The sequence below is a fragment of the Cetorhinus maximus genome, chromosome 11, assembly GCF_964194155.1.
Source record: "Cetorhinus maximus chromosome 11, sCetMax3.hap1.1, whole genome shotgun sequence".
Lineage (NCBI taxonomy): Eukaryota > Metazoa > Chordata > Chondrichthyes > Lamniformes > Cetorhinidae > Cetorhinus > Cetorhinus maximus.
The window spans coordinates 105,769,726-105,841,814 of record NC_135889.1 but is presented as its reverse complement, the minus strand read 5'-3'; positions in this window follow the sequence as shown (position 1 = coordinate 105,841,814).

Here is a 72,089-nt window from a genome sequence, read left to right as displayed (position 1 = left end):
TAACTAATTAAGGCTATTGAGAAAGCTTCCCGTCCGACCTTAAGGTTGGCGGGAGGCAGGCAAGGAGCCCAGGCGGCCTTCGCATTTTTCATGGAACCTCATCCACAGACGGGATGAGGTTTCATGAAGGGTTTATAAATTAAATACATTTTATCATTAAAGTTCATTGACATGTTCGAGCTCATGTGACACTGTCACATGAGGGGACATGACTTAAATTTCTTTTTCTTTATTAAAATTTTTAAAACTTAAAACTTATCTCCCTGAGGCACCTCCCTGCCTCAGGGAGATTTCTGTGCCCTTTCGAGCGTATGCATGAAAGAACACACTCCCGACTCAGGGAAAGCCCCCTGCCTGTACAGGGAGCACACAGCGCTTCTGGGCGCGCATTACGCTGGGTGGGCCTTAATTGGCCCACCCATGTAAAATTGCAGTGCAGACCCAATTGGGGGTGCCAATCAGGTCCACGCCCGCCCGCTCCCCGCACAACCCCCCCCCCAACAGGGGGAGAATTCTCTCCCCTGAGATCTGCGGTATAAAGCTGAGCACAGAACTCCGGATGAGAACTAACTTAAGGCTTTGCACAACTGAAGCATCACATCCTCTCTTTTGAATTGCAACTCTCTTAAAATGAAGGCCAATATTGTATTAGCCTTTTTGGTTTGAGTAGATGGATGCTTAAATCCCTATGCTCCTCCATAGCTCCCATCTTCTCATCATTAAAAAATACATACAAAATAAAATATAATGAAATAAAGTACAAAACAAAATAAACGGTACACCTTTAAAGGGGTACTGAACCAGAAGGATCTGAGGGTATATGTGCATCAATATGAAGGTTGCAGGTCAGGTTGAGAATGTGGTTAATAAAGCATGTGGGATCCTGAACTTTTTATGAAGGGGCGTAGAGTGCAAGAGCAAGGAAATTATGATAAATCCATATAAAATACTCATTTAGCCTTAACTGGAGTATTGAGTCCACTTATGGATACCACACTTTAGGGAGGATGTGAAGGCATTATCAAGGATGCAGAAAAAATTCACGAGAATGATTCCATAGATGAGGAACTTTAGTTATCTGGATAGTCTGGGGAAGCTGGGTCTTTTCCCCTGGGCAAGAGAAGATTAAGAGGAGATTTAATAGAGGTGTTCAGAATCATAAGGGTAGATAAGGGTGAGGCTGTTCCCATTAGCAGTGGTATTGCGAACCAGGGGGCACCAATTTAAGAGGATTGGCAAAGGAAGCCACGGTGACATGAGGAAAAACATTTTTCATAGAGTGAGTGGCTATGATCTGGAATGCATAGCCTAAGAGAAGAGTGGAGGCAGATTCAATCATGGATTCCAAAGGAGAATTGGATAATTATCTAAAGAGAAAAAAGATGCGGAACTACAGGGAAAAGGCAGGGGAGTGGAACTAGGTGAGTTGCTCTTGCAGAGAGCTGGCATGGACAAAGTGGGCCAAATGACCTCCTTCTGTGCTGTAAACATTCTATAGTTCTATGATTCTACTTCATTTTTTCTTTCTCACATCTATGGTTAATAATTTCACACTTCCCACATTGAACTCCATCTGCCATTGTTTTGCTGACCCACCTAGTCTGCCAATGTTCCTTATTTCCTGCTCCCATCCACTCAAGTCACTGTGCCTATCAAGGTAATGTCACCTATAGACTTGGATATGCAACTCTCTATTCCTTTATCCAAGTAATTAATAATATAATGCAAAGCGGAGGTCCCAGTACAGATCCTTGGGGAATACTGCATGTCATAAATCATCAATTAGAGAAGAAATCCTTTATTCCTATTCCCTATCTTCTATCTCCCAATCAATTACAATTCCATGTCACAAAGTTATCTCCAATTCCATGTGATCCCATTTTTGCTAATAATCTATTGGGTGGATTAATATTTGGGACTATGATGTTATTGCTATTACAGAGACTTGGTTGAAGGATGGACAGGATTGGCAGATAAACGTTCCAGGATTTAGATGTTTCAGGCAGGATAGAGAGGGATGTAGAAGAGGTGGGGGAGTTGCACTGCTGGTTAAGGGGAATATCACAGCTGTACAATAGGAGGACACCTTGGTGGGCTCATGCAGCGAGGCAATATGGGTAGAGCTCCGGAATAGGAATGGTGCAGTCACAATGTTGGGGGTTTACAATAGGCCTCCCAATTGCCAGCAGGAGATTGAGGAACAGTTATGTAGGGAGATTTTGGAAAGATGTAAAAGCAGTAGGGTTGTTGTGGTGGGTGATTTTAACTTTCCCTATATTGACTGGGAATCACTTAGTGCTAGGGGTTTGGATGGTGCAGAATTTGTAAGGTGCATCCAGGAGGGGTTCTTGAGACAATATGTAGATAGTCCAACTAGGGAAAGGGCAATACTGGACCTGGTATTAGGGAATGAACCCGGCCAGGTGGTCGAAATTTCAGTAGGGGAGCATTTTGGGAAAAGTGACCATAATTCAGTAAGTTTCAAGGTACTGGTGGATAAAGATAACAGGAGTCAATGGGTTAAGGTGCTTAATTGGGGGAAGGCTATTTATAACAATATTAGGCAGGAACTGAGGAATCTAGACTGGAGGCGGATGTTTGAGGGCAAATCAACAACTGACATGTGGGGGGCTTTCAAACATCAGTTGATAAGAATTCAGGGCCAGCATGTTCCTGCTAGGATGAAGGATAAGCATGGCAAGTTTTAGGAACCTTGGATAACGAAGGATATTGTGAGATTAGTCAAAAAGAAAAGGGAAGCATTCGTAAGGGCTAGAAGGCTGGGAACAGATGAAGCCCGTGGAGAATATAAAGAAAGTAGGAAGAAACTTAAGCAAGGAGTCAGGAGGGCTAAAAGGGGTCATGAAAAGTCACTGGCAACCAGGATTAAGGAAAATCCCAAGGCATTTTACACATATGTAAAAAGCAAGAGGGTAGCCAGGGAAAAGGGTAGGCCCACTCAGGGACAGAGGTGGGAATCTGTGTGTGGAGCCAGAAGAAATGGGAGAGATACTAAATGAATACTTCTCCTCCAAAGAGGAGTATTCACCAAAGAGAAGGACTTAGCAGTCAATTTGTCTAGGGAAGAGTGTGTAGATAGCCTGGATCATGTTGAGATCAAAAAAGAGGAGGTGTTAGGCGTCTTGAAGAATATTAAGGTGGATAAGTCCCCAGGGCCAGATGGGATCTATCCCAGAGTACTGAGGGAGGCTGGGGCCTTGACAGAAATCTTTGTATCCTCACTGGCTACGGGTGAGGTTCCAGAGGACTGGAGAATAGCCAATGTTGTTCCATTGTTTAAGAAGGGTAGCAGGGATAATCCAGGAAATTACAGGCCGGTGAGCCTTAGGTCAGTGGTAGGGAAATTATTGGAGAAGATTCTTCGTGACAGGATTTACTACCATTTGGAAGCAAATGGGTGTATTAGTGAGAGGCAGCATGGTTTTGTGAAGGAGAAGTCGTGTCTCACTAATTTGATCGAGTTTTTCGAGGAAGTGACAAAGATGATCGATGATGGAAGGGCAGTGGATGTTATATACATGGATTTCAGTAAGGTCTTTGACAAGGTCCCTCATGGCAGACTGGTACAGAAAGTAAAGGATCAGAGGTGAGCTGGCAAGATGGATACAGAATTGGCTTGGTCATAGAAGACAGAGGGTAGCAGTGGAAGGGTGCTTTTCTGAATGGAGAGCTGTGACTAGTGGAGTTCCGTAGGGATCAGTGCTGGGACCTTTGCTGTTTGTAGTATACATAAATAATTTGGAGGAATATGTAACTGGGCTAATTAGTAAGTTTGCAGACGACACTAAGGTTGGAGGAGTTGCAGATAGTGAAGAGGATTGTCAAAGGATACAACGGGATATAGATCTGTTGGAGACTTGGGCGGAGAAATGGCAGATGAAGTTTAATCCGGACAAATGCGAGGTAATGCATTTTGGAAGGTCTAATACAGGCAGGAATTATATAGTAAATGGCAGAACCCTTAAGTGCATCGATGGGCAGAGGGATCTGGGTGTACAGGTCCACAGGTCACTGAAAGTAGCAACGCAGGTGGATAAGGTAGTCAGGAAGGCATATGGCATGCTTGCCTTCATTGGCAGGGGTAATGAGTATAAAAGCTGGGAAGTCATGCTGCAGCTGTATAGAACCTTGGTTAGGCCACACTTGGAATATTGCATACAATTCTGGCCGCCACATTACCAGAAGGATATGGAGGCATTGCAGAGGGTGCAGAGGAGGTTTACCAGGATGCTGCCGGGCCTGGAGGTTGTTAGCTATGAGGAGAGGTTGGAGAAACTCGGATTGTTCTCATTAGAGCGACGGAGATTGAGGGGCGACTAGATAGAAGTTTACAAAATTATGAGTGGCATGGACAGAGTAGATAGTCAGAAGCTTTTTCCCAGGGTGGAAGAGTCAATTACTAGGGGACATAGATTTAAGGTGAGAGGAGAAAACTTTCGAGGAGATGTGCGGGGCAAGTTTTTTACGCAGAGGGTAATGAGTGTCTGGAATTCGCTGCCGGAGGAGGTGGTGGAAGCAGGTACGATAGTGGTGTTTAAGAAGCAGCTTGACAAATACATGAATAGGATGGGAATAGCGGGATACGGACCCCGGAAGTGCAAAATGTTTTAGTTGATGGGCAATATGATCGGCACAGGCTTTGAGGGCCAAAGGGCCTGTTCCTGTGCTGTACTTTTCTTTGTTCTTTGTTAGACCTCAGGAAGAGATATTAATGTCTATAATGTTATTGGAAATTATTTTTAAAATGGAATTGTATTGGGGAGTGTGTCTGTCTTTGGCTGTATCTATGCAGGCAGGCTCGGCAGGAGCGAGGGATGGTTGCGGAGCCGATCGCCACCTGCGATCAGCTCCTCAGCGCCTTTTTACGCGGGCGGGCCAATTAAGGCTCGCCCAGCGTAATACGCGACTTGTAGTGCTCAGCACTACCTGTGTGAGCGGGGGAAGGAGGGAGAGTCGGAGCCAGTGCGAAAGAGCGCTTCAATTCTTGAATCGATATTAAAATAATTAAATAAAGGATTTAAAAAGTCACATGAGATGGGACATGTTTTTATTTTTTGGGACAATTATTTATTTATTTAATGTAAGCTTTAGGAAACATCATCCCTCTCGTGGATGAGGTTTCATACAAAACGCAAAGTCTGTTTGGCCTTTTCACCTGCCCACCAACCATAAGGTTGGACGGGCAACATTACAAGTACTTCAATTAATTTCTTAATCACCTGAATTGGCCGTTTACATATCGGCGGGCACTCAGCCGACTCCGGCACGCGCCCGCTGAACGAAATATCGCGGGACTGTGCGATGACACCGGAACACACGCCCGGCATCATCATGGGTCATTTTACGCGTCGGCGTGTTGGGCCCACCCCCTCATGCCAACTGAAAAATCTTGCCCAACACCCTACTTTCTATTAAAACTTCCTCGTCTTTTGACACTTTGAAAAACAAACTCACTTGGGAAACAAAGAGTAGCCTTGTCCCTTTTTATTTTGAGAGTATTGAATATAAAGCTAACTACTATCGGTTGACAAAACTGCCAGGACTGGTTCTCCTGTGAAGGATACAAAGACTGAACTTTGATCCATTTGTTTTACTCTTGAATGCAAAGGTTATGCATTATGCAGGAATAAAACACACAAAGGCAATCTTAGAGTGTGTTACCATGTGAGCTAAGGCACTGTCCATTTATTTTTTTAAATATTGAGTATAAGATTATACAGAGTACAAAGAGGGCCATTTCCTTTTAAGTTTATTGGCACTCTATTATGTAACCACACCGGAAAAGCTTAACAGATATAATAACAGTAATTGGTAGCCCTACCGTAGGGTTTAAACTTGAGCAGCAAAACTGAAATCAGGAACCTCAATAATAACAAGGCAAAAACAAAAGTGCCCCATTGAAATATTCAGAGTGGTAGTGACAGTTAACCATCAAAGATATGAAACCCAGTAGAACTCCAGTCAAAAAGAATCAAAATAGCTAACATTTCCCTTACAGAACACTTTGTCCATTCTTTTCCCCCACAGAAACAGATTGGACACAATAGGCCATAACTGCCGATTACTGTCGGAAAATGCCAGCCCACAGGAATTAGAAGAAATAAATGCACACCTACCTGGTCTTGAAAGTTATGCTGACCCATCTGATCGCCGGTGCTGCTTGGGACCTGCAGCAAAGGGGAGGCGGTGGCATAGTGGTATTGTCACTGTACTAGTATTCTAGTGACCCAGGCTCTGGGGACCTGGGTCCGAGCCCCACCATGGCAGATGGTGAAATTTGAATCTAATGAAAATCTGGAATTAAAAGTCTGATGATGATCATGAAACCATTGCTGATTGTTGTAAAAACCCACCTGGTTCACTAATGTCCTTTAAGGAAGGAAATCTGCTGTCCTTACCTGGTCTGGCCTACATGTGACTCTAGACCCACAGAAATGTGGTTGACTCTTAAATGCCCTCTGAACAAGGACAATTATGGATGGGCAATAAATGCTGGCCTAGCCAGTGATGCCCACATCCCATGACTGAATAAAAAAAAAGGCCCCAGTGAAATGTAGCTTGGCGGATTCAAGGAGCCACGCCCCCTTTTTTAACAGCGTTTGCTGCTGTAAAGCAGGTAAGTTTAAAGGGTCTGAGGTCTGGTGGTAGGGGTAGAGGGCTTAGAAATCTATGGGGACCGGGGGGGGATTGGGGGGGGGAGGTTGCAGTCGGAGGTCTGTGGGGAGATGGGGGTTGGTGGGGAGTTGGAGGTCTGGGGGAGTCCAAGGTCCGGGGTGCGGGATGGGCGGGGTTGGTTTGGAGTTCTGGGGTGGGGTGTCTGAGGGCAAGGGGGTTGGGGGGAGTGCGAGGTCTGGGGGTGGTGGGGGTTGGGGTGGTGGGGGGGGTGCGGTCGGAGAACCAGGAGGGATCTGAGGTCTGGGATAGTTGGGGGGGTGGTGGTTGTCAGAGGTCTGGGTGGGGGCAAGGGGGGGTTAGTGGAGGTTCGAGGTCCGGGGTGGTTTGGGGGTCTGAGATCAGAGGTGTGGGGAATCAGAGGTTGGGGACTGGGGGGAGTCCTGTTTGGGGGGGCGGCGGTGGGGAGTGGGGGTCAACCTGGGTATTTACAATATAAGAGGTTGTAATTCTTCAAACTTTGCCTGAGTACTTATTGGTGTAACCCTGGCGGTACCATCTGAAGTTTGCGATTTCAGATGGCTCCCAATGCAATGCAATTGTCCAGAGGAAGTGTGACCTTCTGGGCAATTGCTGTGCAAACCCTTACCTGGGAACTTCCCAGATGGGGTCCCTAGCACATCCAACACTAGGGAGCTCGGAAGTTACGGCCCATTGTTGCCTTACAGGTGGGGAGACTGGGGGGATGTGGTCAGCTTCCAAGCTAGCCTCATGCTGAGTTTTGTAGGGATAGGCAGAGGAATAGTAATAACAACGTGAGATGGAAAGTTATTCCTTTCAGGCAGGTACATGTTTTCTTTACTTATTTTATAACAATGGGCGGAATTTTCCAATCCCTCCAACAGCAGGAATTGTAGTGGGCTGGGGAGCAAGATTTGGTGGGAGGCCAAAAATCAGTTTCCCTACATCGGGAAATTAGTATGGCGGCTTAAAGTCAGGTTGAGTGTCCTGCTGATCTACCTCAGAAATCCCATTGGAACCTCATAAATGCTCATTGAAAGCCCAAAGCACTGGAATCTTGTGCCCCCCTCCAAGTGTAGTGCCCCACCAGCAGGAATTTAGAACATTGTTTCATGACTGTAGAGAAGCAGCATGCACCTAGCGAGGCCGACCTCTTCCTTGAACTTCAGGTCAAAAGGTGTTGCTTTCACTTTCCTTTCGTACCGTCACTGAGAGATATCAACTGCCTGTCTCACATGCTGCACCAAAGCTGGACACAGGGGTGGGGTGAGACCAAGCCAGGACATGGTGGGTGGTGGGTGGGGAGGTGGGGGCGGGGTGGGGAGGGGTCGGAATGAAGGAGCAGAATGCAAGAGCGAATGGCTGTCTGGGTGCCGTTCAAATATGGTGCCCGGAGATTTGGGCCTTTGAGGTGATGGTGAGGCGGACCACTTCCTGTTTCCCCCGCCACGAGATTTAATGTGCTTCTCGCGGCTGCAAATTAATGACCTGAGCAATGCACGATCTTCCGTGTTCAGCCGGCCCACTATCCAGCAGAAGTCGCTCTGACTTTCGCTTCTACCACCGGACTCGGTTTCCGGAATGGAAAATTCTGTCCAATATATTATCAACAGTTACAACGATTGGTTCAAGTGTTTACTCAGTGTCCTGTATTAGTTTCCTGCTGTAAAGTAATGCAGTTTATGAATCAAATTGTAAAGTGTCAGGAGAGGGGACAAGATTCCAGTGCGTTGGGCTTTTAACGAGCATTCGTGAGATGGGGTTCCTGGCATAGATCAGCAGGACACTTGACCTGCCTTTAAGCTGCCACGACAGTCAGGACAGAACAAGATTCCAAATTAATTTCCCAATATCGAGAAACTGAATTTTGGCCTCCCACCAAATCTTGCTCCTCCACCCGCCACAATTCCTGCTGTTGGAGAGAGTGGGAAATTCCACTCATTATTACAAAATAAGTAAAGAACGCATGTACGTGCCTGAAAGGAATAACTTCCTTTCTGACTAACATACAGCAGGAAATTAATACAGGACACCGAGTAAACACTTGAACCAATAATTGTAATTATTGATTATATATTGGGCAGAATTTTCCATTCCGGAAACCAAGTCCGGTGGTAGAAGCGAAAGTCAGAGTGACTTCTGTTGGAAGTGGGGCTAACATTGGTTGCCAATGGAGATTTTCTTTTATTTATTCATAGGATGTGGCATTGATGGCAAGGCCAGCATTTATTGCTCATCTATTGTCTTTGGTAAGGTGGTGACCCGGCAATGGTGAAGGAACAGTGAGAAAGTTCCAAGCCAGGGTGGTGTGTGACTTTGTGGGTAACTTGCAGGTGGTGGTGTTCTCATGCACCTGCTGCTCTTGTCCTTCCAGGTGGTAGATGTTATAGATTTTGGAGGTGCTGGTGGGGAATTCAGTAATGGTATTGCCATTGAGTGTTAAGGACATGGTTAGACTGTTTTTTATTGGAAAATGTCATTGCCTGGCACTTGTATGGCATAAATATTACTTCCGCCTATCAACCCAGCTTGAATATTGTCCAAGTCTTGTTGTATCTGGGCACGGATTGCTTCATTATCTGAGGAGTTACACATAGTACTTAACACTGTGCTACCATCAACGGACATTGTTGGGTCCAGGACATTGCCCTGAGGAACTCCTGCAACAATGTACTGGAGGTGAGATGATTGGCCTCCAATAATCACAGCCAACTTCCTTTATGTTGGGTATGGCTTCAGCCCGTGGAGAGCTTTCTCCGTGATTCCCTTTGACATCACTTTTGCTAAGGCTCTTTGATGGCACTGTCATGAAGACATACTTTATATTAACAATGATTATTAATCCACTGGCTGGGAACCTGAGTTGAACTTTTACAGAGACTTTTTAAACACAGACACTAAATGTGACTTGAGCTCACAGCCAAAGATAGCTACCCCAACTTGTATCACTGTACATTCCACATTCCAATCCATTGGAATGGATTGTCTGCAAAAGTCACCTAAGACAATGACCTCAGGGGAATGGGAAGGATCCACATCTCCTGTCCCATGAGCAAGGCATCAAGGCAATCACCTGAGGTATTTAACTGTTGGAGATGAACCATTAAACCTAATCACTTGGACAATGGGACCCTGGTTAAAGTAGCTTGCCTGACATGATCTAATCAAGTTACCCTTGGAATACACTAGCAATGACCTTATTTGGATTCTTAAGCATTTGGAGGGAGAAAGTCATATGTCAAGCCAACCCTTTGTGTGTTTTAATCTTCTGTTTCTCAAGAAATCCTGTCTAATTGTTTCTTTTTTCTGATCAGAGCACTTAACAATTAGGGACTCACAAAATTGGCATTTACATCCTTTTCAAAAAACAACTGTTAAGGTCAAACAAGGAGAGCAAAAATTGGACAGCCATTCAACCCCTCCTCACCTGATCATAACATCACGCTTGGCCAAATGCTGCCTAGATGTCAAGGGCAGTTACCCTCATCTCATTTCAGTTATTTTTCCCAATGAAGTAGCACAGATGCATAAGGTACAGTGATCCAGTAAACACAAGAGAGTTTCTCTATTTCACTCTCTTGTTCTGCTAGTCGCTATGGTACAGTGTGTGTCAACTTCCATTAAAAGCAGGGGGGCAGGTTATTTAAGGGAGGGACTGACACCACCCTGAGTAGATGGCTGTGGCAGATTCAAATTCATTAGCAACTACTCTGTATATAGAGAACATCAGCCATATTTTGATATCAAGTGAAATGAATTGAATTGGCTGAAGACTGACATCTTTGCTGTTGGTGACCTCAGGAAGGGACAGAAATGGGATGTCCACTTGGTAATTCTGGCGGAAGATGGTTGCAAACTTCAGGCTTGTCTTTTGCACTGACATACAGGGTTCCACACCTCTACTGAGGATGAGGATGATCAGGGAGCCTCCTCCTCCCATTAAATCTTAAATTGCCCACTGTGATTCACAGCTGGATGTGGCAGGGCTGCAGAGCTATGCTCTGACCTGTAGGTTGTAGGATTATTTGCCTCTGTCTATAGTATGCTGCTTCACTGTTTAGCATGCATTTAGCCCTGTATTGTAGCTTCACCAGGTTGGCACAACATTTTTAAGTACTTCCGAGCTGCTCCTAACATACTCTTCCACATTCCTCATTGGACTAGGATTGGTAACTTGGTTTGATGGCAATGACTGAGTGAGGGATATGCAGTGCTATTTTTCACTTGCCTTCATCCCTGTGTACAGTTTACAGGTTATTCCTTTTAATTCAAATTTGCTTCATCCAAAATATCACATCATTCAATTATTTTTTTCCATAAAATGTCCAATTTGGATTGAGCCTTGGCTCAGTGGTAGCATTCCCACCTCCAAGCCAGTATATTTTGGACTTGAGTACCACTTAGTCCTAGGGAGCAGAAGATTGGAGCTGTAGCCTGTCAGCACTGGGTTGACATCCAAAGGGGTCCCAATCCCTCCTCTGCAAATCAGATTTTGCCAGACCCCCTTGTCAGGCTGACAATCTGTCCACATGAAAATGAGGTCTTCGATAGAGAAACAAACCAGAGCATGATCTTCTGGAAGTAAAAAACAACAAAAGGAATTGGTTGTCCAATGTGTCACTATATACAGAAGGGATGGAAGGGTAGAACATTTCTGGCACCAGCGATGCTGGGCTTCTGTTATGTGGAGAGATTAAAGAAACAGGGATTGTTCTCCTTACAGTAGAGTAAAGGAAATTGAATGAGGTGTTCAAAATTATGAAGGGTTTTGCTGGAGTAAATAGTGAGAAACTGTTTCTACCGGCTAAATGGTCAACAATAAGAGGGCATAGGTTTAAGATAATTGACAAAAGAGCCAGGGTGAAGATGAGAAGCATTTATTTTATGTAACGAGTTGTTTGGATATAGAATGCACTGCCTGAAAGAAGGTAGAAGCAAATTTAATAGTAACCTTCATAATGGAATTGGACATAAGATTTGAAAAGCGAGAATAAAATGCAAGGCTATGGGGAGGGAGCAGTGGAGTAGGGCTAATCATATTGCTCTTTCAAGGAGCTGGCATAGGCACAATGGGCCAAATGGCCTTTTTCTGTGCTGTCTCATTCTATGCAATTCCCACATTGTTATGTGAATTTTGATTTATAATTCAAATCTTTTCACCATAAAATATGACTGAATTATCAGCAGGTTATCACTGAGAGTCACCAAAATTTGGGACAGTCACTTATCTGTCAAAATCAAAAATTCACAGGGGAGGTGCCCTCCACCATGGTATTTAATGAAAGTTCCACTGTACTGTCGAAATAAAACTAGGTTAGGACCATTATAGGCTTTTGTGATTTATGGCACCATCAAGCCCCTAACTGTGATCTTCAGAGGTCTGCACCATGCTCCCGCCCTTCAGTTACTTTCTGCATTTAGTACACAGAAAAAGTCAACTTCATTATTTCAGCAACGGTAAAATATGTGCATTGTTAATGAATAATACGTACCAAAAGCAGGCAATTATTCAGAAAAAAGGGAGAATGCTTCTTTAATTAATTGTCTCTTATTAAATGTAAAGGTGCCCAGAGTCAATAAATAATGTCCACTGGCATTAATGCAGCTACAGAGGGAACAGAGCAGAGTATCTCTTCAATTATTGCGGGAGCATTAGATATAAAGGTGCATACCCTTAATGAATTATGCATGCCAATATTAATATAATTATGTATGAGAGGCAGCACAGAGTCTCTCATTATTTTAGCATTATTGAAAATAAGGTGTGCGTATTTAATGAATGATGCATAGAGTTTAAGAAGTGGAGAGGTTAAAAAAGCCCAACTAATATACATCCTGCAGCAATTCAGATTACTGATCAAAACAGGCTGTTTTGGACAAAGTCACTAGGAGCTTGCGGACCATGCAGGCTCCTGCTGTTTGATCAGGATAATAAAGGTGTGATTCTTACGTCCATAAAAACTAAACATGTGAATTGCGCAATGAAGTTGGTGGCAAAGCACATTCAACTGATACTACTCTGTCAGAAAAGGGTAAGTACTCCTTCACTGGATCAGAAGACAATTATAGAGAGGAAGGCCATTTGGTCCACCTGAGTCTTTCAATCTAGAATGACTCTACATTCTCGACATTGCAGTATCCAACTGATAAATAATTCTGGGGCTTCAATCTGCACTACTTTATCTGGAATGCCAATCCACACATTGAGGATTTCCTGATATTAGTCTTTTTTACTGGCTTAAGTCTCTGTCCCTTCAACTGACTTTCACAATTTAATTTAATATTGATATTCCGGATTTACCTTTTCCAATTCCTTAGCTATCTTACAGACTTACGTAAAATTGGTTCTCCAATGCTTCCTTTCTTGGCTGATGGGAAGGTGGGGAAGGAGTGAGGGATTGTCATAACAACCAGGAAAACTGGTCATGTGGTAGTGCAGAGGCCCAGCCAAACTTAACCTCACTTGAAGCTTTTGTTCCCACTTCCCAGTTGGCAGCCAGCCAGGTTGAGAGCTTGGCTGGCTGTTAGGCAGGGAGGCCTGTGCTGGATGGCTGCTACTGTGGAGGGAAAAGCAGGGGAGGGGAACGGAGGGAGAGAGAAGCTGGGGGAGAAGTAGAAGACATCACGCTAGGGGCTGATCGCAGGATGTGCGATTGAAGATATCACAGGGAGGGAAACATGTTAGCTCAGCGGGACGCAATCCTCCTCCTCCTGGCCCACAAACAGTGTTACATCAGCACTTGCCTGCAGGATCTAGCCCTTCTCTCCTTCCTTCAGCTGCCATACTCCCTGAGTCCTGGGAAGTTGATTAATGGCTGAAAAAAGAGACACGTCTAAGCTTTTCGTCGCACTCATCAGGACACTTGCAAGAATACCAATATAAGGGGAAGATAACTACTTATACTGTATGTGAAGGGAGTGCTGATTGGTTGGCAAGTGGTGTTGCCATGGAGAATACACCACTGATGGTGACTGACAGTAACTACCAAGCATTGTTTGAAATTTAAACCAGGCAGCTTGACCCTGATTGGTCAGGACATTGCCCTGAGGAATGAGTCAGTGAATGGCTGTCACTTATTTTGTTTAGCTGAAACAGGTGCAATGTGTGTTTTGGTCCCCCTTATCTAAGGAAAGATATACCGGCATTGGAGGCAGTCCAGAGAAGGTTCACTAGGTTGATCCCAGGGATGGAGGGATTTTCTTATGAGGAGAGGTTGAGTAGGTTGGGCCTGTACTCATTGGAGTTCAGAAGAATGAGTGGCGACCTTATTGAAACATATAAGATTCTTAGGGGGCTTGACAGGGTAGATGCTGAGAGGTTGTTTGCCATTGTGGGAGAGTCTATGACCAGAGGACATAATCTCAGAGTAAGAGGGCATCCATTTAAAACAGAGATGAGGAGGAATTTCTTCTCTCAGAGGGTAGTCAATCTTTGGAATTCTTTACTGCAGAGGGCTATAGAGGCTGGGTCGTTAAGTGTATTCAAGGCTGAGATAGACAGATTTTTAATCAGTAAGGGAATCAAGGGTTATGGGGAAAAGGCAGGAAAGTGGAATTGAGGATTATCAGATCAGCCATGATCTCACTGAATGGCAGAGCAGGCTCGAGGGGCCGAATGGCCCACTTCTGCTCATACGTCTTATGGTCTGCAAAGAATAGGGCCCTGTGGACTAATATATGTAGTTTCCAGTTCACGCAAAAGCACCATACTGTGAGCCTGACTGACAATCTTAAATTGGTTTTCAGCGTAATTCTTAGCACACTGAGGATTATTCAGCAAATGTTGTCCGATCGTGGAATCACATCTAATACCTTGCCCTTCCTGGGTAATCTGAGGTAGGCTGGATACTTTTCAGGTCCAAAAGTGATGGTCTTAGACCTGCTCATGAATTTGCAGGATATACAGAGCGAAATGATTTGATCAGGGTAGCCGTTATCCTGCAGGATGCCTTTGATGCGCCTATTTCAGCATCAAGCTTGCATAGTGCGCAAATGGCTCGGGCCATATTTACAAGGTTGCTGATAAGACCAATCTTATAGCGTGTGGAACTGTAAGAATCCCAACGCGTATATTGACCAGTGAAGTTAGGCTTGCAGTAAACCATGGTAGAGAATCCCCTGGCAGATTTCTCAACTAGTACGTCAAGGAAGTGGAGTTCATTTGACTGCTCCATTTCATAGGTGAATTTCAGCACAGAATGAAGCCATTAAGACATGTAAGAAAATTGTTACATGCAGCTGCGGATTTAAATATAGCAAACATATCATCCACATATCGGAAATATGCGAGGGGTAGGAGGTTAGGTGTCATTCCATCGAAGACACATTTCTCAAGATGTTTGTAAGAGCTGGGCCTGGCGGGGATTCCATGGCAACGCCATCTATTTGGGCATACAAAGAACAAAGAACAAAGAAAAGTACAGCACAGGAACAGGCCCTTCGGCCCTCCAAGCCTGCGCCGATCATATTGCCCGTCAACTAAAACATTTTGCACTTCCGGGGTCCATATCCCTCTATTCCCATCCTATTCATGTATTTATCAAGCTGCTTCTTAAACATCACTATCGTACCTGCTTCCACCACCTCCTCTGGCAGCGAATTCCAGACAGTCATTACCCTCTACGTAAAAAACTTGCCCCGCACATCCCCTCTATAGTTTTCTCCTCTCACCTTAAATCTATGTCCCCTAGTAATTGACTCTTCCACTCTGGGAAAAAGCTTCTGACTATCTACTCTGTCCATGCCACTCATAATTTTGTAAACTTCTATCAAGTCGCGCCTCAATCTCCGTCGCTCTAGTGAGAACAATCCGAGTTTCTCCAACCTCTCCTCATAGCTAATAACCTCCAGACCAGGCAGCATCCTGGTAAACCTCCTCTGCACCCTCTCCAATGCCTCCATATCCTTCTGGTAATATGGCGACCAGAATTGCACGCAATATTCCAAGTGTGGCCTAACCAAGGTTCTATACAGCTGCAGCATGATTTCCTAGCTTTTATACTCAATACCCCTGCCAATGAAGGCAAGCATGGCATATGCCTTCCTGACTACCTTATCCACCTGCATTGCCACTTTCAGTGACCTGTGTACCTGTACACCCAGATCCCTCTGCCCATCAATGCACTTAAGGGTTCTGCCATTTACTGTATGATTCCTGCCTGTATTAGACCTTCCAAAATGCATTGCCTCACATTTGTCCGGATTAAACTCCACCTGCCATTTCTCCGCCCAAGTCTCCAACCGATCTATATCCCGTTGTATCCTTTGACAATCCTCTTCACTATCTGCAACTCCTCCAACCTTAGTGTCGTCTGCAAACTTACTAATTAGCCCAGTTACATATTCCTCCAAATCATTTATGTATACTACAAACAGCAAAGGTCCCAGCACTGATCCCTGCGGAACTCCACTAGTCACAGCTCTCCATTCAGAAAAGCACCCTTCCACTGCTACCCTCTGTCTTCTATGACCAAACCAATTCTGTATCCATCTTGCCAGCTCACCTCTGATCACGTGCGACTTTACCTTCTGTACCAGTCTGCCACGAGGGACCTTGTCAAAGGCCTTACTGAAATCCATGTACATAACATCCACTGCCCTTCCATCGTTGATCATCTTTGTCACTTCCTTGAAAAACTCGATCAAGTTAGTGGGACACGACCTCCCCTTCACAAAACCATGCTGCCTCTCACTAAAATGCCCATTTGTTTCCAAATGGTAGTAAACCCTGTCACGAAGAATCTTCTCCAGTAATTCTCCAATAATACATGGTGTCATTAAAACTAAACTCAACTGCGCGAGTTGCCAAGTTCCTACATTCAATGAATATCGATTTACGCAATGGTGGCGAGTCTAGATCACCATGACATAGTGCTGCAGCACAGGTATCTATGACTTCCTTAAGTGGAACATTGGTGAAAGGGCTAGCAATGTCAAATGAGCATATGAACACAGCTTTGCTATTGATAAGCAAATTCTGTATGGCCTTCGCAAACGTGAAGGAGTCCTTTGCTGTGGAAACCTTCGTCAAAACTGGTTGTAACAATTCACCCAGCCATTTGGCCCATTTCATGTGGCGCAGAACCAGTCATAGATAAGATGGGGCGTAGAGGGACATCACTTTTGTGTGTCTTGGAAAACTCAAAACACAATGTCCAACATTAGATGTGATTTTGCGATTGGACAACATTTGCTAAATAATCCGCAGTGTGCTAAAAAGTAACGCTGACAACCAATTTAAGATTGTTTGTCGGGCTCACAATGTGGTGCATTTGCATGTACTGGAAGCTACGTATATTAATATACAGGGCCCTGTTCTTTGCAGACAGAAAGAACATGTACATACATTGCACTTGTTTCAGCTAAACAAAATAAGTGACAGTATTCGCTGATTGATTCCTCAGGGCAATGCCTTGGCCAATCAAGGTCAAGCTGCCTGCTTCAGGCTGCCTGGTTTAAATTTCAAACAATGTTTAGCAGTTAACTGTCAGTTACCATCAGTGGTGCATTCTCCATGGCAACGCCACTTGCTAACCAATCAGCACTCTCTTCACATACAGTATAAATTGTTGTCTCCCCCTTATACTGGCATTCTTGCAAGTGTCCTAATGAGTACAAGACAAAAAGCTTAGACCTGTTTCTTTTTTCAGCAATACGCAAACTACCAAATGACGAAAAGTTGATTAAATACAAACGGCTGCTAAATTTTGGCCTCATTAATACATTTAAATAACTGACCCACCTCTCGAGAGCAGGTTAGTTGCCCACACTCGGCTCAGCCCTCTCCCTCAAGCCTGCTATTGCTAAGACTGTGTTTGAGGCAGTTTGGGGTTGGGTTTCAAATTCTTGGCTATTAAATGCCTCGACAGAGCGAGCCACTAAAGTTTCTGCCAACCCCTCACTGTAACTTATATAAAGAGGGAACATTTGGAGATGTACAGCAGGCAGATCAGCTTTTTGATTATCGGTTTATAAAATCAGCAAGTTGGCTATTTTATTGTTAATAGTTCCAATTAAGGTACATTGATCCAATAATGGGAGCAATGTTGCTTTGAGCAGGAATTGCTTTTATTTGATCATTTAATTCTTGTGAAATTTAAGCTAATTAATACAAGGAAGTTTGTTAGCTCAGGCGAATGGATCAATTTCCCATTTCAGGCACTTGTGTCAACATGAAACATGTCTAGGTCTGTTATAACACAGCAAACTACACAGTTCCCTTCCCCTTGTGCCCTAAGTCCAGCAGCATAACATTGCCACGCAAGCCATTCAAATTAAGGTAGCTTTGTACTTCATACCTCTCCCCATGAAGAGCTAGATTAAGACTTTTATAAATTGTTTCACATAGCGCCCTCACAGCTGATACATAGAGAAGACTTTCAGCTAATCGGTCTGCACTGGGTTCAAGCCTACACCCCAGAGGCAAAAGTACAGTATGCTAATCCACTGCACTGACCTATCCCTTATCCAATTATTCTTATTAAAGAATGTGATTCCCATACAAATCAATCAGAGTCTGAGGAAACAGTCCTTTAAATTAATAGGGCTATGGATAGAGGCAATACACATTAGCAGGACTAATTGCATTTTTACCATTCCACAGATATTTCTTAACTTCTGTCCGATCCCCTTGCTCTTACTCCTCATGGGCCTATTGATCAATGGCTCCTGGCAGCCTGAAAAATGGCAAGTGACTACAAATATGTCAGTCTATAAATATTACCATTGTGAATGTCACTGCAGATAAGATGTATCTTTAGGCCAGTTTAATTAATCTTATTTCTGGTGAATCTAGACAAGATATGTTTATGCGAAAGCTATCTCCATATATTTGTATCGTCAATTTTTTCCACTGAACCCGGTTTATCCTTATAAAGCCAGCACAAAGAAGGTCTTTGAAAATGGTCGGTAATCACATCAATGGTAGGTAGGCACATCGTTTCATCCGGATCTTCTAATTGGACTCATCAAGGATGACAACTACCCAAGAAAATTTGTGGAAAATCTGAGTGACTGATGCCTGATTTGAATTTATGTTAAGGAGATTTAAATCTCCGTTATTACATCCGTTCTTGAATTTGTTACAAACACTGGACTTTGCAAGACAGTTATATTTTAAAATATTTCCTTTAATTTAAGGTGAAACAGAATGTTCTGGAAAGGGAGATAGCGAGGTCATACCAAACAATTCTGCTCAGAGGCAGTCCCATTTGACCTGGGGGAGAAACTCAAACAGAAACCTGGTGATATCAAGTGACAGTTTTCACACCTTGACACAGTAACTCACAGGAAGGGAGCAGCTGCTTTTAAAGATATGGGGTGGGATTGTCTGTGCCCGCTGGCGTCAGGCATGTCTGGTGGCGTGAGCAGGCAATATGGCGAGAAGGCCGAAAATCAGTTTCACGACATCGCGAAACCAGTTTGCGATCGCCCGCTCAACCTGTCGATGGCAGGCTATGTTCCCCACCATCAGACATTGGGAACCACATTGTAAAACATCAGCATATCATTATAGGGCCAACCCACCGGACTCACCCCCTCCCGCCGCCGCTGGATTGTCCACCCACGTTGGTGAGAAAACACGCCGGTGCAGAACACATCTTGACAAGTGTGATGCACAGAAGTCGGAACTTACCGCCAGGGCCTTGCTCACATCGCGGACATCCAGGGAGCAGATGATGCTGGAGCCCGACAGCAATGGGACGCTGGAGGAATACCCATGGCATGCTGGGTGGATTCTCATGGACATGACTCCGCCGCGAAGCAGCTCACGGAAGTTGGAAGGTCACCATTAAGGGTCTGCTCACAATGGATGATGGTCGAGGGGGGTGGGAGAGGAAGGTCTAGGATCGACTGGGAGAGGAAGAGGTGTATGAGGGGTGAGGTTTGGGGGGGTAATGAAGGTGTCGGGGGAGTGAGATTGGGAGGGGAAGGAATAAAGGTGTCGGGGGGGTAAGGTTGGGAGGGGGGAATGAAGGTGTCTTGGGGATGTAGGGGAAGGGGAGGAAGTATGGAGGGAGGAGGAGGTAACGGTAGAAAAGATGGCAACTGGGGAGGTAGGTGGAAGTGGGTTAGAAGCTGAAAGTTAAGGAGTTCAGAAGGGGGATGAGCGCAGAGATGGGAAGGAGTAAGGGTGGAGGAAGGAGTACAGAGATGGGGAGTCCGGCGGGGAAGGAGGGAGTGTGGAGAGGGGAGGGAGTCTAGGGAAGGAAGAAGTGTGGAGAGGGGAGGGAATAAGGGTGGAGGAAGGAGTCTGGAAGGGGGAAGGAGTAAGGTTGGAGTAAGAAGTGAGGCTGGAGGAAGGAGTCGGGGGAGGAAGGACTAAGGGTGGTGGAAGAAGTAAGAGCATCTGAAGGAGTCAGGAAGGGGGAGGGACTAAGTGGGTGGTGGAGTCCGGGGAGGGTGAGAAGACTAAGGTAGGGTGAAGAGGATCCAGGGTGGGAAAGGATCCAGAGGGAGGGCAGGGATTCCAGGGGGAGAAGGGGACAGGAGAAGGGACGTCCAGGTGAATGTACAAGTGAGGGGTCTGATGGGTCCATGACCTCCTCCTGGGGAGCGAACTGAGGGTCAGCGTGGTCGGAGGGAATGGTGAGGATGATTGAGGGCAGAGTGAGGCAGGAGGGTAAGGGTTCGACGGCAGCGGTAGAAGGGAGGGTGAAGCTGGTTGGTGGGGACTCGGAGGCAGGCACGGACCCTGGGGGTGGGAAGGAGGAGGTCAGGGAGGTTAATGTGTATGGGGGTGGAATTTTCAGGATGGAGGGAACATGCACATTCACCAGGAAATCCCTGAAGGGAAAGGATTGTGGCTGATAGGTCACAGAGCGGAGGTGGAAGGTGATGCCAAGGGGGGTCAACAGTGATGGGGATCAGGAAATAGTTGGCTGGGGGAGGATAAAGGACGGGGGAGCGAATGAAAAACTGAGTTAGCAGCATGCTGTCTAAATCGAAAGTGAAATCAACTCAGATAGACAACTGAAAGCAAATGCCAGCAGGCAGCATTCAAAATGCTCAGGATGTTGAGGTGATTGAGACATGGGAAGGATCTGTGTGCGTGGCGGAGGGGTTGCTTGCACAAGGCTCCGAAAGGCCCTACCACACACACACACTTCTCCCTCCAGAATCACTCGTCGGCCGGCTGCTCAGCGGTGACAGAGGACGAGGTTGACGGGCTCACAGGCAAAGGGGACTCGGAGAGAGAGGACAGCCTCTGAGATTCCTGAGTGGATGACATGGGGGTGTCCAGCTGCTGTTCTTCCTCCCTCGGGTGCTTGGGGGCTCCGGCCTGACTCCTTGAGGAGAAGGAGCACCTGGAAGGAGGTCGAGATGCCCCGTTTCCCTCTCGCATTGCCACTGCAGGAACTCACCCATGACTCCCATGATGGAGTGCAGGTCTGCACACATTTCCATGTTCTGCTGGACCAGGGTCTCCATGGCATCCGCTATCCTCCCCATGGAGACCTCCATACGTGGACATATGGCCACCATTTCATCAGAGAGCAGGCGGCGCACTCCTCTCGCTCGCGTGCCACTCTGTTGAGGGCTTCCAACAGCTCTGCGTGATTTTGCCCCGCATTCTGCTGACTCTCCAGGATGAGTTGGAAGGCCAAATCCAGAAACTCATCATCTGTCTCGGAGCTCACAGATGCCTCTTCCCCAGCAGTCCTCCGAGTGCTGGGAGCTCAGCTGGACCCTCCTCCTCCTGCTGCAGACATGTGTCCGTGCAGTGACCACCAGATTGTGAACCCAAGCCTTGTTGTCCCTTGAGGTTGCTTGGCAGAGCTCCCTGTGAACCGAAGTAGAAATTAATGAATGGCAGCAGAGTCAAAAGCAGGAGAGAGAGCGCTCACAGTTGCATTGAGAGTGGGATGATATGGTGCAGGATCATCTGGTGGGTGTTCACCACCGACCTCACCGTCGCCACAGGCAAGGTACACGTCCTCACCAGTCAGCGTGATGGCATGCTCTTCAAAGTGAGTGGAATGTTTGTGTGGTGAACCAATCCATGGACAGGATGAGGACGCGAGCTCAAGAGGATATGAGCCTGATGGAGATGTAAGTGTGTGTGTGAGAGTTAGTGGTGTTGTCCCTTGAGGTGCGAGATTCCTGTGGATGTGTGATGGGTTTGTTAGCATGTGAATTGAGAGTGATGAGAATAGTGAGTTACCCTGGTAGAATGGAGGAGATCATTCATTTTGTAGCGGCGCTGAGTGGCTGTCTTCTTTTGCAGGGCATTGGCACTGACCACCGCTGTCACCATACCCATGCTGGATTGGTGATGCCACTGCTCCTCCTGCGGCCAGAGTGGAGATAGAGGACATCACGGCAGGCCTCCATGGCATCCAAAAGGCACTCGAGGGATGTGTCACTAAACCTGGGGGCTACATTCTTTTTGTCTTTTGGGGTCATGTCTTCCATGCAGCAGTCATGGGCTGGAAGCACTGAGAGTGCTCGTCTTTAAATATAGCTCCCGGTATGGCGAAGCGGTAAGGTGGTGACGTGGCGGGCGAATGAGAGCCTGCCCATCATGGAAACGGCCTGTTTCCCGGGATTGCATAACTAATGCAGCAGGTTTGGGATGATACGGCGTGAAAAGCCGCCATTACAGTCAGCGGGTAAAATGACGTGCCAATCTGGGACGATTCCGTCCATGGGGAGAGAGACAAAGCAATTACTACTGTGCGGAGAATCAAAGCAACTACTGCTATGAGGGGCGGGGAAGCACTGTTTGTGGTAAAACCAAGCAGGAAGCTTGTGAGAGTTTGTTTACAGTTCAAAAGGAAGGGGATAGAATAGTCAGGACTTTTGGAAATTTAAGGAACAAGGAGTTGCTGAAGTGGTCCTTTCTGGTGAAAGTCAGGTGCGGAAGACTCAGGCTGAGTGAAACATTTTTCAAAGGGTGCTGGAAGTTTCAACTTAGTGCAGCAGGAAGAAGTGAGCCTGCTGGAGAGCCGGGGGTAACTTTGGACTTGCTCTTGTAATGCTACACGTCTGTCAGAATTGCAGCGCACAGCGAAAATGATTGTAAGAACACACCTCACTGTGTTGGTTAATGCAAAATTAACTTTAGTGTTTTAGTTGCCAATTATGGAATGTTTGATATTCATTGATTTGAGTTTTTTGTTACATTAAAGGTCTTAAAAAGTGAAATCTTGTCCTTCAATTATTTACATTGGTCACTGGGAAACTCATCTCTTTTTAATCTTTTTAATAAGTTATTGGTTTATACGGGGAAATTAAATTGGTTTGCTTTTGCTAGCATATTATGGCAACCTAAAACTAATGTGTTTTTTAGTCAAGAGCCTGCAAGGTAGGCTGTTGGTTGTTATGTCAGTCAATCATGTTTTAGTCCCCCAAGAAAGGAAAGGCGGGAGAGGGAGTTAGTCTGCTTTAAGAAAATCACATTCCAGTATTTTTAAAATACTTTTCTTCAAGTGTGGCAGAAATCTTCTGAAATTGCACTGTTTCTGTTTTAAGGCACCTCAATTAATTTTATCACATACATTAACTCTAAAGTTCCCTAAGGCACATCCTCCAACCCATAATTTCTGCTCAACATTTTAAATCATTATATGTATATTATTTGAGCACTTAAACATTACAAAGTACCACACACACCACATACCACAAACATTTCTGTGGTACAGGAGCAGCACCTATCTTGCGATTAGGCACTTTACAGCCTTCTGGAATCAATACTGAGTTGAACAATTTCAAACCATTTACTCCGTACCCCATTTTGATTTTGTTCTTTTTTGCCATGTGTCAGTCTGAATCTTGCTTTTCTCGCTTTGGCTTTCAGACAGAGCTGTTCATTATTCTGCCATTCACACTCAGGCAGGACAAATGGTTTCTTTCTTTCCGACAACCATTACCACTCCCTTTGCCTTTGTTCCATGACATCTTTGTCATTTAATCTCTCCCACCCTCCACCCAATCCCAGACCTCCCCTTTTGTTCTTCCTTCCCTTCTCCTTTTTCAATAGCACAAAATCCAGCACATTTCCAACTTCTTTTAGCTCTGAAGAAAAAACATATTTGACTCCGAAAATTAACTCCGTTACACTCTCTACAGATGCCGCCAGACCTGATGAATATTTGCTGTTTTTATTTCAGATTTCCAGCATCCACAGTATTTCACTTCATTTCTATATAATGTTTGATGTGCTAAACTAGTTCAGTTTATTTCAATAGACCTAACCTGACCAGATGAAATAAAGGTGCACAATTAACTTGCCCCAAAACAGGCCGTTGATGGAATCAAATTATTCCTACTGATTTAAACTCAAAACAAGATGTTGATGAACAAGGAAGTTTTAATCATCTTTGATATCCACCTTATAGATAATTCTTCTTTATAATTTATATTTATATTCACAAAAGCTAAACATTCCCCTCAGTTTCCTGTGGAAATGGCAGGTGAATAAAGATTGCAGCAGCTGAATTTTGCGACAATATTCAAAAAAGGATCTCAACAGCACAACAAAATGGACCACCCTCATTTAATAGGACTAAATATTAATTACAGGCAAGGACGATCATTCAGTTCCCTCTTCATCCTTTCTGGAAAACCAGGTGGTTGTGTCTATTGTGGCATCCAATTATGTCTTAAATGATTCCAGGGTGTCCTCCTCCAGTACTCTGTCTAGAAGTCGATTTCATTCACGGTTCACATTTACTGTAAAAAGAACTTTCTGATAACAATGTTAAATTTACCTTTCACTAGTTGAATTTACGACTCCTTATCACAGTCACTATTTTACTTTTACTGTCATGCTTTACTATCCATCTACCTCAGTAAGATCCATTCTTTCAAGATGGAAAAGCCCAAGTTTCTCTGGCTTTTCCTCATAAATCAGACGTCAAAAGGGATCAATCTGGTGACTTTTCTATGTGCTGCTTCCAAATGTGAATGTCTATGCCTCAGTGACTCAAACTGGATGCAAGCTATGGTCTAATCAGAGCACTATATAATTTGAGCATGACTTTATCTACTTTATTCTACTGTTTTGCTTATACAGCTCAATCTTCGATTAGCTTTGTTGACTGCTACTCTGCATTGGTTCAACATACTGAACTTCAATTTCCCAAGATTCTTAGGTTACATTCTTCTTCATCCTTAGCTATTTTACCATTCATGAATTATACAGATACCTATTTTCTCCTCCCATGTACAGTACTTTGCATTTGTTTTCTACAAAGGGGAGGTTTAAAATCTGACCAGGTATCGTTGCGTTGATAGAAGTTTTAATACCTCATCTACCTGAAAAGCAAGCTGGGACAAACCTGTTATTATCCTCTGCTGAGAGATAAGACCAGAGGGGCCTTGCTTGCTGAAAATTCTGATTTCCAAGCAAATTCTCATCGAGTAATGTCAAATGTAAAAGACAAATTACTAATGGGAGTTTTTAAAATTACAAACAGCTTAGTTAAACTCTTCATGAATACTTTAAGTTATATGAACAGGTCAATATAAATGTACAGACTGGGACGTCTTCACCTCAGTATCTTTCCAAGCAGTTCTGTTTGCAGCTGACAGCAAAGTTAACCGTCACTTCCCTGCTGCAGTCATTAACGTGCATTGTTTCAAGCTCATGCAGGCATAATTCTAGACATTTCCCATGTAACTATGGAAATCCTACTGGAGAAAATCCCCCAGCTCAAAGTCCCTGTGATACAGTTACCAACATAGTAACATTACTCACAAGGCACGGCTGTTCTACAAACAGAGCTGAAAGATGAACTGTTAAATCCTGCCATAACTTGCATTACACTGATTCCCCTACTCCTTGTAATTTTGTCTTTGTATCTGATTTAGTCGATGCAAGAATCTCCACCAAATCCTCCTCTGCTAATCCTTTCTATAAGACCTGGCCTCCTAATTGCTGTTTCTTTTGAGCTCTGAAGAAGAGTCATATAGACTTTAAACATTAACTCTTTTTCTCTCTCCACAGATGCTGTCAGACCTGCTGAGTTTTTCCAGCATTTTTTGTTTTTTATTGCTACTTCCTTAATATGTTCTTGGAACATATTCTCTCTTTTAGGCCAAAACAAAAAGTAATAGGGATCAAGTAATGGGAGAAGCTGCCACCTGGAACCAGATTCCCTGCTAAACAAGGAAAGAGTCCTCTGTGTTGTATTTAGGAGCTGCAGCATCAAGTTACACCAAGTCTATAGCACACACACAGTCTATTCAGTCCAACTGGGCTACGCCAGTGTTTAAAATTCACATGAGCCTCCTCCCAGCCCTCTTAATCTAACACTACCAGCATAATCTTCTATCCTTTCTCTTATCTAGCTACGCCTTAAATGCATCTATGCCAATTGCCTCAATGACTCCCTGTGGTAGTGCATTCTTCATTCTTACCACTCTGGGTAAAGAAATTTCTCCTAAATCCCCTATTGGATTTATTAGTGGTTAATTTATAAGTATAATTTGCTGACCCCCAGAAGTGGAAACATTTTCTCCATATCTATCCTATCAAACCCATTAAACCCTTCATTACCTTAAAGGCGTCTCTCAGTTCACCCCACAACCTTCTTTAGAAGAGTGCCAACCCGTTCAACCTTCCCTAATACTGATAACCTCTCAGTTTTTGTATCAACCTTGTGAATCTTTATTGCAGCTTCTCCATTGGCATTATATCTTTTTTAAAATATGAAGACCAGAACTGTGCATAATACTCCTAGTTGTTGTCTAACCAAGGTTCTGTACATGTTTGACATGACTTCCTTGCTTGTCAATTTTATCCCTCTAGAAATGAACCCCGGTGCTTTGTTTATCTTTTTTATGGCCTTATTAACCTGCATCACCAGTTTTAGTGATTTGTATATCGGAACCCCTAGATCTCTTTACTAGTCTACCTCATTTAGACTTTTACTATCCAAACAGTATATGATTTCCTTATTCTTCTTAGCAAAATGCACCACCTCACACTTATTTATATTGAAATTCATTTGTCAATTAAACACCCAATCAACAAGTTTTTCTACAAGATGTATGTTGCTACATCCTTCCTTTGTATTAACTACACCTCAAATTTGGTGTCATCTGTAAATTTAGAGATTTTGATTAGAGCCCAAATAGCTAACATAAATTATAAACAACAGTTGTTCTGACAATGATCTCTTTGGAACACCTCTTCCCACTTATTATTAGTTTGAGCAGCTATCCTTAACGCCCACTTTTTGTTTTCTGCTATTTTGTCCCTGACTCTGATGCACTGGCTTTAGTCATGAGTTTAAATTGTGGAACCTGTTCTCTTCTGTCAGTCATTATTGTTAAGTACATTTCTGTTATCTCTTAGCAACTAATTGTTCTTGCGCTATTGCAGTATTGTTGGACAAAGGAGTTGTCTCAAAAGGTGAACTTCATCTTTTGTCAGTAATTATTTGTACAGCTGCAACTGTTAGAGAGCTTTTTAGTGTTCAGCTATGAGTATTGCCATAGACACACCTTTTGTGGGTGCTGAAGAATTAGGCTAAAAATCAAACAGTTGAGATTATACTTTCAATGCTTCAGATTGGTACTGGACATTTGAGGGGCTAAATTTGCAAAGATGGCAAATGACTTAAATGAGGCATAACAGGTGGGGATGTTTGCAACATAGGGACTCGAAACTTTAACTCTGTTCCTCTCTCCACAGATACTGCTCGACCTGCTGAGTTTTTCCAGCATTTTCTGGTTTTGTTTCAGATTTTCAGCATCTGCAGTATTTTGCTTTTATCTTAATGTTTAAAGACAAACCAGACTTCAGCAGAAATTTTTTTTTATAGACTTAAGGAATATAATTTTCAGAGAAACAGAAAAGGCAACATAAGCTGCTGTCAGAGCAGCCAAAAGGACACTGGAGAATAAGATATTAGGCAGTTGTGGAAGTGATAGCAAGATCTATTATAGGTCACAAGGCCAATAAGGGTTGTATAGGCTCAGTGAAGGATTCCTCAGGGCAGACTAAGGTGGGCTCCCAAGGTATGGCAATGTTTCAAATAATGATTGTGCCAGTCTTCACTACAGAAGATAATGCTGAGAGACCTTTAAAACATTTCAGGGTGGATGCTAAAGTTGAACTTGCTTGTATTTGGGGATAAAGGTGACCCAACTTCTCTTCCTGATGCACCTAAAGCTGACCTTGCAAATGAAGTGCAGATAAAATGGCTTCCTGGATTGGTACAATCAACCTTTCTGCTTTAGCTTTTAGAGTGACAGGGAAGTCCAGATGCGCTCAGATCCTGAGAGACAGCTCTGTCATTAAAACCAACGCCTCCATTTCCCTGCTGATGAATGCTCCCTCAATAAAGTTAGAAATCTGTGAGGGAGCAGATCTCTGGCCAGTAAATTACATGAGTAAAGCTTTGAATTATGTCTCAATCTGATTACCCAAGGTAATGAATCTAGAAAAAGCATATTTATATTGATTGGAGATCAAGCTACCCATTGTACAAGTTCAGACATTTGTGATAGAAACCAAAGGGTGTTCCTCTGCAGGTGGTCATTGACTGGTCACATTCACCATGATAGTTTGCAGCTTTGGTAGGTCCTACAGTACTGCAGATGCATTTTATAGTCTCAGAAAATTGGAACTTTTTTCACCTGAACTTTGTCCTGAAAAATTGACAGGGTAAATATTGAAAGATCTTTTAACATCAATTGGCAAATCATATGAAAAGTTATGAGAACATGGAGTACCTTGTCACAAGATTGAAGCCTAGAGATTATAAAATTATTGAAAGATAAATTGGATAGGAATTTGGGGAAAAAAAATCTAAAACGGTTTTAGAGAAATAGCAAGGGTTATAGACCAAAAGAGGCACAATGGACCAAATGGCCACCTTCTGTCTTGTTGGTTCTCTCATTATCCTTTCTGGTGATACTTGAAATGCAGATTTGATATCTGTAGGAGTTATGACTCTGATCTTCTAATAATGAATTGATTTCCTTCTCTACTAAATTCATACATGAAGCTCAACAAATCAGCAGATTTGCCAAAAGAGGCCAGCTTCTCAATGGACAGAACATTCCTGCGTCGGGCGGGCTCGATGGGAGTGGGTGGGGGCAGTCGGGAATCCGACTGCCTCCCACGGTCAGGCACGCGCCGCCATTTTACGCAGGCGGGCCAATTAAGGCACGCCCAGCGTAATGCGCATCTCCAGGGTCAGCGTGAAGGGGTGGGCGGGGACGCCCGCTGGGTCCAATGGCGACCCGGAGGCCTATTCAAAAACGGCGCAGGCAGCCATGCAAAGGCTGCCATTGAATTTGCAGTACCGTAGCGATGGCGATAGCGATGCAGAACATCGTTGCAGAACAGGGCAGGTGGGAGGGCGGGGGCAGTCGGCCCCGAAGTTTTCGGACGAGTGTCTCACTGCCCTCCTGGAGGAGATGCCAGCACACCAGGATATCCTTGTCCCTAGGGATGGGAGGAGGAGGAACCCCCTCCCCACCCCCACCTCACCTAAAATGCCTGGGAGGAGGTGGCAGCCAGGGTCAGTTCCCATGATGTGGTGAGGTGCATGTGGGAGCGGTGCCGCAAGCGCTTTAATGACCTCCTGCGATTGGGAAGTGTGAATACCGTGTTGGATTGGGGCACTTAGCACAGCAGTTAGGAGTGCCCCCCCCCCCCCTCCCCCCCAACCCCGGCCTCCCCCCAACACAAAAACCGGACCTCCGAGTTCTTAGAGTGTGAGTGGCAAATGTCATGGAGGCAGCATCTGGTCAAGGGAGTGAGCCCTGGCTGCTTGGAATGAGTGTCATGCAGCTCCAGGGTCACGAATCGGCTGAGCCCTGCGAGGTGGGGTGGGCCAGGCTGCAATGGCAATGCAGGTACAGGGTGGACTAATCAATGCTCCCCTGTACTTTCAGGAGAAGACAGCCCACAATAACGCTGAGCGGCTGCGGGCTGGAGGAGGACCACCCCACCTTCTAATCTTGACCAGATACAAGCAGGAAGCACTGGAGCTGGAGAGGTGCCATGCGCCAAGGTCAACCGGCCGCAATGAGGTTGGGGTGCCACAGGGAGGTAAGAGTGCAGTGCACTGAGGTCAGAATGTCTGTCATTACAACCATTCCACTGTTGTCTGTATATCGATTTCAGCTTCCAGTATGAAATCCCCATTGATAATGGAAAGATGAGGGCACCCTGATCCGGGTGCCAGGCATGAACAGTAACAGTGTAATGACGTCAACTAATGACATGTCCTTGTTCTTCCTTTCAGGCTCACCAGAAGATCCTCGAGGTCAGGAGCCTGAAGGACCGCTGCTCACCCCAGAGGACACAGACGATATAAACGCCCCAGTGTCACACCCTCTAAGCCAGGCAGGCAACAGCGCAGATACCAGCACCTTGGTGGGAATTAGGTCATCAGCTTGTATCTCGGTGAACAGCGGTGAGGGCATTTCACACTCACTTCAGGTGCCGGCAGAGGCAGAGAGTGCCCAGGGCCCCGGCAGTTGGAGCAATGCTGGGACCCAGGAACATGCTCAGCTGGTGGCTGATGATGTGTCTCTGGAGTCGTCCCTGAGGCAGCAGACACTGGAAGTTCAGCAGGGTGTGCAGGAGGGTCTGGCGGAGATACATGAGGGTATGCGTGCCATGGTCTATGTTGTGGAGGAGTCCATGAGCAATGCAATGACCCTCATGGCCGAGCGCACTACCTCCTCCATGGAGGGAGTGGCGACTCTCATGGAGAGGCTCCTCCAGGAGCTCAATCAGGGATTCCTGGGGGTGCGCTCGGACCTACAAACCCTCACACCGGCAATGACCTCAGGTGGTCAGTGTCAGTGTGGGAGATGGGTTGGGCACCCAGTATCCCAGCTAGGTGCCCGTCCATCAGTGGTGAGCAGGGTGGTGCAAAGCGACCTGATGTTGGCGCATGAGCTGCTTGTCGTCTCTGTGGGCTCCTCTCAGGGTGCTCTGGATGAGGGCAGCAGCTCCTCCGCCCCTCTGCCAGTGACTGTGGCATCCGATGAGGCTGCGGCGACTGGGGAGATGCCAGCCGTGCCACTGGCCGCTTCCTCCCAGGCGGGGCCAGCACAGGCTCCATGGGCCAGAGGATGCCCACCAAGATCATCAAGGCCAAAAGGACAGCAGAGTGAGCAGACAATGCCATTGCCAGCGAGGGGGGTGCAGCTAGACGTAGCACCCGTAAACGCAAACATCAATCACCTTATGCACAACACGGGCTTATCACTGGTGTTAATTTTTTTGCCCAACTTTTAAGTTATGTTTAAGTTGGTGTGATCTTGAACACCTTTACATTTAATTTGATTTACGTATGCCAGGCACCACACCATTAAATGTATTTGTGTTCAACAAGCCTCTGGGTGCTTCATTAGGTGAAGGTTAACCCATGATGTTATGAGTGACTTGTTTGTCATTGAGCTTTATCGAAATGGCACATAATGTATGTTGTTGACCAAGTAGATGTTCCTGTCAGCTATCGAGTATGGAGCCTGCAGCCCTGGTATGTGGTGGTGGTTCATCTTTGGTAGGCTAGCCAAAAGAGCGTTGGATCAAAGCCTCCCAGGTATCCCTGCCTTCCTGGAGGTTGCCCAGGTCTGCGTCTATCCCCTCAGTGTTCTCCTGAGCGTGCTCATCCTCGGACTCACTACTGGACTCATTGTCTGCTACCAGAGCAGCTGCATCAACATCTTCTTCCTCCACTGCGTATCCCCTTTCCAGCACCAGATTGTGGAGAGCGCAGCATGCAACCAGCATCATTGCAGTGTGCCCCCAGAATGGTCCAGGCATCGGAAGTGCATCTTGAGAAGACCAATGGTTCTCTTTACCACTACCCTTGTGGAGGCGTGGCTCCTACTGTAGCGCTGCTCAGCTTCTGTTCTTGGATGGCGGAGAGGCGTCATGAACCACCTTCTGAGGGGATAGCCCTTGTCACCCAGCAGCCATCCATCCAGCTGGGCTGGAGCACTGAAGAGCCCCGGCACCTGGGAGTGTCTGAGGATGTAGGTGTCATGGAAGCTGCCTGGGTACCTTGCACAGACTTGTAGAATCAGCATCCTGTGGTCACACACTATCTGCACGTTCATGGAGTGGAAGCCCTTCCTGTTGACGAAGGCAACAGGCTCACCTGCTGGCGCCTTGATGACCACATGTGTACAGTCTATTGTACCCTGGACGCAGGGGAACCCAGCAATCACGGCAAAGCCTCTGGCTTGCTCTCCCTGGCCCTCCTCATCCATGCAGTAGTGAATGAAAGTCAACGCATGCCTGAACAGTGTCTGTCACCAGCTTGACACAACTTTGGCAGTTAATTGGGAGACTCCACAAAGATCACCCTCTGACCTCTGGAAAGAGTTGGAGGCATAGAAGTTGAGGACTACTGTGACCTTCAGCTCCACTGGCATGGGGTGCCTACCCACACTGTTGGAGATGATCTCAGGGCCGATCATCTGACAGATGGAGGTCACGCTCTTCCTTGAGAGGTGGGGCTTCCTTCATCATTGCACCTCAGGCATATTGAGGTAGCTGCATTGCCGCCTCTAAAAGCAGGATAGTGGCATCTTCTGCAGCCCCTTCAGCTTTGGACTTCATGTTGGGCGTGCGCCCCTTGTGCCTGCGCCTCTCCTCCCTCAGGTCGCTCCCTTGGAGGGTGAATAGGGACACCCTGCCTCCTCCCCCTTCTGGCCCTCTCTTTCTCCTCAGAGGAGGTGCCTCCAGCAGAGACCACAATCCCCATTCCCAGGATAAGGTAAGGCTGTCTGATACCTGGAAGGCCCCTAGTGTTATGACTCCTCCTGAGTCCTGAACTGAAGCCTATTATTTCTGTCAAAGCAGCCCTGAAGCAAAATGAAGTTGTGCTGTTCACACAAACAAGCAGCAGCAAGTTATAATCTAAAGCACTAACAACTCGCATTAGCAAGCCCACTCACCCCTCTTATCCCACCTGTTGATGAGGTTTTTGAAAATCGCACGGGCTATACAAAATTGATTTCAATTGGTGCCTCAAGGGCCTTAACTGGCCCGTTAATTAATGGCAGGCGCGCCACCATCCTCATCGCGCCCGCCTTCTGAAATATTGCAATGGCGTGCGGTGATGTCGGGACGCATGCCCTACGTCATCGTGCGTCATTTCACATGCCCCCGCACGCTGACTGTAAAATCCTGGCCCATGACATTACATTCTGACTAAGACCAAAAAAATGTCTTGCTGGGCATCACTAGAATCCCCTGCTACTTTACTCTAAGAAATGGGCAACCAGGTACTCAAAAGTTGTTACTGAAATTTTACAACATTTTTGCACTGTGATTTCATAAGTTTTGGAACAGAATTAGAAGCAGGGTTGATTTTCACTTTCAGATTGTTAGGCCCTTTGGTGCTGAGTGCCAATGAAAACTATTTCACAATATAATATCCGATCATATCATGCAGAAATAACTACTGTTACTAATTGTGTAATATCCCCTAAATGCACATAGCTATGTCAGTGACCACAACATTCACTTACAGCTTAAGATATGATTTTCCTGTAAGCCATTGTATGAACAGGGTGACACTGTAAAGAGAGAAAATAAATCATTCAGAAGCGTTTGGAAATGTATTCTATGTAAAGCCGTCTGAAAATAATTTTCATGGGTCTAACTCATTTGAAGAGACCTTTGACTGTGTTTTTGAAATGTTGGAATAATTTGTAAATGTCTCAATAATGTTATAATTTGAACTCACAAATGGTTTTATCAAAGGTCATTTTAAATTTCAAAATGCCATTTCGACCTTAACATAGATTTTCCAATCTACTAAGCTGCCTTGTAATTGACATGTAGGTTGCTTGAAAAGGGATGTGGTAACTTTTGAATGGTTCCAGATTTGCCAATTCAAAATATGTCTGACTATTTTAAATTTTAAAATTAGTTATTTGAGATGTATAAGCTTTCCCCTAAGCTCACATTAAACAAATGACAATGGCCGTGTAGAAAGAAGCCTGTGGGGGAGCTGGTGTGAAAATCAAACAGAAACGTTATCGAGTCTTTGAATGCAAAATTCATGTTCCATTTACCAATTTTGCTGGAATGTTCCATGCCGGAAATGTGCACAAAAAGGGATGGCTGCCACACTGGTTAAGGCACTCCTTAGGTGTCCATGATGACAGTCTAAAATGAATGCTGGCTTTATTAAGACGTTTAAAAAGGAGCCCTGCTCTTCTTTTACCACTCATTAGGGAAATCGATGCCCGGGAGCATCAGGGTTATTATTAGAAGATTGGTTACTCCTGATACTATTTCCTATGTTCCGCTGTCCAGAGAAACATTTCAGAATCAACCAAGAAGCCGGCAGAATCAGTGATATTTAAAGGGATCCCCAATTCTATTAGTTAAGTCTTTGATTAATTGTTTTTCACTAATGAGAATGTTTGGTGCCACCTTTTGGCTGAATTGCGGAAGTTGAGTTGCCGACAACTGTCAGCTACAGCTGCGCCATTTTACTTCAATGGCTGCAGGTACACCAGAAAAGGCAGGATTGTTGCTGGGATTACAATTGAGGCTGCTGCAGCAGCAGAAACAGCAGCCACAATAAGCTCAGATGTGTGGAAACTCAAAGAAGGTGGCAAACAAAGCAAGGGCTGAATAGCCTTACAGCCGTGTGGTTATTTTGCAACAGGATGTTTTGCTTCAACATGACAGAGGAGCATTGTATGAGAAAGCACACCTCAGCAGGCAGGAAATGACTGACCAATGACAGGTGCAGCACAGACTAGAGCCAAACCTCACGGCACTCACAGAATGTGAAGGTGATGAAGTCCACGTCCCAACGCCCCAATTTCTATGCACTATCTCATTCCAGGCTGCTGTCCACATGGCCATCAAGTTGACAAATGTCCTCCTTGCAAGGATGCGGCAATTCCATCACCTTTCTCATGCAGACTGCTGATCAGAAGAGAGAGATTTGTCTGCATGGCTGGGTTTCTCCACGTGCAAGGTGTTATTGACTACACACTCCTTGTCTTGCACTCTCCCATCAAGAACCAGCTAGGCTTTATAACAGGAAGGGGCTGCACTCCCAAAATATTCATCTGGTTTATGACCACAGACAATGGTTACTGCAGGTCTGAATCCATTTCCTTGGCAATAGTCATAATGCCTTATAGTTCACTGGTTCTGTATCTGGGAATGGGTCTAGATGATTTTTTAACCTCATTGTCTCTATAGCAGGAAAATAGCAACCTGAAAAGAAGGGAATGAAAATCAGTGTCTGGAAATAAACATGAGCAACATAATAGAATGACAGCACAGGAGCATAACAAGGTGAACCTGTGAAGCTGAACTGTCATATAGACATCCTTACCTGTCATTAGTATTCAGTATTGCAACTTTTCCTCTGGCAAAATGCACTACTTGACTAAAAATGAAAGCACCATCCACCTCTACTATCAGGCAATGATTCCTTCAGTTTCTTCCCTGGAAAAGCTTGATTCTTGCAGAATAACGTTGATTTTCAGGCCTGCAATTATGAAGCAACAAAATGCCAGTGTAAATATATGACCGAAGAAGTTTTCAATCAACCAGTTCATAAATAAACAACAAAAGCCAAATGTTATGACTAGTATCAAAGTACAAGTTAAGGAGTGCTCAGAGACTGTTGGTAATTCTTATTGTAATAAATGACCGTTTTTATTTACATGAATTACAAATACAGGTACTGTAGGACCTAGCAATTGCAAGCATGGCTCATGAACCAGAGCAACAACTGAAACTTGTTTTATTATCTCTGACAGAGACATGTTGCCTAGTTAACAATGTGAAAGTTTGCATCTTAAGGAAGTGGTTCAGACTGCAAGCATTCTAATCATGTTATTTTAGTCAATTACCTAGCTTAAAACTATCATTCTCTGATATGAGTTGAAATGATGCTTGAAACATAAGTTAAAAATCCAACTCATGGAAAACAAAGGCCCTGAACATCCTGTACCTTCATTTGGAGCTTTCTCTATTTTAGCCAATGCATTAACTTTTTTCTAACTCTCACACTAAAATAGTGGAGAGGGGAACTTCAGATGAATGTATCAAATGTTCACATACTAGTTTCCCATGTTGTAATTTCAGGGCCAAAGCGAACATGAATTCTCTCTTTTCAGAGTTACGCTGTGGATTCACTTTATTCATCTTTCTGGCCCATTTGCCACAATCGATCCAGCTTCAGTTTGGGGGATGGGGGAGGGGAGTAGAGGACGATTTAGGCCGCAACTCCATGTCTGGCAATCATCCAGCCAGCAGGAGGCATGATTCATGTAAAACTAGATGATGTCAGATTTCTTTGTCCCCAGGCTCCATCCTTTAGATTATCTGAGAACTGGTGAGACTCTTCAAATAGGCAAAATGTGTTAAAGTGATAGACATCCGCAGGATTTAAAACTTGGTGCCATCTGGTTGGGGTTCAATTACCTTAATGAGTGGAATGACTGCATCTCTCTCTCTCTCTCTTTCTCTCTCATCCTCCCCCTCCCTCCAACACAGATGCTGCTGCTTATGAGGAAGAGAGTGAGGACATAATTGTTCTCCTCCCTCTGCATATACATACTTCAATACGCAGTCATAAAGGGCATATTTAAGATGATGAACTTGACTCAAAAGAAAATTTCATTTACACCAATGCCAGCCCTCTTTGAAATGTTTACAGGGTGGGGAGGAAACTAAGTAATGAAATTAATGAAAAACTGTGTAATGAAATTATAAACCTGCTCTTTTTAAGTAGGTTTATGATCTTATTACATATCACACACACAGAAAATCTCCTCTTGTGTTGTTAAATATACAAAATAAAAACAGAAAATGCTGGAAAAACTCAGCATGTTTGGCAGCATCTGTGGCGAGGGAAACGGAGTTAATGTTTCAAGTCCGTATGGTTCCTCTTCAGAGCTAAAGAGAAGTAGAAATGTGATGGATTTAATACTGTTTAAGAGCGGGTGGAGCAGGTGGAGCAAAATAGAGGGCCAGGGATAGGTGGGAGCTCAGGCAAGATTGACAAAGATGTCATGGACACAAGACAAAGAGAATGTTAATGGTAGTGTTAAAAACTAAAGAAGGTGCTGATAGTGGCATAAAGGTAAGATTACTATCTGACATCTTTGTCAATCTCGCCTGAGCTCCCACCTATCCCTGACCTTCTACTTTGCCCCACCCCCTTTTGAACAGAATCTATTACATTTCTACTTCCCTTTAGCTCTGAAGGGGAATCATATGGACTCAAAACGTTAACTCTGTTTCTCTCTCCACAGATGCTGCCAGGCCTGCTGAGATTTCCAGCATTTTCTGTTTGTATTTCAGATTTCCAGCATCTGCAGTATTTTGATTTTAACTTGGAATTATGCACCGCCAGGTGAATTGTTAACTCTAATTTATAAATATGCATTATATATAAAAATATATTATACGTAAATATGTTTATCGCAAATATAATAAAGGCATGTTTGGATCATCTTGAAAGTGTAGTGTTCAGGCATATAGAATATTGAACAAAAGCAAAGCACTGCAGATGCTGGGAATCTTAAACATCCACCCAAAGTGCTGGAAACACTTTGCAGGGCAGGCAGAAGCTTGGAGGGCGAAACAGAGTTAAAATTGCAGTTTGGCGACCTTTCATCAGAACTCTGCGTTCTCCACTGCTTTAGTTTAATTTATGGTAATCCTCATCATACATGTAGGAAAAGTGATGTCAGCAGGTGCTATCAAAAACATACCTGGCTCATATGCTGAAAAGCAATTGCTCCAACATAGTTGAGCAGCTTTGCAAATGAATACTTGTTAACTTCAATTAAGAATGTAGCAGTGAGATTATGTTACTGATTTAAAATATTCTCATTCCTGAGTGCCTCTAGCCCAAATATCATGTGTACAGATAACTGGGCAATTTGTCTGTGCCAACATGATCATGTTATTTACTTCATGCAGCTAAAATTAGAGAATTGGGACCAATTATTGCAAATTGTAACCATCCAATCATTAATTATAGCTCTTAATTATTCATTAAGTTGCATTTGCAATTATTTTGCTTGTAACTATTGTAATTCTGAGTATTTCCAGAGTTGCAATTATATTGTATTGAAATATAAGCCTCTTCTGCATTATATTAATTCATTGAGAGCATCTGGCCCATCACCACAGTCAGCCAATGCCTCTAACGCAGCACAAGTTTCCAATATAATATATAAAGGCCCAAGATGTAATGGGTTTGGGACTCCATCAGTCTCCCACGCTCAGAAGCAACAGGGGGCAGGTAGAATTCCTGGGAAATGGTTCCAATGGCCATTTTCAGCTGTTAATACTATTTCCCTGGGGCTTACTTTGGTCACTGTTGTAATATGCCTTTAAGGGATATTAGCATGACATCACGAGAAGGTGTGTCATGTGATCCAGCCTTATGTTATGGACAGGAGGGAGATTAATTTAAACAGCCCTGATTTCTCCACCAAATATATGTCCATAAGTAGCAAAGTGTTTTTGATTTTTGATTTCCCCCGATATAAGTGGTGGTGTATTTTCCCCAAATCTTCAGTTTTGGAGTTATCTAATCCTCTATTAATAACCCTACAGCAAACTCGAAATAAGGTAAAATAAGAGGGTTGGTTTGTTGTACACACACAAAATGTGGGAAAGGAGTTTTGTAACGTCCGCCCCTTTTTGCACTCATGCCTTAAAAGATGGATAAGGGAAAGAAAGGCATACAGGGCAAGACCATGATTAAAATGAGTTATCGTTTCACGTGAGTCCAGAGTCCAGAATCAAAAGTTGAATGGCATCTTCCTTCAGAGGTTAGTGGGATGAAACTGCTGCAGGGTGACCTGACTTTCCAGAAGCGAGGACTTCCATGATGGAAGAAGGCACGTAGAGATGAATGAGCCTTATAGGCACAGATACAGGAGTTCCAATATTCCAGTAGTTCACAGTGTAAATGAGGGTCAGACAATTTACCTGCACCTAACTCTTTCTGCTGCTACCTTTTTAGATGGTAAAATGGTAGACTGTCTAGGTTCAGTTCCACATGGCAAAATTATAGGTTCTAGCAGCTTGGGGAAGGTCATGAACTTACCTCCCACTTCTTCTCCAGTGTGTTGGACAAAAGATTATTTTCCCAGGTTTGGAATCTTCAGGTGTTTAATAGAGAGGTCAGGGTCCCTTTTGTCCTTGCAGACAATCCGTCTCCATTGGCCGGAGCTCTGCCTAAGAAATGTAAGAGGGTGTGGTTGCATTTCTGTGGAATTTGATTTTCTGCAGTCTCTGGGGCATTAGCATGACTTTAAAGACTTGGGTTTGTCAAACATGCTTTCCCTTTTATAAATCCATGGTGACTTTGTCCAATCCCATTGATATTTTCTAAGTGTCCTGTTATCACATCCTTTATAATAGACTCGAGCATTTTTCTCACTGCTGATGTTAGGCTAACTGGTCTGTAATTCCCTGCTTTTTCCCTCCCTTTTTTTTTGAATAGTGGGTTACATTTGCCATCTTCCAATCTGCCAGGGTTGTTCCAGAATCTACAGAATTTTAGAAAATGACAACCAACGCATCCAATATTTTCATGGCCACCTTCTTTAGCATCCTGGGATGTAGATTATCAGTCCCTGGGGATCTGTCGGCTATCAGTCCCTTTTTGTTTACTAATTTCCTTCAATTCCTCCTTCTCATTAGACCCTTAATTCCCTAGTATTTCTGGGAAGTTATTTGCATGTTCCTCCATGAAGACAGGACTAAAATAGTTGTTTCATTGCTCTGTCATTTCCTTGTTCTCTATTATAAATTCTCCTGCTTCGGCCTGTAAGGGGCCTACGTTTTTCTTCACTGATTGTTCTTGCATACTTCTAAAAACTTTTACAGTCTGTTTTTATGCTCCTTGCAAGTTTACATTCATACTCTATTTTACCCCTCTTAATCAATCTCATGGTCCTCCTTTGCTGAATTCTAAGCTGCTCCCAATCCTCAGGCTTGCTAATTCTTCTAGCAACTTTATGTGACTCCCCTTTGGACTTAATACCATCCTTAATTTCTTTTGTTAGCCATGGTTGGGCTGCTTTTCCTGTTGTTTTTGTGCTAGAAGGGAATATATAACTGTTGAAGTGCATACATTCATTCCTTAAATATTAGCCATTGCCTATCCACTGTCATGCCTTTTAATGACGTTCCCCAATCTATCTTGGCCGACTCATGCCTCAGACCTTCACAGTCTCCTTTTTTTAGATATAGGTCCCTAGTTTTGGATTGGACTAGGTCACTTTCCAACATATGAAAGAATTCTATCATGTTATGGACATTGGTCACTTTTTGGGGCATGGACACCAGTATTGGGGAAAGTGGAATATGTACCATTGGGACGGTCTACACCTGAACCATGCTGGGGTTGGTGTCCTTGTGAGCCGCCTAACTAGGGAAGTAGAGTGGGTTTTAAACTGCATAGTAGGGGCAAGGGATCAAATTTGGGAAGATGTGATAAACAAAAGAGTAGAGACAAGACAAGAGAGACGGGTTTTAATATGGAAAATGATAAAGAAACTGACAGGAAGGGACAGAATACAAATCTAAGAGTGAATCAGCAGATAAGGCTAGATGCCACAAAAATAATAAAAGGACAAACTAAAGGCTCTGTATCTAAATGCACGTAGCATTTGAAAGAAAACAGAGGAAATGATAGTGCAAAGAGAAATAAATAAGTATGATCTGATAGCCATTATATAGACATGGCTACAGGCTGACATAGATTCAGACCTAAATATTGAAGGGTATGTGACATTTAGGAAGGACAGGGAGTTAGAAAAAGGTGGAGGGGTGGCTCTGTTAATTAATGATGGTATTAGCACTTTAGAGAGGGATGGCCTAAGTTCAGGAAGCCAGGATGTAGAAGTGGTTTGTGTTGAAATGAGGAATGATAAAGGCAAGAAGTCACTTGTGGGAGTGGTATACAGGTCCCCTAATTGTAACTACACATTAGGACAGAGTATAAAAAAAGAGATGATGGACCTTGCCATAAAGATACAACAATAATAATGGGGGATTTTAATGTATAGACTGGAAAAATCAGATGGGCAAATGTAGTGTAGATGAAGAGTTCATAGAATGTTTCCAGGATAGTTTCTTAGGATAGCACGTTCTGGAATCATCCAGAGAGCAGGCTATACTAGACCTGGTATGGTGCAACGAGATAGGATTAATTGACATTCTAACGAAGACACCTCTAGGTAGCAGTGTTCATATGATTGAATTTTACATTTATTTTGAGGGAGAAATGTGTGTGTCCAAGAGTAGTATTTTAAACTTAAATAAGGGCATTTAAGAGGGCATGAAAGCATGAAAGTGAACTAGCAAATGAGGTTAAGGGATAAGTCAATAGAAGTTCAGTGACAGACATTTAAAGGGCTATTTCAGAATACACAGAATATGTACATTCCAATGAGAGGAAAAATTCTAAGGGGATGGTCCACCATCCGTGGTTAACTAAAAAGCTAAAGACTGTACCAAACTTGAAGCAAAAGCATATAATTACGCAAAGACAGGTGGCAGATCAGAAGATTGGAAAGAATATAAAGAACAGCAAAGAATGACAAAGATTAATAAGGAGAGAAAAATTAGAGTATGAGAGAAAGCTAGCTAGAAATATAAAGATGGATAGTAAAAGTTTTCTATAGATATATAACTAAGAAAATAGTTAATAAAGTGAGCATTGGTCCTATAGATAGTGCGTCTGGGGAATTGATAATGGAAAGTAGGGAGATGGCGGGTGAACTAAACAGATATTTTGCTTCAGCCTTCACTATAGAGGATACAAGTAACATCCCGGAAATAGCTGTCAATCAGGAAGGGAGGGAGGGAGGAACTCGTGGAAAATTACGATCACCAGGGAAGTGGTATTGAGCAAATCGCTGGGGCTGTGGGCTGACAAACCCTCAGGTCCGGATGGAATTCACCCTAATATCTTGAAAGAATTGGCTAGTGAGATAGTTGATGCAATGGTTTTAATTTTACTAAATTCCCTAGATTCAGGGAAGGTTCCATTTAGACTGGAAATTAGCATTTGTAACTCCTTTATTCAAAAAGAGCGGGAGACAGAAAGCAGGAAAATATAGGCCAGTTAGCCTAACATCTGTCATAGGGAAAATGTTAGAAGCTATTATGAAAGATGTTATAACAGGGCACTTAGAAAAGTTCAAGGCAATCAGGCAGAGGTTTTTATAAAAGGGAAATCATGTTTAACTAATTTGTTGGAGTTCTTTGAAGGGATCACACATGTGCTGTGGATAAAGGGGAACTGGTGGATGTACTGTACTTAGATTTCCAGAAGACATTTGATAAAGTGCCACATCAAAGGTTATTGCAGAAAATAAACTCATGGTGTAGGGGGTAACATATTGGCATGGATGGAAGATTGGTTAGCTAATAGGAAGCAGAGTTGGCATAAATGGGTCTTTTTCTGGTTGGCAGGATGTGATGAGTGGTGTGCCACAGGAATCAGTGCTGGGGTCTCCACTTTTTACAATTTATATAAATGACTTGGATGAAGGGATTGAAGGGATGGTGGCTAAATTTGCTGACAACACAAGGATAGGTAGGAAAGTAAATTATGAAGAGGACGTGAGGAGGCTACAAAGTGACATGAGTTAAGTGAGTGGGCAAAGATTTGGCAAATGAAATATAATGTGGGCAAATGTGAAATTGTTCATTTTGGCAGGATGAATAAAAAAAGAGCTCATTATCTAAATGGAGAGAGATTGTAGAGATCTGAGATTCAGAGGGATCTGGGTGTCCTCGTGCATGAATCACAAGGTTAGTATGCAGGTAAAGCAGGTAATTGGGAAAGCTAATAGAATGTTATCTTTTACTGTGAGGGGAATTGATTACAAAAGTAGGGAGGTTATGCTTCATTTGTACAGGGCATTGATGAGACCACATCTGGAATATTGTGTACAGTACTGGTCTCCTTATTTAAAGCAAGATGTAAATGCGTTAGAAGCAGTTCAGAGAAGGTTTACCAGACTAATACCAGGAATGGGTGAGTTGTCCTATGAGAAAAGGCTCGACAGGTTAGGCTCGTATCCACTGGAATTTAGAGTAAGTGGTGACTTAATTGAAATCTTTAAGATTGAGGAGTCTTGACAGGGTGGATGTGGAGGATATGTTTCCTCTTGTGGGAGAATCTAGGACTAGGAGTCACTGTTTAAAAATAAGGGGTTGCTCATTTAAGGCAGATAAGGGGAATTTTTTTTCTGTCAGAGAGTTGAGAGTCTTTGGAACTCTGCTTCCACCACCTTTTGAGGAAGAGAGTCTTTGAATAATTTTAAGGCAGAGCTAGATAGATTGTTGATTAACAAGGGGGTGAAAGGTTATCGGGGGTAGGCAGGAATGTGGGATTGCGGTTACATTCAGATCAGCCACAGTGCAGGCTCGAGGGGCTGAGTGGCCTACTCCTGCTTCTAATTCATATGTAACTTTCTTTGCTTGGAAAGGGCACTTTTCTTTTTTAAACAAAAGCCAACCCCTAAAATCTCTTCAGAACTTCTTCCAGGTTGACCACATGTTCTGCTTCTCTGGATCCTGTGATTAGGATGTTGTCCAGGTACACTATAACTCAGAAGTCCTTGTAGTAAGCTTTCCATGGTTCTTTGGAAAATCGCACAGGCCCGACGACACACTGAAGGGTAGGCGTGTATGTTGGTAGAAGCAATGGGAGGATATTGGGAGGGGTAGAGGAAGTGAGAGACCTTGGTGTGCATGTCCACAGGCCCATGAGGGCAGGACAGGTGGATAAGGTGGTAAAGAAAGCATATGGAATGCTTTCCTTTATTGGAAGAGGGATAGAATACAAATGCAGAATGTAATGGAACTGTATAAAATGCTGGTTAGGCCACAGCTGAAACTTTGTGTGCAGTTCTGGTTGCCACATTACAGGAAGGACATAATTGCTCTGGAGAGAATGCAGAGGAGATTTACAAGGATGTTGCCAGGGCTTGAAAATTGCAGCTATGAGGAAAGATTGGATAGGCTGGAGTTGTTTTCTTTGGAACTGAGGAGGCTGAGGGGTGATTGAGGGGCCTAGATAGAGTAGGCAGGGGTGCCCTCTTTCCCCTAGCAGGGAGGTCAATTACTGGGAGCACAGGTTTAAGGTGATTGGTAGAAGGATTAGAGGGGACATGAGGAAAAACTTCCTCACCCAGAAGGCGGTGGGTGTTTGGAATTCACTGCCTAGCTTGGTGGTGGAGGTAGAGATCTTCAATATATTTAAAAGGCACCTGGATCTGCACCTAAAGTGCAGCAACCTGCAAGGCTACAGACTAGGTGCTGGAAGGTGGGATTAAAATGGGCAGAAAATGTTGTTTTCTTCTTTTCTTTTTCGGCTGGTGCAGGCATGATGGGCTGAATGGCCTCTTTCTAAGCTGTAACTTCTCTATGGTTCAATAGTTCTAACGCCACCTTGCATTTATGCTGTGTCTATACCATTGTAATATGTCGCATGGCAACGTTGCAGAGTCAAACACGTTTGGATCATGTGAGGGGTGGACTAGTGCTTGGTCTATAAAAAGCAACTATATCTCCCCCCCGCCCCCACCAAATAGCTTAGCACTGATTAATCCAAAGATTAACTGAATTATTGTTACGAGCTCTGTAGAGACCAATAATTTCTGAAAAGATACTTGAATTTCCAATGACTGGAAGGATCACACAAGATTACAAATTTTCAGACTTCTACTAAAATCAACATTGGTTAAAGACTATTTTAGTAGGCAACTTATGCTCTAAACTACAGAATGAGTGAGAGTGATATCATTTGACTGTAATAGAGCATAGATAGCTGGATGGACAGACAAGTGGCAGATGAAATTGAATACAGAATTGAGGTGATGCATTTTAGCAGAAGGAATAGGGACAATATAGACTCAATGGCAATTTTCTGGGAGCTCAGGATCATGTGCATAGATCTTTTAAGGTGGCAAAACAAATTGAGGGTAATTAGCAAGGCATGTGGAACCTTGGGCTTCATAAACAGAGGTACTGAGTACAAAAGCAGGGAAGCTATGCTGAACCTTTATAAAGCTCTGGTTAGGCCACAACTAAAGCATTGCATACAATTCTGGTCACTATACTTTAGGAAGGATGAGAGGATCCTTGAGACAGTGCAGTGAACATTTACCAAAATGCCAGAGATAAGGGATCTTCTAGCTACAAGGTTAGGTTGGAGAAGCTGGGCTTATTCTCCTTGGAGCAAAGGAATTTGAAGAGAAATTTGATAAAGGTGTGCAAGACAATAAAATATTTAAATATTAGCTGATCGTACAAGGGCATGGGGTTACAGATTTAAGGTTTTGAGCATGAGATGTAGGGAATTTGAGGAAGATCTTATTAACACTTATTAGTGAGTGGTAATGATCTAGAACTCACTGCCTTCAAGGGTATTGGAAGTGGAGAAAATTAGTAATTTCAAAAGGCAATTGGATGGAACTCGAGGGAAAAGTTTGCAAGTCTGAGGATATAGCAAGAAGTGAGACTGACTGGCTTACTCTACGGAGAACACGTGGGCCCAATGTGCCGAATGACCTCCTTCTGTGCATTAATGATGCTTTGATGCTATAACTGGTGCATTGGGCCAAGTGGCTGCCTCTTGTGCCCTAATTTTTGATTCAATGACCCCATTTGGCAGAGCATGTTCTTGGGTATTGGGTGACAACAGGATTGGTGTTGGATGCAATGCCTGCTACAGCCAAATAGTTTCCCAAACCTATTGTGCGTAGGCTAACGTTGGAATAATGTACTAAATGGTGCTTGACACCAATGGAAAAATAGGGAAGATGTCCTATACCTACGGTTCTGCATGCATTGACCCAGCTGTGCTTTTCTGTGCAATAAAATTAATTGGTGGAAAATCATGTTTTGGGGTATACAATTTCCCGAAACCTTCCTCAGGAACTGGGGTTGTTAAAGCTGAAAATCACCTTCAAAAGAGAAATGAGTTTTTTAAATTATAAAAACAACACTCCTCCTACAGCACCAATGAGAGGTGTAAAATGGCAAAGGATCCATAGCTGATGCCAGAAAAATTTCATTAGTTGCTGCTCCCCGGCCCCAGCTGAGATGTTGCTATTTGTCACTACATTCTGCTTTCTATTGCTAAGTCCGTTTTTTGATCGAACCAGTGCATTTTCTATTCATTGACTGGCTTTAATTTCCTTTAGAAACTGAGAAACTATCACATGTATTCTGAAAGTCCAAGGACTGGGTATTCACATATTCACTGGGTTGCCTTTCTCAACCAATTTAATTGCTTGTTCAAATATTATCACTAGGTTTATAAGGCATATTCTATTACTTTGAAATGCATAGAAACCAATGCTTTTTATCTCTTTATTCTTCTCATAAACACCGATAGTATCCTATAAAATGCTCTTGCCCGCTACACTGGTTGTAATTCCTATGTTCATGCATTAATTCCTTTTGCTCGCTATCCTCCGGAGACTATTTGCTTTGAAACCAGCTCTACAACAATCCCCACTCTGTTTGGCATTTTTGCAGAAATCAGATCCCATTAGCTCCTGAGAGATTGTTGCTTGCTCCAGCACAGAATGAATCTGACCTTCGAAAGGATCGAAGAATACAGAGGAAAAGGGCTTCGCTTGCATAATGGAACCTCTGTGGAACATACACAATTAGTTGAAGCTGATCTGGGATTGAAAGCGCATATGCAGGTGCATTTAATTAGTCAGTCTGGTTACTATGCAGGTATCTGTGGTTGCCAATTAATGGCCACAGAGGATTGCAGGCTAGCTCCTTCTGTGCAAATATAAAGCTCAGAACAAAGATTTGTTTTGTGTTTGTACCTCTGGTTGAATTGCGGAATCAAACACCGCTTAACACGTTTGCTGAAATTACACATGCTGGGATTTCTTTCTCTTAAATTTATGGCTGATCTTGCTGATATTATTGAATGCATTTCAAAGTTGACTGCAATTTCTAAATTGGGAGGAAAAAAGGACTTTCACCAAGGACTTAAGATGCAGGAGCCAGGTCTGTTGTTGGATTAGAAACCTACCTCCAGTGGGAAACTAGTTAGTTTGGATTTTCACAGGGTGAATCTTTAAATGACACGGAGACAGGTTATGTCCACCTGGACCCAATAGAGGAAGGAATGGAGATGGGTCAGGTGAAGTGTGAGATTCATTTAGATTCCCCAAAGCAGCCATCACTGAGGCTGCTGGTTGTCCTAAAGGAGGAGTCTGTTAATTATGCCAAAGTCTTCCACATCACCAGAGGGAAGCGAGATGTTACAGAGGCCTGGCACCCAGAACAAGGGAGACCCTTGTTTCATCAGTGCAAATCTGGATCTAATGCTGAGGGCTATGAGAGAGGTCTTCTTCCTGAAGGGTGACATGAGGAGGCCACCTTGTTATGCAGCAGGGGTACCTCCATGTTCAGCTTCTCTTCCCTCTGCCTCCACTTCTTCCACCTCTCTTATCTCCCGTTTCTGCTCCTCCCGTGATGAGCTTCCTTATTCCAGGGATTCACCGTCCTCGAGGTCCACACTGCTCTGAGGGCCATGCTATGAAGAGTGCAGCTGACCACCACAATTACTGAGAACCATGCAGGGGGGGGGGGTGGTATTTGACCTGTCCAGTCACCAGCATTGCACCTTGAGAAGCCTGATTACCTGCTCAATGGTTGCCCTGTTGAGCAGGTAGCAGTGGTTGCATTATCTCTTTCCCTCTGTCTGGGGCTCCCATAGATGGATAACTAACCTCTTCAAGGGATTTCACTTGTCCCCTGGGATCCTGCACACACTTTGGGGATTGGAGTGAAGACCTGAGGCACCTTGGACTGGTGGATGATGAAGGAATCATGGTAGCTGCCAGGAAAGCAAGTGCACACATGGAGGAAGCCCTTGTTGTGGTCACAAACCAGTTGAATGTTGAAGTGGAAGCCCTTGCTCTTGTTGGATCTCACTAGCTGATCACTGAGTGCCTTGGTGGCCACATGGTTGCAATCAGTGATGGCTTTTGCCTGGGGGAATCTAGTGATGGAGGTGAGATCCGATGCCCACTGTTCCTGTGAGGCCATGCCTGGTGTAAAATGGATGTGCTGTCCGCTCTGGCAAAGAGTATGAGCGACTGGCAAGATGCATTGGCGGCCATTTCTGAGATGCCAGAAGCAAAGAAGTTCAAGGCCACAGTGACTTTGGTCACCGGCATGGGCAGGGAATGGCAACCAGTGCTGTGAGGTGCAAGGTCATGAGCAACAAGGACACTGATATCTATGACCCCCTGCCTGGAGAATTGCAGCCTCAGTCAGCTCCAGGTAGCTCCTTCTTCAGCGGTCAATCCTGTTTTAAGGATTTGCCTTTTGTTATCTTCCGGCCCTCCTTTCTTCTCCCATGTCCTGATACCTGAAACTCTGCCCTTCCTGCAAAGGGTGCTGTCCCTCATCACCACAGGGCCCAAAATTTGACAGTCTTGCCCTATTGCCATCTGAAGCCTTCCTTCTGGGCAGGTGGCAGTCAAATTGTCCTTAGCAGCCTTGTTCCCTCCTCTTCTGCCCTCACAATGTTAGGATGTGCTAAACCCATTCACATTCAGGTGCTGAGTGCCCACTCCCAAGGCAGCACAGCCTGAAGGAATGAAACAACAACGTTCTGGGGGTGTGGAGGAAGGGGAGCTGAGGGTAGGGGCCACACACTTGGAAAAGCTTGTCAAAAGTGAGCATTCTTCCACAGCCAAGACAGTTCAGCTGCAGTTCCATTGATACGCTTGGAGTCGGGCCTCTGAAGCTTTTCTACCCAATCAAGCAACGTGAAAGTGCGACCAAATGCTCCAGAATTTTGAACCCCTCAGGCACAGTCTTCAAATTAATATGCGTTTTAAGGGGCAGCAGAGCAATTGGACGATTGGGTAAGTTGTTAAATTCCCTTGCGAAAGGTAGCCATGGCGCAGTCACTGGTGGAGGCATTTGGCCCCTTTGCAATGTCTTTATTCACGTTTGGACTAGTATCCATCATGGTTCAAGCTAACAGTTCAGCCTTGCAGTGTGGTTTAGGAGAATGCCTGTGCCTGAGCTGAGAGCACAGCATGCAGTCCAGTGCCAACGGTCAAGTAGAGTGGGGCAGAGGTCGTTCGGGTTGCGGACAGCCATGAAGTGCACTACACATTGGCCATCAAGCAGTGGCCCGCACTCCCCTGCATGCGTGAAGGGGCCTTCAGGCTTAACCAAGAGAGGTTCGTAGTGTGTCATACTAACCCACGTGTTTTTCTCTTTGATCCTGCAGGAGGAGAACATCAAGATCATGGAGCCTGGTGATTTAGCGGTATGCCTCATGGCTTGCAGAGGCCAGAGAAGAAGAAGGGAGCGCGGAGGTGCCTGTCTCGGCAAAGGGAGGAGCACCTCCCTCAAGATGAAGGGGCAGCAGGGCCTGCTGCACATGCAGCTGAAGATCCAGAGAGCTATTGCTCCTAGGCACCTTGCTGGAGCCAGGGTCTATAGTCATCCACAGGAAAGGCAAGCACAGTCTGAGAACCAGTATCGCCAAAGAGGGCGCATATCTAGGGAACTGATTGGTCACATATGCCACCTACTGCAGGATTTGACGCCATGGGGACATGGAGGGCATCCACTGTCTGTGGCCATGAAAGTGACCACGGTGCTCAATTTTTATGGCAGTGGCTCCTTCTAGGACACCACGGGTGACCTGTGTGGGATCTCACAAACCTCCACACACAAGTGTATCCATCTTCGCGAAGGCACAGAACTTTGTGCATTTTGCCCAAGATCAGGAAAGCCAGGAAGCAAGAGTATTGGGATTTGTGCAGATCTCAGATTATCCACACATGCAGGGTGCCATCAACTGCACCCGCATGATGCTCCATGGCAACAAGCAGTCAACTACCTCAACCACAAGAGCTTCCACTCGCTGAATGTTAAGCCCATGTATGGCCATCACAAATGCATCCTACAGGTCTGCACACAATTCTCAGGGAGCGTCCTCAACTCCTACATCCTTAGCAGGTCTCAGATCCCTGACATCTTCCAGGGTCCAAAGAGGCTGCTGCATTGGCTCCTCAGGAAGAAGGTCACATGTAGGCCAGACCAGGTAAGGACAACAGGTTCTTCCCTAAAGGGCATTAGTGAACCAGATGGGTTTTTAACAACAATGGTTTCATTGGACTTTTAATTCCAGATTTTTATTGAATTCAAATTCCATCATCTGCCATGGTGGGATTCAAACCCAGCTCCCCAGAGCATTACCCTGGATTACTAGTCCAGCGACAATACCACCACGCCATCACCTCCCCTTAATGCTTTTAATGCAGTAAAATGTCCCATGGCTCTTCAATGGAGCATCTCAGATAGAACTTGACAGTGAAGACATTAGGATAGATGACCAAAAGCTTGGTCAATGTGACAGGTTTTGAGGCAGCATTTGAAGGAGTAGAGAGAGGAAGAGAGAGCCAGAAATTTAGGGAGAGGATTCAAGATCTTGGGGCCCAGACAGATGAAGGTGTGGCCACCAGTACTTCCAAATATCCAAGGTTTATATTTCCAATGATTGAGGAATCTAAAACAAGAGGAAGAGATATACTTAATCTAAATTTAATTGTAAGATTTAAGGCAGAAGGCAGGATTTTTAAAAAAAACAGTGGGTTGTAGAGCTGTGGAATGCACGACCAAAGTTAATAATCAAATCAGAGACCACATCCCATGATGTTGTAAGCTAAAGAGTGCTAGGATTTTGACTCAGTGATGATGAAGGATTGACAATTTTTTTCAATGTCAGGATGCTGTGTGGCTTGGTGGGGAACTTGGAGGTGTTCCCATGTACAGGCTGCCCTTGCCCTTCTAATTAGTGGAGGCCGAGGAGGGTGCCACTGCCACAAAGCAGGACCCTGAAATCCGGCCGGGGCCTTCCAGGTCCCACCCTCCAGAGGATAGCTGCCAAGGTCATCACTGACAACACGGTGTCACAGTCAGCAGGCTGCCTCCACCTCTGTGTGGATGTCAGGGGAGCACCAAGACGTAGCGGCAGGGTTAAGAAGGTTAAGAAGATTTAACTCTTGTCAGTACAGCCTGGGTATGGGCGTACACATTGTTCACTATTGTCAATAAACTCCCAAGAATGTCTCCCTTCCAATGGCTCCTTAGTATGATGAGCAGTATTTGTGTCACTCAGATGTGAAACTTTGTTCCTGTACAAGATAAAAGCAGGTATCTCAGTCCAGGGCCTTTTCCCTGTGCAGTGGGTAACCTTCAGACCAAAGTGATTGTCCGGCTTCACACTTGCTGGACACATTAGTGATGCCTGCACCTTGATGGTGCTCGTCATTGTTGCCAGAATGTCATGGGCAGGTGGAGTTCCGTCATTCTGTGTGTTCTCAGCACCTTTGAGATGGAGCTGGCCCCCACCTCTTCAGAATCTGTGTCTGGTGACGCTGTGCTCCTGAGAGGACAAGTGCTGAAGGGGATCAAATGCATTTAAAATTTCACAGCTGCGTCTCCGTGATATGACTCTGATCACAGAGCGTAAGCGAGCACAGGAGTCAGACATTCACAGAGGCACTGTGAAGATCTATGGAGTGTCCTCACTGCATATCATCATGATCTTCCTGCAGCCTAGTGATTATTAGGACCTCTGCTGCGTCTCCATGACATGAGCCTGAGCAGTGAGGGTCTGTGTGCTGCCATCAGCCACACAGGAGTCAAACGTTCACAGATGCCAGGTGAGGATGCCAGGACTGTCCTCACTACATCTAGTCATCATCTTCCACGAATCTTGCAGATATGAGGGCCTCCCGAGCATGCCTGCCTCATCTGGTCAGTGCAATGGCCTCATCACCGCCTTTGAGGACCTCATCACCATCATCCCCTTCAATGCCCTCCTCATCGGAAGAGATGTGCAGCTCTTCCATCTCCTCCTCAGCCAGGTCATGCTCCTGTTGCAGCGCCAGGTTGTGAAGCACGCAGGAAGAGACAATGATGTGCGACACCCACTAGGGACTGTAATGCAGTGCTCCACAGGACCTGTCAAGGCACCGGAACCTCATGTACAAAATGTTTATAGTTTGCTCCACTAAAGTCCAGGTCATGGCATGAGCCCCGTCTCTCTGTTGCAGTCTGAGGTTGACTCTAAAATGGCCTAGCAAGCCACTCAGTTGTAACAAGGACACAAAAAAGGAATGAAACTGGACAGACCACCCAGCATCGACCTAGGCACTAGAAATGACAATGGCAATGTCGACCCTGCTAAGTCCTCCTGACTAACATCAGGGGGACTAGAGGCAAAATGGGGAGAGCTGTCTCACAGATGACTCAAGCAACAGCCTGAGACAGTCATCCTCACGGAATCATACCTCACTGATAATGTCCCAGACACCACTGTCACCATCCTGGGCATATCCTGTCTCATCGGCAGGACAGACCCAGCAGAGGTGGTGGCACAGTGGTATACAATTGGGAGGGAGTTGCCCTGGGATTCCAGACCCCATGAAGTCTCAGGACATCAGGTCAAACATGGGCAAGGAAACCTCCTGCTGATTACCACGTACCACCCTCCCTCAGCTGATGAATCAATGCTCTTCCATGTTGAACACCACTTGGAGGTTGGCAAGGGCGCAGAATGTTTTCTGGTTGGGGGACTTCAATGTCCATCACCAAGAGTGGCTCAGTAACACCACTACTGGCTGAGTCCTAACTGACAGCTGCCAGACTGGGTCTGCGGCAGGTAGTGAGGGAACCAACAAGAGGGAAAAACATGCTTGACCTCACCCTCACCAACCTGCCTGCCACAGATACATCTGTCCATAACAGTATGGGTAGAAGTGACCACCGCACATTGTGGAGACGAAGTCCCGCCTTCACTTTGAGGATATCCTCCATCGTGTTGTGTGGCACTACCACCGTGCTAAATGGGATAGATTTCAGACAGATCTAGCAACTCAAGACTGGGCATCCATGAGGCACTGTGGGCCATCAGAAGCAGCAGAATTGTACTTGAACACAATCTGTTTCCTCATGGCCCGGCATATCCCCCATTCTACCATTACCATTGAGCCAGGGGATCAACCCTGGTTCAATGAAGAATGCAGGAGGGCATGCCAGGGGCAGCACCAGGCATACTTAAAAATGAGGTGTCAGACTGTTGAAGCTATAAAACAGGACTACTTGTGTGCCAAACAGCGTAAGCAGCAAGTGATAGACAGAGCTAAGTGATCCCACAACCAATGGATCAGATATAAGCTCTGCAGTCCTGCCACATCCAGTCGTGAATGGTGTTGGACAATTAAACAACTCACTGGAGGAGGTGGCTCCACAAATATCCCCAACCTCAATGATGGGGGACACCAGCACAGCAATGCAGAAGATAAGGCTGATAAAGCATTTACAATAATCTTCAGCCAGAAGTGCCAAGTGGATGATCCACCTTGGCCTGCTCTGGAGGTCCCCAGCATCACAGATGCAGGTCTTCAGCCAATTCGATTCACTCCACGTGATATCAAGAAACGGCTGAAGGCACTGGATACTGCAAAGGCTATGGGCCCTGACAACTATCCGGTAATAGTACTGAAGATTTGTGCTCCAGAACTTGCCACGCCCTTAGCCAAGCTGTTCCAGTACAGCTACAACACTGGTATCTACCCAGCTATATGGAAAATTGCCCAGATATGTCCTGTGCACAAAAAGCAGGACAAATCCAACCCAGTCAATTACCGCCCCATCAGTCTACTCTCCATCATCAGTAAAGTAATGGAAGGGGTGATAAACAGTGCTATCAAACGGCACTTGCTTAGCAATAACCTGCTCATTGATGCCCAGTTTGGGTTCCGCCAGGGCCACTCAGCTCCTGACCTCATTACAGCCTTGGTTCAAAAGCAGAACAAATCCAGCCATACCCCATCAGTCTACTCTTGATCATCAGTAAATTGATGGAAGGGGTAATCGACAGTGCTATCAAGTGGCAATTGCTTAGTTATAACCTGCTCACTGATGCCCAGTTTATGTTCCATCAGGGCCACTCAGCTCCTGACCTCAATACAGCCTTGGTTCAAACATGGACAAAAGGTCTGAACTCCAGAGGTGAGGTGAGAGTGGCTGCCCTTGACATGAAGGCAACATTTGACTGAGTGTGGCATCAAGGATCCCTAGCAAAACTGGAGTCAATGGGAAGCAGGGAGAAAACTCTCCACTGGTTGGAGTCATACCTAGCACAAAGGGAGATGGTTGTGGTTGTTGGAGGTCAGTTATCTCAGCTCCAAGACATCACTGCAGGAGTTCCTCAGGGTAGTGTCCTCGGCCCAACCATCTTCAGCTGCTTCATCAATGACCTTCCTTCCATCATAAGGTCAGAAGTGGGGATGTTCACTGATGATTGTACAACATTCAGCACCATTCGCGACTCCTCAAATACTGAAGCAGCCCATGTCCAAATGCAGCAAGACCTGGACAGTATCCAGGCTTGGGCTGAAAAGTGGCAAGTTACATTCACGCCACACAAGTGTCAAGCAATGTCCATCTCCAACAAACGAGAATCCAACCATCTCCCCTTGATGTTTAATGGCATTACCATCACTGAATCCCCTACTATCAGCATCTTGGGGATTACCATTGACCAGAAACTGAACTGGACTAGCCATATAAATACTGTGGCTACGAGACCAGGTCAGAGGCTAGGAATCGTGCAACGAGCAACTTGCCTCCTGACTCCCCAAAGCCTGTCCACCATCTACGAGGCACAAGTTAGGAGTGTGATGGAGTACTCCCCATTTGCCTGGATGATTTTAGCTCCAACAACACTCAAGAAGCTTGACACCATCTAGGAAAAAGCAGCTCACTTGGTCGGCACCATATCCACAAACATTTGCTCCCTCCACCACCAACACACAGTAGCAGCAGTGTGTACCATCTACAAGATGCACTGCTGGAATTCTTCTAGTCTGCTTAGACAGCACCTTCTAAACCCATGACCACTACCATCTAAAAGGGCAGCAGATAGATAGGAACAACACCACCTGGAAGTTCCCCTCCAAGTCACTCACCATCCGGACTTGGAAATATATCGCCGTTCCTTCACTGTCGCTGAGTACGGTGGGCTTGGATCAGTGCACAACTCTTTGCAGTTGTATCAAAATAGTTAGGTCAAAATCCTGGAACTCCCTTCCTAACAGCATTATGGGTGTACCTACACCACATTGACTGCAGCGGTTCAAGAAGGCAGCTCACCACCACTTTCTCAAGGGCAATTAGGGATGGGCAATAAATGCTGGCTTAACCAGCGAAGCCCACATCCCTTGAATGAATTTTTTAAAAATTATATAAATGCAAGCTTTCCCTGATTAAGTGAAACTATCAATTTTGATGCAAATACCGTGCATCAAATTGGCAAGTAGTCTTCCATAATATCAATTAATTTTCTGTAACTATTTACATATGTAATTATGACTGGTGTAATCAATCACCTATAATTATTTTCATTATCATGAAAATGCCTTGATAAAGGTAACATTGCAGAGTAAACAAACACCGTGTTACACTGTTTAAAGGATCCTCCTCACCAATCCCTCTTTCAAAGCACAGCAATTAAAGTGAATTCCTCTTAAGTCTCCTTTTGTCTATTTGCCCCTGTTTTCTTTCTGTCTAATTTTGCTCAAGTAGCAAGTCTTCTTAAGCATCTTAAGAGGCCTGTTTGAATTACTAAGGCCTGTACTAGCAAGGAGCTGAAATTACTTCTCTTGGCATATCATTTCAACTGTATATGTTGATTCAGTTCCTACACACTTGCAGTCACACATCTTTACCATATTTTAATGCACTTAGTCAGGCCCATGCCTGGTGTTTGGTAACCATACCTCTGCGAAAGGGTAGAGCCACAACTTCAAAGGAGACTCAGCATTCATTAATCCTTTTTAAATAAAATGTTACGATTAATTAAGATTAATTCCAATGTCCATTTATTTATTTTCATTTCAATTCATATTTTAATTCAAACTGGACCTACTGATAAATGTAAAAAACAAAAAACTGCAGATGCTGGAAATCCAAAACAAAAACAGAAACAGAAATACCTGGAAAAACTCAGCAGGTCTGGCAGCATCGGCGGAGAAGAGCAAAGTTGACGTTTCGAGTCCTCATGACCCTTCAACAGAACTAAGTAAAAATAGGAAAGGGGTGAAATATAAGTTGGTTTAAGGGGGGAGGGGGATGAAGGGGGGGAGGGTTGTTGGGACAAGCAGCCAGTGACAGGAGGAGATAACCAAAAGATGTCACAGACAAAAGAACAAAGAGGTGTTGAAGGTGGTGATGTTATCTAAAGGAATGTGCTAATTAAGAGTAGAGAGCAGGACAAGCAAGGTACAGATAGCTCTAGTGGGGGTGGGGTGAAATAATACTAAAAGGGCATAAAAGGTACAGAAAAACAATGGGTGGAAATACATTTAAAAATAATGGAAATAGGTGGGAAAAGAAAAATCTATATAAATTATTGGAAAAAGCAAAAGGGAGGGGGAAGAAACGGAAAGGGGATGGGGATGGAGGAGAAAGTTCAAGATCTAAAATTGTTGAATTCAATATTCAGTCTGGAAGGCTGTAAAGTGCCTAGTCGGAAGATGAGGTGCTGTTCCTCCAGTTTGCGTTGAGCTTCACTGGAACAATGCAGCGAGCCAAGGACAGACATGTGGGCAAGAGAGCAGGGCTGAGTGTTGAAATGGCAAGCGACAGGGAGGTCTGGGTGATGCTTGCGGACAGACCGAAGGTGTTCTGCAAAGCGGTCACCCAGTCTGCGTTTGGTCTCTCCAATGTAGAGGAAACCGCATTGGGAGCAACGAATGCAGTAGACTAAGTTGAGGGAAGTGCAAGTGGAAAAATTTATTAATTTTGCTTCCAATCTCCACCCCTCCATCATTTTCACATGGTCCATCTCTGACACATCCCTTCCCTTCCTTGACCTCTCTGCCTCAATTTCTGGTGATAGACTGTCCACCAATATCCATTACAAGCCTGCCAACTCCCACAGCTACCTCGGCTACAGCTCCTCACACCCCGCTTCCTGCAAGGACTCCATCCCATTCTCTCAGTTCCTTCGCCTCCGTCGCATCTGTTCTGATGATGCTACTTTCAAAAACAGTTCCTCTGACATGTCTTCCTTCTTCCTTAACCGAGGTTTTCCACACACGGTAGTTGACAGGGCCCTCAACCGTGTCCGGCCCTTCTCCCGCGCATCCGCCCTCACGCCTTCTCCTCCCTCCCTCAACTTAGTCTACTGCATTCGTTGCTCCCAATGCAGTTTCCTCTACATTGGAGAGACCAAACGCAGACTGGGTGACCGCTTTGCAGAACACCTTCGGTCTGTCCACAAGCATTACCCAGACCTCCCTGTCGCTTGCCATTTCAACACTCCACCCTGCTCTCATGCCCACATGTCTGTCCTTGGCTTGCTGCATTGTTCCAGTGAAGCTCAACGCAAACTGGAGGAACAGCACCTCATCTTCCGACTAGGCACTTTACAGCCTTCCGGACTGAATATTGAATTCAACAATTTTAGATCTTGAACTCTCTCCTCCATCCCCACCCCCTTTCCGTTTCTTCCCCCTCCTTTTTGTTTTTTCCAATAATTGATATAGATTTTTCTTTTCCCACCTATTTCCATTATTTTTAAATGTATTTCCACCCATTGTTTTTCTATACCTTTTATGCCCTTTTAGTATTATTTCACTCCACCCCCACTAGAGCTATCTGTACCTTGCTTGTCCTGCTCTCCACTCTTAATTAGCACATTCCTTTAGATAATATCACCACCTTCAACACCTCTTTGTTCTTTTGTCTGTGACATCTTTTGGTTATGTCCTTCTGTCACTGGCTGCTTGTCCCAACAAGCCCCCCACCCCCCCACCACCCCCCCCACCCCCTCCCCCTCCACGTTTCCACCCCACCTTAAACCAGCTTATATTTCACCCCTTTCCTATTTTTACTTAGTTCTGTTGAAGGGTCATGAGGACTCGAAACGTCAACTTTGCTCTTCTCCGCCGATGCTGCCAGACCTGCTGAGTTTTTCCAGGTATTTCTGTTTCTGTTTTTGCTACTGATAAATGTTATAGCCCAATCTGTCACTGTTGTGTGTTCATACTGAGAAGGCAGTTCCCGTAAACAGATTAAACCTGAAACCTGTCTTTCTATGTCCCTAGTAGCATGCCCAGGGTTATCAACCACTCCCTCATTATGGTGCATATGTCATTTCTGATGTTCTATCACATTCTCCTGCCTTCTTTGAAACTTGCAAAAATACCATGTCATAAGGAGTATGTGTACAGGCTAGAGCTAAACATGAGATTTCTTTAAAGTTTGGATATTGCATCGATGACTGTATTACTCTACAGATTATGATTGCATTGACAGCTGTTCCATTCATCATAATGAATTAAAACAGATATCAGGGTTGCCAACCACATTGACTCATAATCAAGAGACAAACTCTTAGAAATCAAGAGATTTGGAAATAAATGAGTTGCTATTTCTTTCAAGCACAAACCAATAAAGATTGACAGTTGATTTATGAACTTCATTCCTGGCTTACTTAATTTCTAAAAGGTCAGAGTTCTTTCCAAAACCTGCATCTGAAAATGCTTTACAAAAAACATTTTAAAAGTCCTACCTATAGTCTCCCAGTATGAATTTCTGCCATACTAAACAATTGGAATTTTGGGAAACAGAGTTCTGGTTTCCAGTCAATGTTAAAAGAACGAGTATCATACACTCCGACTTATTCAGTGAGAGTTATTTCATACAATAATCCAGAGAAAAACCTAACAGCTGTAAAATTAATGAATTGCACATTGAACATTAGCTGTAAAATAAAGCCAAAAATAATGGATACTTGGATAATCATGACCTGTTTGGGCATAGTCAGCATGGATTTGCGAATGGGAAATCGTGTTTGACGAGTTTGTTGGAGTTTTTTAAGGATATTACTAACAAAATTGATAAAGGAGAGTCTATCAACATAGCATACTTGGATTTTCAGAAGGCTTTTGATAAAGTTCCCCACGGGAGGTTGATTAGCAAAATAAAAGCGCATGGGATAAGAGGCAATATACTGGTATGGATTAAGGATTGGCTAAAAGGCAGAAAACAGAGTAGGAATAAATGGATCATCCTTGCGCTGGCCGGCTGTGACTAGTGGGGCACTGCAAGGATCAGTACTTGGGCCCCAGCTATACAAAATATATATAAATAGTTTGGATGTGGGACCAAATATAATATTTCCAAGTTCACGGACGATACAAAGCTAGGCGGGAATGTGCGTTGTGAGGAAGATGTAAAGCAGCTACAGGAGGATTTGGACAGACATAGTGAGTGAGCAAGAACATGGCAGGTGGGATATAATGTGGAAAAATGTGAGGTTATCCACTTTGGTAGAAGGAACAGATGTGCAGAGTATTTCCTAAATGATGAGAGATTAGAAAGTGTGGATGTACAAAGAGACCTGGGTGTCCTTGTCCATAAGTCACTGAAGGCTAACAGCAGGAAATTAGGAAGGCTAATGGAATGTTAGCCTTTATTGCAAGAGGATTTGAGTACAGGAAAAGTTAAGTCTTGCTTCAATTGTATAGAAAATTGATTAGAGAGCACCTGAAGTACTGTGTGCAGTTTTGGTCCCCTTACCTCAGAAAATATATTATTTCCAAAGAGGGAGTGCAACGAAGGTTCAGCAGACTTGTTCTGGGGATGGTGGGACTGTCTTATAAAGAGAGATTGGAGAAACTGGGCCTGTATTCTATAGAGTTTCGAAGAATGAGAGGTGATCTCAATGAAACCTACAAAATACTTACAGGAATAGACAGGGTAGATGCAGGTAAGATGTTTCTCCTGGTTGGGGAGTCTAGAACCAGGGGACACAATTTCAAAATAAGGGGGAAGCTTCTTAGGATCGAGATGAGAAGAAATTTCTTTACTCAGTGGTTTGTGAATCTTTGGAATTCTCTACCCCAGCGGGCCGTGGAAGCTCAGTCATTGATTATGTTTGTAGAGATTGATAGATTTCTGATTAACAATAGTGTAAAGGGTTATGGGGATAGTATGTGTAAAAGGCATTGAAGTGTTGGATTAGCCATGATCGTATTGAAAGCGGAATGGGCTCGACAAGCTGAATGGCTTTCTCCTGCTCTTAAGTTCCTAAATGAATAGACTGTGCACTTGTTGAATGAGAAGAAAGTTGTGGAAAATGCATGAATATTCTCTTTCTTCTGACTCTGTAGATTCAGAAGTTAAACAGTTTGGGGATGATTTTCAGCAGCATAGTAAAACACCTCTGAGCACCTGAGATCCCCTGAAGTGGTCAGGATGCAGCCTTGAGTTGAAACACTGTTGAAGCCCATTTATTCCAGAAATTCTCTGAGGACTTCAAGTAAACAGAGTGAGTGTTGTGCTACTCTACCTCATTGGATACCTTATAGGAGTCACTCGGAGAAAGGGAGTGTCTGTTCACGGGAATCTTGCTAGGGCTCCCCCTTGGCCTGATGACGAATGGGAGGAGGACATGAGACCAGGCAGAGCAGCATGAATTGCTGCAGGCGAGAGGAATAAGAAGGGAGAGGTGGTGTACTGCCCCCTGTGGCTACAGGACGCCCCTCCTCCTGTGGACCTCTTCCAGCAGGACCTCCAGTGCTGCATCGAGGGCCTGTACACCCTTTTCCTTAGTTCCTGAGCCATCTTGCAACATGACTAGCCAGGAAATTGCACTTCTTTTCTGGGAGATTCATGAGGTAACTATGAGGAGCTAATATGGTGCCTAATCAGCACTTGAGTGCTAAACTTTCATGTATTTATTCAGTCTCTCCAGGAAATTATGGTCATCAGCAATTATGACCCAAATTATATGCTAAATTCAGACTTTCAAACAGCTGTGTTTGATTAACAGCGCCTATTTAGCACCCTTTGGCCAATGTACCCCCCCGTTCATCCCCACTTTCAAACGCCTGGTTTAATGTGTTGGAAGAACCAAAGGAAGGGGTTTTCCAGCCATTGGAAAAGGAGGACCTCTGGATTTATGCTTCTGCAAATATTGAGTGGGAATGAAATACACAGATGCACAGGCTGCACATGAACCATGTTAGGGCTCATCTTCAACAGCAACTTGACAGAAGCTCTTACTGTCCAATTTCTCAGCCTTAACTTGCCCAAAGCAGTAAATTAATCCACTTAAGAACAATGTGCTGCTGTTCCCATCTCCAGTCCTCTCACTTATCTGACACGTCACCTGAATCCTACAATTCTTAGAATACCTCCCACTATGGAATCCTAACTATTTGCACCAAAAGTGTCCAATCCGTTCCTCTAACCCAACAGCAAGTCACAAGGAAAGTTATTCTTCATCAAACCCTTTTAATTAAATGTGAACATTTTCCACAACATTGTCCCAGTGAGTCCAAAAATGGGCCTCATAACCGCATCAGAACTCAGAGCAGGACAGTGCAAGGTCAGCAGCGAGAAACATGGGCAATTATGTGAGCAGCCTAAGGGCATGTAATTTTCATTACTGGTAAACAGGAAAATCTGATACATACCACACAAAAAAACTAAATAAACCACATGGGGGGGCAAAGAAAAAAACAGGATAGAAGCCAGTTATCGAATCATATAAAAGGAAACTGCAACAAGGGTTAAAAAAAGCTTAAGTAGATTGCAGCAAACAAAAAGAGATCAATGAAGGTATGTCCATAAAAAGTAACAAGGGGAAAACAGGATAGAAAAATCCTACACAAGCACAACAAAGCCCCCCTTCCCCTACCTCCTTTGAATCACTGTGAGCACTGATAATGTAGATCCATGTATGTATACAAAATCTCTGCTTTTGTGACAATAACATTGGGGGAACAGACTAGGAAGTATCATTAGGCCTTCAATGGGAGATGAAAACCACCAATCTAGTCCTTTGGAAGTCAGCTGTTTAAGTGATGTGTATCTAAAACCCAGAAAACATGAGGGACCATGGCATAAATGAAAAAGCAAAGGAAAGCCATACCAAATAGAACATGGAGGTGGTAACCAAGCTATAAAGGAGAGTATGGTTATAGCATGATGTAGGCACAGTAGTGGTGGCCATATTAAAAATAACAAAAGAGAATTAGAGTAATTGGGAGACAATTGATAAGTCTCGGAGAGTAGGACCCAGAGAGGGCAAGACAGAAAACTTGAGTGTACAAAATGAGCCTGTATGGAAGACTCACTAAAATACATGGTGCAGACAGTATGCACTAACAGCTGGTTATAATCTGTCCCGGTACTGAGATGTTGAGTGAGTGAGTGTACAAAAGCAGCCGAATCAGACAGGGTCAGACAGAGTTAGGAACAGTGCCTGTGGAGAGCCCAGTATGCAGGAGGAGGTTGTGAATGACAAGCCCTTGGTGCAGGGATGAGAACCTAGTAAAAAGCCTGGTGCAGTATCTGCGGAGAGAAAACAAAGAGCTCCAAGAATTAGCAATCCTGGAGAGCAGCCCTGAGAGGGAGAGAATCATTAGAACAGCTAAGAAAAGGGCATGCAAAGGGACCAAAGAAACCAACTGTAAATTCCAACAAGTGAACTCAGTTTTCACAGTCTCAGTGAAAGAGCATAGTCTGTTGAGACCTGCAGGTAGGAAAGTTCATTAGTCCCAGACCTGAACCTAAGCCACTAATGGGTATGAATAATGTATCATAAATCTATACTGTACTATTCTGAGAGCTCAACCTGTAACTGTAGCTAGTAACCACTTAACAATATTAATGCACTAATCAATTCAGCCAACCGTAATTTTTACAAATTCATTGCCTGGAGCTAGGGCAATTGGGGTGGATTTGACTGTCATCCCAACCCACCTAGGACTGTCGAGTAATAAGACTTTTGTCCTTCAACATTTTCACAATAGGGTTCATGACAGATGACTCTTAACAATATTAATAGCTGACAGGACAAGTGAGTGCATGACCAGCCAGCCCATGAGGATTCCTGTCTAACAATGTGAATGAACTGAATGAACATTAATGGAAATGCAATCGTGTCCCTGGTATGCATTCATAATCTCATCACTAAGGTCTCTCAGTGGCTCAGCTAGTTAAGGCAAAGATTTACAGACCAGAAGGGTTTCAGGTTTCTCCATTCTGCCATAGATTAGATGTTCTGAGCTTTACAACTGATCCCAGTGCCATTGAGTCAGGGAGTGGCTGATGGGACTAATCGGAGCTTACATTCCTGATGATGGTTCCAGTCACTTATGTTAGAAAGCGTGTCTGTGTGAGTGATGGGCAATAATACAACTAGGGTCAGTTATGTTGAGACGTCTGTTGGTATTCACATTCATGGCTCACACAGAAGCAGGATGCCTGATGTTAACCCAACAAGGAATCAAATCCTTCAGGAGAGGTGAGGGGAGAAAAAGGATTAAGAAAAACAATCCCTCATGGTTTATATGTTAATTGATCACCCACACATTATCAGGCTTAATAACATAATGTGTTCATTTAGCTCTGAGGTTCAATAATGTTAATTTAGATCTGACACCCTCTGAAGCTCAGTAACTCCAATAAACAAATTCTCCTGATTACGTTATCAGCACTCGCTGTTTAAAATAAATGTTGTAAGCAATAGCCAGAAAAATGCCAAATTATATTAAAGTTATCTCAAAGCTTTGTGATTATTTGGTTTTGAAAAATCGTTACCATAGATTTTTCAAATGTTATATTAGGCTGCATTGATGCTGCCATTTTCACATCATCACCAAGCATTTTTGAGTGCACAGCAACATAGAAGTGGCAGTACAACTGACAAGATTGGACCCGGAGATGAAAGATGCCTAAGGAGGCCTTTTCACACTACATAACCCTAGCTCTTACATAACTCCTAACTCTTTCTAACACTGTAGCAGAATTGGAGTTTCCAGCATTGACAACTCCAATGACTGTTCACTGAAGCAATGGTTTGGATTTTGCCAATTGAGAGGAAGTCCCGACAATAGGATCAAATGTGGATCACATAGCCTCATGTGTGGGTGGCAGGGTAAACTCACCGACCTCTCCCGGAGGAATCCAATTAACATACGGCAGGCAAGGGGAGCCAGCTAATAATGGACAGGGAGGAATCCTACTAAGTCAAGGGGAACCTGCAGCCTTCACACAGGTTGCACACTTAGAGGCCATTGGAAGGGCGACTGAACAAGGGAGAGCGTGGAGGAATGGCTGGAGCCAGAGTAAGAATGGTTCACTGAAGAGGGAATGGATGGAGGCGTTTGGATGGAGGTGTTGTTTCCAGTGGATGAGAGAAAGCATTTTCCAGGTGTTTAATAATATCTCAGAAGAAATGTCAGTTGATGAATGTGTCGCATGTCTGTCTGGAACACAGGTCAGTGCTCATTGATAGCAGATTCGCGGGTGCATACCCACTCGTTGTCTTGTCTTGAAGGTTCTCCAACTCATCCTCCTCATAGGAGGAGATGATGTGCTCAACATGACCTTCCGTCTCCAATGCAACTCCCCTCTGGAATGCCAGGTTGTGCTGAACATACAAGCACGCTGCGTGAGACCTTTGATGGGCATTTTGGAGAGCTCCCCCTGATCTATCCAGGGATCTGAATCACATATTTGGAAGGCCAATGACCTGTTCAATGGTCACCTTTGGAGTGACATAGCAGAGGTTATAGATGTCCTTGGGCTCTGTGTTGGCACAGGTCCAAGCAGCCATGTCCTTAGTGTTTGCCCCTGATCATCCAGGATTCATCCACAAAGGCAAATGGGTGGCCTGAAGAGCTGAGGGACCTGACACTGTCTCAGGATGTACAAGTCATGGCAACTTCCTGGAAACTGTGCACACACCTGCAGGACCTTTTGCAGTTGCACAGACTAATGGACATTCAGTGAGTGGAACCCCTTCCTGTTCATGAGGGTTGCTCTAAGGGAGCCTTGATGGCCAAATGCGTGCAGTTGACTAGCCCCTGCACTTGAGGGAATCCAGCAATGGCTTTGAATCTTATTGTCCTCTCAGCCTGACTGACCTGATCAGTGCGATAGCTGATGTATTGCCCTGGCGGGATTGGGTGCTGGGTTGGTTTTACCCCCGGCCTGAGATTACTTGCTATTGAAAGCAACAGACAGTAATATTGGAGAGGGTGTTAAACTGACATGTCACCGGGTCCTGTGGGATTCCCTCCTGACAAGTTAGGTTAAATTGCCCCCAGTGTTTCCAAGTTGCTTCATGTTGCCCAATTTGATGCTGGTTAAGGTGGCATCATTTCCAGAATATGCTAACACCAATTTTAAAAATTGTCTTCTTGCTATGTAATTTCTCATTAAAGCAAATAGCTCATAAGTTATTGCCTCTCTCATGAGAAGAAACATCGATGACTGTCTCATGATCCTTCCAATTCCCAGCGATTTGTGGGATATCCTGTGTACATTAAGAAGGCCAACTTCCCTAGGCAATGCTGATTATATTATGTTTCCAGGAAATTAGGTAAGTGAATTTCGTGCTGATTCCTACTTGAACAAAGTAAACAAAATGACACAACATCACACATCAGCACTGAGAACATTTAATTGTGGAAGCAAAGAAATCTGAACAATCAGATTAACTAGCCTGGAGGACATATATGTACCTCAGTTAAAAAGAATAATGTTTTAAATTGTAGGCTTTTCTTGAATTACTCTTAACCCACACAGTGCAGTTATGCAATCAGAGCAAATACACCCACCTTAACAGGTAGTCAACCTGAGGCACTGGCTGTGTTTCCCTCTTCATAGAGGCTGCATTGCCTGTTGAGTGTTTCCAACATTTTCTGTTTTCATTACAGCGTAGATAATATTTGAATAACGTAAATATACCTCTGGGGAAGCCAGATAAGCGCATGAGAAAAGGATTGAAGAATATGCTGATAAGATTGGATGAAGAGTGTGGGAGGAAACGTAGATAATCACGGGCATAGACCAGTTAGCCCGAATAACCTGTTTCTGCATTAATGTAAATTAGAATTATCATGATGCAGATTTATTGCACAAATGGATAATTTATCAATTGTAATCTTACTGGTCTTCCGCTACCTTCTTGGTGCAGTAATTGTTACTCTGAATCCTCCCCCAACCTCTTCCTTTTAAATTCCAATAATGCTCATCCTCCTCCCTGCTCTGTTAAAATTAAATCCACAGCCTTAAAACTATGGGCAGAATTTCCTGCCTGTCGGGCGGGCCATGCGGAAGTGGGCATGGACCTGATCGCTGACCACGATCGGGTCCGCGCCACCATTTTAGACCGGCTGGCCAATTAAGCATGAAACGCAGCCTCCGAGGACAGTGGGAGTGGACGGGCGGCAGTGGGACTGCATTGACTCCTGGCTCCAATGGCGGCCGGGTGGCCTGCTTTAAAAAGTTGCTGCAGCCTTTCAAAGGCTGCGAATCATGGCCAGTGGAAGGGCTCCCCAGAGCGCTGCTGGTGAGCAGGCCAGGCAGGAGGGTAGGGCAGGGGGGCACTATGCCTCTTGTTTTTCTGACGATTGCCTTGCTGCTCACCTCGAGGAGGTGACTGCACGGCGGGAGGTCCTGGTACCCCAGGATGGGAGGAGGAGGAGGCCCCCCCCCTACGTGACCAAATGTGCCTGGGAGGAGATGGTGAGCTCCCGCGATGTGGTGCGATGCACCTGGATCCAGTGTCACTAGCACTTCAATGAGTTGTTCCACTCAGGATGGGTGAGTACCATGCTGGCATTGGTCACTTAACCCAGCAGGTAGGCTTTCCCCCCTGATGCCCCCCACCCTCAAGTCTGAGTGTAGTGACTGCATTGAATCATTGACGGCATGTGTCCTTGGCTGGGTGGGCCAGCAGATATTGCCCATGCCGAGGTCACCCTGAGAGGGTGGTGAAGAGATGGGTTCTGCACCCGCAGCATGTTGTACACTGAGACCCACATTATTGTTTTGGGGGCAACCTGAAGGAGCTGCACCTAGACGCAGTGCTGGAACTCCGGGACATGTCAAAGTCAGGGTGGTGAGATGCTGGGAGGGGAGCTTCAAGGTGGCATTGGCACCAATCGATCTGCTGTCCTCTGCGCTTCACCTGCTTGCGCCTCTTTGCTATGGAAGGTTAGACCGTGTGGTGCCAAATGTGATTTAGGCAGCATTTGTCCAAGGGGGAGTGGAGAGAGGGGGTTTGGGGGACAAGTCTGGCATGTTTGTGTGAGTGTGCGACAGCTGAGGGGTGAGGAGGCACTGGAGACCTGAAATGTCCCACTCTGTTGGGGTGAGCCGGCTGTGAAGAGAGTCCAGGTACAAGTAGCACTAATCAATGCTCGTCTCTCATTTTCAGAAGAAGAATGCACATAATGCTGCTGAGTGGGTGAGGACTGGCGGAGGGCCAAACCAGTTGGCGATTTTCAGCTGCTTCGAGCAGGAGGCCCTAGATCTGGAGAGGTGCCATGCGCCCGGATCCACTGGTGTCGGTGAGGCTGGGGTGCCACGGGCAAGTATGTTTGCCCAGCAGTGAGGTCACCATTGTTCTCCCAGCAACCATGGCAGTGCTGAATGTTCAGTGATTGAAGTTGGCAACATGGTTTGACCATTGCTTATGGAAGGATGAGCGCATAATAATCCAGGGAACAGGATGAGCGCATAATAATCCAGGGAACAATGCACATTGACATTGTCTCCATGTTAACTGATCCAATGTCCTTGTCCTTCCTTTCAGCATCAGTGGATCAGGGCCGGGAGGAGGAGGAGCAGCAGGGGTCTCTCTGACACCTGAGGGTCCTGAAGTCTCGGACTCACCTGCGTCACGCCATCTCTGCCAGGAATACACCAGCACACATACTAGCACCTCGGTGGAAATTAGAACATCGGCTAGTGTCCCGGGGCACAGCAGTGAGGGCACTTCACAGTCGCTGGAGGAGCTGGCAGAGTCAGAGAGTGCCCAGGACGCCAGCAGTTGGAGGACTGCAGGGGACCAGGCACATGCTCACTCGGTATCTGATGATGTGCCTCTGGAGTTGTCCCCGATGCAGCAAATGCAGGAAATGCGGCCAGGTGTGTGAGAGCATCTGGGGGAGATACATGAGGCTATGCTTGGCTTGGTGTCCGTGGTGGAGGAGACTACGTGGGCCATGGCCGAAGCAATGAGCCTCATATCTGAGCAATGGACAAGCCCTCACATCGGCATTGACCTCAGCTGGTCAGTGCCAGTGTGGGAGATGGTCTGGGCACCAAGTTTCCCAGCTCGGTGCCCATCCATCCACAGTGAGCAGGGAGGTCTGAAACAACCTCACGTTGGCGTATCAACTGCCTGTCATCTCTGCAGTCTCCTCTCAGGGCACTCCGGATGAGGGCGATAGCTCCTCTGCCCCTCTGCCTGTGACCGTTGCATCCGATGAGGCTGCAATGACTGGGGAGATGCCAGCTGTGGAACTGGCAGCTCCCTCCCAGGCAGGGCCAGCACAGGTTCCACGGGTCAGAGGACGACCACCAAGGTCATCGAGGCCAACAGGACAGCAGAGTCAGCAGGCTATCTCAGACACCGCTCCCAGCGAGGGGGTGGGGGGGAGGGGGGGTGCTGCTGCGGGGGGCAGCACCAAGACGTAGAACCCGAAAACCTAAACATACAGCACCATAGGCACACCACGGGTTTATCACTGCTGCTTTTGTGTTGGCCGCAATGAGATCTTTATGAGTTTAACACTTCTGTCATTTTGTTTTCTTAAGTTCCTTTTGTTATAATATTATATTCAGACATGGCACCGTGGCTGAGGGAGCCTCTTTTGTTCTGCAGGTGGATGGTTACCAATGATGTTATGAGTGTTTTGTGGGACATTCAGCTTTATTTACAAGGCCCTTAGTTAATGTTCCTATCCAGGCAGATTTTGCGCTCAGGTTTCAAGTATGAAGCCTGCAGCCCAGGCTTGTCCTGGAGGTCCATCTGTGCTGTGCTAGCTGAATGTCCATTGGATTAAAACCTCCCGGGTGTCCCTGCCTCCCTGGAGTAGGCCCAGGTCAGCGTCTATCCCCTCAGCATTTCCCTGTGCGCGCTCATCATCGGAATCACTGCTGGACTCATCGTGTGCAGCTGCAGCCAGTGCGCCTACATCTTCGTCATCCACAGCGCCCCCACCCCCGCCCCCCCACCCCCCCATTTCCAGTGCAAGATTGTGGAGAGCGCAGCATGCAACCACTATCAGCAACATACGATCTGGGAGGGTACTGGAGCGCGCCCCTAAGCGGTCCAGGCATCGGAAGCACGTTTTGAGAAGACCAATGTCTCTCTCCACCACAGCCCTTGTGGAGGCGTGGCTCCTATTGTACCGCTGCTCAGCTTCTGTTCTTGGATGGTGAAGGGGGCGTCATGAGCCACCTTCTGAGGGGATAGCATCCGATATCATCGCGCGCCCGCCCAACGAAATATCGCGATGGTGCACAGTGATGTCGGGACACTCGCCCGACATCACCGCAAATCATTTTATGCATTGGCGTGCAGGTCCCGCCCCCACATGCCAATGGGAAAATCCTGCCCTATGTAACTCCTTGTTGGTGTCCCTTTGTTTGTCTTTTTTCCAACATCTTCCTAGCTCTTAAAAACTCAAGCTTGCTGGTACCTGGGCTCTACTTACTGACTTATTTTGTTTCCTATCATGCCCTTTTCACTTTGATAGTCTTATACATGATTGATCTTCTCCCTTTATTTCACTTTTATAATCTATACATTTGAGAGTTCTGTCATCTAGTAGGTGAATTTAATGCAATCCACTTCAATTTTCCATCATATTTCAAAAGTTTCTGTAGTGCAAAAGATCATGATTGACTCAAATGCTACACACGTCAAAAAAAATCAAAAGTACCATTTGTTGCACGAACCATACCAATTGTTCCAAATATAATTTCCACTCATTAACATTCAGGAAAAAAGCTACCAACCAGAAACCAGTAAAAAGCCAACCAACCTTATAAGTACTCTAGTGTTCCGAATATTAATATTAAAAATGTTAAACCAATGTGTGCTTATCTACAAAATCTCATTTTCCATTGTCAACTTTACTCATTATAAATACTTATGCCCACATTTAAAATGAATACTGTTTACATCAAACGTCATGCTGTAATCATGCCCTCCCGTCATAGGTGATGTGGTGGTACCTCAGTGTTACATCTTCTGGTTCCTCAGCTTGGATTGCAGAAAAGTTCCTATGATCCAATTAACACTAATTCTGATCTCCAAATTGCCATGTTTTATTAGTAAACCAGAAATGATCATATTAAAACAATGTATTGTACAAAATAAGGATAGAATGAATAGCTAAAATGTGGACAAAATTGCATTGAACTGGCTGGTCCGATCATTTTCTACCCTCGAATCCTGCTTCACCTGAAGAGTGCACTTGGTCTTAACTTTCTGTAGGCAATGCAACAGGAGATCGATGACAATGTCTGTGTATTTTTATTAAAAGTTTTACATTTATGCATGTTTCCTATCTCCATCACTTGACTTCCTGATGTCATGCTTTTTCACTCTTTTCATGTCAACCTTTTCTCATAGGGTACAGATTTGTAATTGTTTTGCTTACGTCAACTTGCCATTAATTATGCCCTCCCACCACCGGCATGTCTTCTGCCCCATTGCCCAGGTGTGCCACTAGTGGTAGTGCTGTGGCACTACCTTCCACAATAACTAACTTTTAACTCCAAAGCCAACTTGTTGGCCGCTTCCCTGTGTTCTCTCTCACTGTCCCAATAATCAGCTTCGCTTGTAGTATGGTGTTAGGCCAACTTTGGTCACCACTCACACTTAACACTTGTTCAACTATGTTTCTCTATTTACTGTTTTGCTCCTAAGGTTTAACTCACTTTTTACTTCATATAATTTTTTCTATGCTTTTTTCTGATTCCGAATTCCTTTCTTACCTTCCAGTGTATGCACCTTTGCATATTCCTGCTTCCATAGGTATAAAGCGATGTGTTCTTGAAATAAAGTTCCTTTTGCTGCAGAGCTGGTGAGTTTGTGAAGAGCTCTAAGCTTTGTAGCATTTCTATCAGTTGTTATAAATGATAATGCCTGAGGTTAAAATTAAAGTTTGCCAAGGATAGCAAACAGGCCCAGATCTTCCGGTCTCTGGATTGTCGGAGACGTACGACCCAAGATGTGTTTCGGGACTCCATTGAAGACCCGACATGCTGACCTCCAAGGAATTACCCGGGAAGTTTAAACTTCTGATGACCAACTCCCCTGCTCCTCGGGACCCCCCACGAATGTCTGAGACTCTGAGATAGAGTTAGAGGTTTCAGAGAGTTCTGATGCGCTTACCGAATAGTTACGCAGGAAATATTAGACAGAAAACTCCTAATCTAACTCTTGGATACCCCACTACTTGACTACCCCCTGACCTGACCTGATTAACCCCTGACCTGACCACCCCTCCCGATCTGACCCAATTACCCCTGACCCGATCCGACTACCCCCACGGATCCACCTACCCGCCTCACCTTCATAACCACCTCAGCCTCCTGCCCACCTACCACCCTACCCACCAACCACCCTACCCACTTGCCAACATACCCACCTGCCACCCTCTGCACCCACCACCCTACCCAACTGCCACCATAGCCACCTACCACCTCACCCACCTGCCACCCTACTCACACCCAATTACCTCACCCAGCCCATCCACTGACCCACCTACGGTCTCTACAACCCTATCCATTTACTCATGCATCCACTCACGTCATTCACCAACAGTCACCCGTTCACCAACATCCACACTGGATGTTTAAACTTACCTTACGGCAGCTAGTGCTGTAAAAAATGAGTGTGTCCATTCTTCACTGACACTACAGTGCCATGCTAGAGTTCTCTGATGAGCTGCACGCTCCGCATTTCTTGGGAAGCTGGGCTTGGTAGGCCTGGCCAGAAATGCTGGGCTGTGTCAGGGCACAGGAAATTATGGAGCAGCGATCTGATGGTGATTGTTGCTTTGCGGAAGATCCAGGCCATTAGCAATGCATTCAAAAATAATAAACCAATAAAACTTGTCCTCCTTTTACCTCACATTATATTCCCTTCATCAATTAATCATTTCTGCCCTTCACCTTATCACAGACCTTTTCCTTTAGTTAATTTTTGCTCCCCAACCACTTTTGCTGGCTCTATAATAGTTTAAAAGCTCTAATATCTTCCAGTTCTTTCTTTCATTCATTCATGGGATGTGGTCATTGCTGGCAAAGCCTGCATTTGTTGCCCATCCCTAATTGCCTTTGAAATGGTGGCTTGCCACACCATTTCAGAAAGCAGTTAAGAGTCAACCACATTGCTGTGGATCTGGAGTCACATGTAGGCCAGACCAGGTAAGGACAGCAGATTTCCATCCCTAAAGATCATTAGTGAACCAGTTGGGTTTTTACGACAATCGACAATGGTTTCAGGGTCACCATTGCTGATTTTTAATTTCAGATTATTGCTTCAATTCAAATTCCGCCAGCTGCCATGGTGGGATTTGAA